The sequence below is a fragment of the Pseudorca crassidens genome, chromosome 11 (assembly GCF_039906515.1).
Source record: "Pseudorca crassidens isolate mPseCra1 chromosome 11, mPseCra1.hap1, whole genome shotgun sequence".
Lineage (NCBI taxonomy): Eukaryota > Metazoa > Chordata > Mammalia > Artiodactyla > Delphinidae > Pseudorca > Pseudorca crassidens.
In genome coordinates, this window is record NC_090306.1 from 81,398,910 (window position 1) to 81,470,998 (window position 72,089).

At 41.3% G+C, this 72,089-nt stretch overlaps 1 protein-coding gene and 1 non-coding gene across 4 annotated transcripts; one reads left to right on the forward strand and one right to left on the reverse strand.

Moving 5' to 3' along the window:
* Window positions 1-307: 307 nt before the first annotated feature.
* Window positions 308-28,807, reverse strand: LTA4H (leukotriene A4 hydrolase). Of its 3 annotated transcripts, XM_067697600.1 has the most exons (19): window positions 28,556-28,806; window positions 24,046-24,176; window positions 22,493-22,613; window positions 20,128-20,196; window positions 17,741-17,845; window positions 16,013-16,065; window positions 13,262-13,334; window positions 12,851-12,991; window positions 11,747-11,770; window positions 11,181-11,251; window positions 10,615-10,726; window positions 9,916-10,060; window positions 8,852-8,955; window positions 8,353-8,423; window positions 6,300-6,354; window positions 4,163-4,258; window positions 2,030-2,112; window positions 1,272-1,376; window positions 308-599 (listed from the first exon to the last, which is right to left on the reverse strand). In XM_067697600.1, exons 1-19 carry the CDS (start codon window positions 28,712-28,714, stop codon window positions 482-484), a joined length of 1,836 nt encoding a protein of 611 aa, XP_067553701.1. In that variant the 5' UTR covers window positions 28,715-28,806; the 3' UTR covers window positions 308-481. The 3 variants fall into 3 exon arrangements, with proteins under 3 accessions (XP_067553701.1, XP_067553703.1, XP_067553702.1); XM_067697602.1 differs by lacking the exon at window positions 2,030-2,112 and having other exon boundaries at window positions 28,556-28,807; XM_067697601.1 differs by lacking the exon at window positions 12,851-12,991.
* A 425-nt stretch (window positions 28,808-29,232) lies between these two features.
* Window positions 29,233-29,304, forward strand: TRNAD-GUC (transfer RNA aspartic acid (anticodon GUC)). The gene has a single exon. It is a non-coding gene; the product is annotated as a tRNA-Asp (tRNA).
* Window positions 29,305-72,089: the final 42,785 nt, after the last annotated feature.

Sequence of the window (72,089 nt, forward strand, 5' to 3'; positions counted from 1 at the left end):
CGCTCCCACTAGTTTATACATTTTGCTAAGGGAATTCATCCTATGTCCACCAGCTGGGTGATGAGCAAATCTAACCAAGTATTTATCTTTAAGGTTATTTAAAAAGCAAAATCCTAATTATGTTGAATTTTTGGTGTGCAACGGATGCAAATTAAAGAGCTTAAAATAAGAGGTAAATAATATGTTGACATATCTTGTGACCATAGTGGGAGAAAATGAATATGAAATTAATGAAAAAATCAACATTTATAAATCAAAAGGTTAAACTTTGCTAAAATTCTCTTTACAAAGAACATGCCACCAGGGGTGGGAGGGGAGATAGATCAGCTTTATTTATGAAAAAAAAAAAAATCACTGACCAAACAATAAAAAGCCAAAACTAAAAAGACATTTTTAGTTACAATGTGAGCTGAAATTTTGTATTTCTTTATGAATTCAATTTTAAAAAGAGAAATGTCTGAAATCAGCAATGGACAGGTCCTTAATCCACTTTTAAATCTTTCCCCACAAGCATGGCAGTCACGGGGTGCATACACGCCTTGTGCTCTTGGTAGGTACGGATGGCTTGATCGTGGGATTTGTCAAAGGCAGCAAGGTCCCTGCATTAAAAAAAAAAAAAAAGAAAGATGGATAATGACTTGACTGACTTCGGCAAATTTTATTATACTTGCAAACAGATTAATAATAGATATTTATGTCTTGGTTATATTTTTTTCAGAATTCCTGCCAAATTCATAGTCAAAACAACTTCACTGAGATATTCTTAAATTGTATCTTGTTGCCAAGATACAACTTTTTTCACTTTTATCAAGCATTCCTTTAATATATGTCAAGCAACCTAGTCTACCTTATTGCAACATTTGAATCAAAAAGGTTTGGCTTTACCTGTTTCATCCTTCTTGCATTTAACTTCAGACACTTTTTTCTTATCCTTCCCTACTCATCTTCTACTTGCTTTTAAAGATCTTTTTGTGTATGTAAGATTATCTTCGATTTATTTCCTTTTCACCAGGGTCTAACCCTATTTGGCCCATAATAGGTAATCCATATATAATCCTTCTAAAAAACTAATGAAATCATCTCAAACTTTAAATATTTAGAAGTGTTAATTCCTATTCTAAAATTGTATCTATAATCCTTAACAAATTTAAAAATATTATTTTTAGTTTGCATTTTTTCAAAGTATTTTAGCAACATCAAAAACATCTGTTTAAGATTTTTCTTCCCCATTCCTTATATAAAGTCAAAGCATAGTGAGACTTGGTTCTTACTTGAATAAAGGTCGTGTAAACTTCATTCTTCCTTGTTCAGTCGCCATTTTTAGAGCCAAAGGAATTGCTTCCTCCCATTTCGATTGAATGCAGAGTCGTAACCATCTAAAAGGAGGGTTTTTAGGGGGTATGGGGTAGGAAATGAGGAGAAAGAAGCAGGATATGACAGGTATATCTGAAAATTACTTTTGTAATGATGAATAATCCCATTATACTTACACTGTACACCACTTTATGTTATGTCTTTATTCTGAGAATCTCAAATCCTTATACATACCATTCAATAATTGGAGAAGAGAAAGAAGAATAGTTGGTTCTTGAAAAAGATCATACGTTTTAAAGGGTTTGGATTATGTAGGTGCCTATAGACCTTACATATGCAATTTCGGAAGGAATAAAACTTTGATTTAAGCTCACGCTACAAATTTGAATTAAAAAAGATGAACAGAATCAAAGATTTCTAACTATTCCCATTTCAGAGCCCAAGAGGAAGAATGCCTATTTACCAATGATTCTTTAATTCTAATTTTTTTAAAGGCAAGAGAAGCTTAGAATAAATTCTAACAAAAAAATTAGTACTATCATCTTACAGATATTGCAACTACTCCTTAAAGACCATTATAATTATGTATATAGATGCAGTAAATTTGAAAAGGATTTTTCAAGACTCATGTATGTCTCATACGCTGCTTTCCCTTTCTCCACTTTTGAAACTAGTTTTCCACTTTCTTCCACAGAGACAAGTTAAAATGATGTACCTGAATCGTATTTCAGAATTGTTAATGGCATTGAAGTTGTACACCTCTTGCATTCGCTTTATGTGCCCCAATGGAAGAGGTGCCTAGAGCAAAATAAAGAAGTATAACGTATCATTTCAACAGGATTCCTTGGAAGAAAGGAGCTGGAGAGAAATTCTTAGCCAGATTAAAACCCTCATTATTTTATAAAATAGAAATAACTTAGATAAAAATAAAAGAAACAAATGCACACTAAAATAAATTTTGTGCAAATTTATTCTGAATAAGGATATTCTACTAGGAGCCAAGGGATAATTTAATTTGCGAGGTACGTGGAGAGGTAAATGAGAAGTACTCTGATCAGACTTTCTGGTATATGTAAGCACTAACTTTCCGAACCTCTCCAGAGTCTTTCAAGTTCTTCCTTATACCTGAAATATCTTAAATTTATTCTGTTCTCCAGATTCAATCACAGTTAATTTTTTTCCTCACTGATTCCCCCCAGCTTTATCTTTGTATGTTTCCTCCGAAATCCCTTTTGAATGATCTATACCCCTACAAAATAGCAGTTTTTAAACTTTTATATTACAGACCCTTTTCAGAATCTAATGACTAATACGGACCCTTTCCTGAGGCGGGTGGGATGCATTTACCGTATAAACACCAAGTTGTATGTACAGTTTCAGGGGGTTCATAAACTCCCGTGCCCAGGTTGACCCGCGCTACAGGGAGCACAAGCTTGGGTGAAGGAGAGAAAGCAGCGCTCAGTTTGGGCAGGCGGAGCGTCGGCGGTGCCCGCGGGATGCAGGCGGAGGAATCGGAGGTAGATGGAAACCTCCCGCTCCAGCCGCTTCCGCGTCTTACAGGACGCTCACCCACACTCGGCTCTCACTGACTGCTTGGACCCTTCCCAGATTGTTTCGTTTCAACCAATCTCCAAGTCCAGCCGCGTAGGCCGGCTGGTTAAGGTCACCTCCTAGGTCACCTCGTTGCTTTCCCCTGTTTGCTGTGCCTGCTCGCCAGTCGGCGCATCATGCTTTCTCTCTTCGTGGCTCCAGGCCACACGGCAGGCGGGGCTACAGAAATGTGTGAAACCGCGGAGATGGCTTCATGCACTAATGGGTTCTCTAAGACTCCCGTTGCTTTAAATTCCTGTTCCTCATTTTGCATCAGTTCCATAGGATATTCTGTTCAAAGTCTTCTTCCATCCCTCTCAAGGTCTTTAGACCTAAGAGCTCCCTGTCATGTAATAGTAAAGACCCCATCACTATCTCCCTCTCAACATACAGCATCTCCTCTCAGCTTCCCATATTCTTTTAGTCACCTGGCTTTGAAACCTTCAAATCTGCTTGGACTTACTCCTGTTATCCCCCAACCCAGTCAGTCCCCAAACCCCATGCTCCATCCTATGTGTTCTCCCTCTCACTGTCCTGCTCTTTCCCTTCCCGCCAGCTCCCTCCAGCCTGTCCTGTACTCCTCTGAGTCTCCCAACTAACTTCACCCCCAGCGTTCCTCATGTCAATCCAGCCTCCGCAACACCAGAGGAATGGTCTTCATAATCCACCATTTCATCAGATGACTCTCTTTTTAAAAATGTTAAACGCTCTGCGACTGCCTGGAATCAAATCTAACATTCTTAGCTTGGCATTCAAGACACAGCACATCAGATCCCAGCAGTGTTTCTAGCGTTCTCTTCATTAACCTCTTTCCCAGGGCCACGATTTCCTCCTCCTGCCACACTCTGTCACTTGCTGCTCCTTCTATCTCCCTGCTGACTCTGCTCTTCTCAAATCAAGCCCCACTCCTCCGAAATTCTTCCTGATTACCCCAGTTGGAAGGGAGTCCTTCTTCGCTTTTTTCTCAAATGACACCTAAAATCCCTCCTTTTGTTGCTAAATTTTGCACTTGAGACCTTTCCTACTAGATTATAAACTTTTTGAGAACCTGGCATATTTCTTTCTTACGTATTTTTATATTCAGCACAATGCTAAACATAGCACGCATTCAACAAATGTTTTTAAGTAAACGAATGGATTTTACCAAACCATTTTTTCTGTTAGTTTCCACATGGATATTTTTTCCAAGTGGGGTTCAACCATGAATGCTGTGCCTTTATGCCCATTTTAATTTCTAATATTTTGAGCTAGTACTTACTTTCTGGAGCATCTGTGCTAAAAATTCATTCACCTGATGAGAAGAGAAGTCTTTTAGGTCTGCTGAGCTGAATGAATTTAAATCATCTTCTTTGCCCTGAAATAAATGTTGCCTGATTACTGCCATTCGTGTACGATTCAATAATATGTATTGGTTTATCTGACATAAAAGTAAAAGTTAAGAAATAGAAATACAAGGATGTATAAGATTATAAAAAATAAATTTGAACGTTAGCTATTTTAATCATTCTGAGATGGCGTAACTATAACTTAAAGAGCTGATATGACTCCTAAATCTATATTACTTAAGACAAATTAGACTATTAATAGTAACAGTGGAGGAAACTTTTGACAACGTCTGTACAATTCACGATATATAGATTTCCAAAGCAAAGAAATGCTACAAAAAAGCATGTCAACTGTTTATAGGCCAATTTGAAAATGTGGGTAAATAATCAAATTGCATATTCTTTTAAATATCACACTAATGAACTCGTAAGGCCACAAACAGATCTTTCCCTTCATCTTCACACATTCTATTTTCCTCACTTAATCTTGGAAATCATTTAAGGAAAAAAAAAGTGGGTCTGTACTTTTCAATTTAGGATTCACTGCGAATTATCTTTGAGGAAATGATTGAGGAGCATTAAAAAAAGCTTATCAAAATAAGTATTTTAAAAATCTTTTAAAATAGTTTTAAACTAGGGTTTCTTTTAACTTTAAAAGAAATACATGCAAAGGTTAAAAAAAAATCAAATAGGACCAAATGAAAAATTCCTTTGCTTTTGCTCCCTGTCTCCAAGTCCCACTTCTCAGGAACCTATATTAATATGTATATCCTTCCAGAAAATTTAATGTATGCATATACATCCTTGTAAAGAATCATTATTTTACATCTTCCTCCCCCTTCAAAACACCCTTAATATCAGAACTTCCTCCCTCTTTAGAACCTCACCTAAATATTAGAGCTTACAGATCTCATTCTCTGCTCAAAAACATGCAAATTTAAACTACCTATTGAGGATATATTTATTAGTGGTAAAAACAAAGAGCAGGGGAATGATAAACCAAAATTCATGGTCATGGTTACATGGCAGGGCAAGGTGGGTAGAGAGAAGGATGAGATGGGGAGGGCAAAGTATTGACAGAGGAGGTACATATGTGTACAACCAGCCTACTGCTCTGATAAGAAGTTGTTAGAATTTTTTTTTTTTAGATGTTGGGGGTAGGAGTTTATTAATTTATTAATTTATTTTTGCTGTGTTGGGTCTTTGTTTCTGTGCGAGGGCTTTCTCTAGTTGTGGCAAGCGGGGGCCACTCTTCATCGCGGTACGCGGGCCTCTCACTATCGCGGACTCTCTTGTTGCGGAGCACAGGCTCCAGACGCGCAGGCTCAGTAGTTGTGGCTCACGGGCCTAGTTGCTCCGCGGCATGTGGGATCTTCCCAGACCAGGGCTCGAACCCGTGTCCCCTGCATTGGCAGGCGGACTCTCAACCACTGCGCCACCAGGGAAGCCCAGAAGTTGTTAGATTTTATATTTGCTTACAAAAAAATCTTGAACTTAGATCTAAAAAGTCAGTAATGCTCTAACTTTGTTATGATGTTATGAGAATCTCCAAAAAGATGTTTATATTTTATTTAAAATTAGGGTATTTTTTGCCATGGTTTCTTGTTCCATTTTCCCAATTTGCCTTACTCCTGAGTTGGTTTCTCTTCCTTCCTCTGACCCTTAATGTGTCTCCCAATACCTGGAGCTTTCTACTCCTCTCTCTTATTCTCCACACCCAGACAAACTTTGGTGCAAACTATCATACCTCCCTATCTATTCTTCTAAGAGCCCATTCATCTTTCCTAAAAATCACTTACTCTCCTCTAAGAGGCCTATATTCCCCCACCCCTTTCCCTTTTAAGAGCAAGAAAAATCAGAACTAATACCATCAACATCCATTTGTTTTCCCCCTCAAACTTAACTTTGCACGTTGAGGGCTGGTATAATATCATCTTGGATAAACTTGACTTAGGAATAGTAACTCCAAATACATGAGTTCATAAGTAAAGCACCACTCCCCCACTTCACTGAGTAGAGACACATTTGTACAATTCAAAAAGGAGTCAAAAATCATACATTACTACTCACAGTAATCCATCTTTGACTTAAGGCAATACAAGCATTTGTCAGAGTCATATCATAACTGCAAAGATTCAGAATATTAGAGGTTACATTTTATAAAAGCACATGCTTTTGCATCAATGCCATTTTGAACTTACAGAACATACTTAAATTTCAAAGTTCTTTGAAAATAAAGATAAACAACTCCAGAGTGATGGAAATAGGAAATCTTCTACCTGACTTAAAGATTACTGGTCTCCTCTAAGAACACAGAAATCCAACTGGATATCAAATTAATGAAACCCTGGATTACTCTTTGGAGAGAATGCCAAAACATCTCAGCAGAGACCGTCACATGCTTCTGCAGTGTATGCTGAAGGGGCTGGGGCTGAGTTGAGCGTATTGTTTCCCGGATGGTAGGAACAGTTCCAGGCACTCAGGACAACGTGGTAAACACCACAAAGTCCTTGCTCTCGTGTCTTTTCCTTTCTGTCGTTCCAACCATCTAAACATCCAACAGATCTGCGAGCAACTGCTGTGTGACAAGGCACTGTTCTAGACAATGGGGAAATAAGGGTGACACCCTTGGGAGACTCCGAAATCATGTGATTTTGATCCTCTCTTTTCAGAAGAAAGCAGAATTCACGAACTCTGGCCATTAAGCAAAGCAAGCTGTGCTAAGGTTTATGTGTTCTCAACTTGGAAAACAAGTCATACATTTTGCAGCAATGGAAGGGACCATGTAATGTGTGCAAAATTCTTGTAAAACATCCTTCTTTGTCCATAAGTCATGCTTACTTGCTGTGAAACGCTACTGTTAGAGAACAGAGGGGTACCTGCCCTGCAGGGCCTAAATGAGGTAAGTTTTGATTAGAAGTGACCACTGAACTTGCTTTCAGAGAGTTTGTGCCCTGGGGGAGATAATAAAGGGGTCAAAGCAGTGACCTTCTTTGAATCAGCTTCCAGTTTATCTTCATGAAGTGGGCTGTGGACAGTAGGCAAGCCCTTTTGTTTGCCCTCAAGACCAAGTGGGACCAGAGGTCCTTGACTGTGCAGGCAGTTCCTCACCTTCAATTAGAACATGACAGCACTGATCTCATAAGGAACACCAGGAGAGTAAAAAAAAGACCTTTGGCTGGTCTGTTTCTTCGTGCCTGAAACTTCCTTCTCATTGTAATGAAAACAGTTAAATAAGGATTAGCCCAGGGAAGGGGAAGCAACCCTTACTTAGGGCAGGGTCCTAAGAAAAGTTATGAGTGAATCAGGTATGAGCCCTGTTTCTCATAGTGCTTCAATGTAGTGAAGGAGAAAGACTTAATACTCACTCACACAAATCTCAGATTACGACTGTGGAGCTGTGAAGAGGCGACACACAGCACCGAGAAACCCGAAACGGGAGACTTGGCCTAGTTAGAGAGGTCAAGGAATGCTTTCGTGAGGAAGTGGTTCTTGAGTTGTGATTGGAATTAAGTGGGTAAAGAGTACTCAGGGTGGAGGGAACAGCAAGTCCCTGGCTGCAACATGGAGTAGTTAGCATCTCCTAATATGATTCTTGGAAGACCAGGGTTCAGGTCCCTGATTTGAGGAAGGTGTTTCGTTTAAAAGACAGTGTAATGGAGCGCTTACGATGACGAGGATTTGAATCTCAACTCTCATGACTTGCTGCGCAGCGTTCAGCAAGACACGTTACCCTAGCTAAGCCTCATGTGCCTCCTCTGGAAGTGAGGGTGGTAACTTATGACACTGTTGTAATGAGGGACATGATGCTTCTATGTTATTTTTCTTACTGCAAACGTTTTCAAGGAAAGGGCAATATCTTTTTCTTTTCTGTATCTCTCACCATCCTTGTGCAGAAAGGAGGCACTCAATAATTACCTGCAATGAACTGAACTAATTTATATTTATAATATCATGGAAATGACTTTTTGGACCTCAGCGTTAAGGTTCTAACTCCTATGAACTCAACTCTCATCACAAACTAGTAATAGCTTAAGGAAGGCATAAAACCCTTTCAGATATTTTGAGGAGCTCTAGGATTTAGGAGAATGAGAAGGAAAAGCATTAGTAGGTAAGTACTGACTTGGGCTTCACAGGGGGCAGTCCAGGAGAGTACAGCCAGGCGTTCCAATCAACTTGATTTAGAATATCAACCTGAGAACAGAAGGAACACCCAGTTTGCTACAGAACAATCTTTTCTCTTGAAAAAAAAAAAATCTAAAACTGACTTTTAGGACCTCAAATCTATAACTTTGTCTACACTGACATGTCAAGATAATTTCTAAGTCTCTTTTCTAAAATAAATTTATGTTAATCAGTAATGTTCTTTTAAATAAAATAGGAAAATTAAGTACACACACAAATTTCTGAAACATACCGCTGTAGATTGCTCTGAAATAGGAAAATTCTACACATTAGTTCATACTGGTGAGATCACATTTAAACAGGAAAACACTGAATGAAAGATTGAATCTTAAATTCTAAACTAATACTACTATTAAGTAATTCAAATCAACCTAACAAATAGCCATTAAATAAAGATATATTGAACATGCACAATAAGAAAGGTTTTAGAATCCAACCTTATCCTTAAAGTGGGAATACAGGAAATCCTTCCAGTCATCAGTGGTTATGCTCTTGTAGGAAAATTTCTCAACATAAGCCTTTAAGAATCCTAGGAAAACCTCTAAGAGTTTTTCAAAAAGAAGAAAAGAAAAAAGAAGTCAATTAATAGAAATGTAATTAACACATTTTTTGGTGCTTTGCATTGTACCAAACCACGGAGAACAGAGAACATTCAGAAAATAGGGAAACCAATGAGGACTTTAAGAGTAAAAGAATGTTCAAAAACAGAGGTAGGACTTAAGTTGTACCTTGAAGAACATACGTAATTTGTTGGAAGGCAGAAGAGAAATCCTAATTAGAGGTAAGGGGATGACACAAGACACAAAAAAGGAATACGCAACACAAGTTCCAAGACCAACGACCTTTGTATAACTTGAAAAGAGGAAAATAAGATTGGACAGACAGAATGGATCCAGACGAGGGAGGGCATTCAAAGTCCATTGACTAAGGAGAGTACTTTTAAATGCCCATCAATGGGGACAGTTACGTAAACTCAGCACACATGTATAATGAAATACTATGATGGCATTAAAAAGCACAAGATAGATTTATAAATTCTGACATGGAAGGATGTATGTAAAATATTGTTGAATTAAAAAATAAATGTAGAAGAAATATATAGTATGATCCATTTTCTGTAATTAAAGTAACTATATGTATATATATCTATATATGTCTGTCCACTTCCACTTTGAAAAAGATCTGGAGCCATACACACCAAACTGAAGGACTCTCACTTATGACTCTTACAAATTTCTGTACCACACACAATTTTTTTCAATGAGCACTTATTAGTTTCCTAGTTTTTAAAATACTGACGAGCTTTTTATAAGTCAAGCAGCATAATTTAGAATGCAGAGGTTAGTCAAGGTTTTAAGTAGAGAGGCGACATTAGAAAACGATACAGATTTCTTTAGCGGCTGCATAAAAAATGAACGGGAAGAATAAAATGGAGCAAAAGCAACAGTTAAATTCTTTGTTACCCTCAAAACAAAAAAATCAGAAAATGCCAACTGCTTGCCTGGTCCTCCAAGAAGCTGTTCAAGGTAAAAGAGTAAAGCAAAGCCCTTCTCATAGGGAACTGAAGAATAAGCCACATCAGGGTCTACGTTCGTCAGATCAACCACAAGTTTGGTGAAAGGATGTGTCTCTCCAAAAGTCTTTATCTGTGAGACGCAAAATTAGAGGAATGTTCAAATATGAAGTCTGGTTACCACCATGTACACAAGCTACTAAGAAGTGTTACTACACTCCATGGCATAACTTTAGGGGAATTGAGAACTTAAACTAGAGACTGGAAACTGTAGGATATGTTAGTATACATTTCTGGAAGTCTATTAATGGAATGCCTACTAGCGCAAGGTTCCGTGATATTTCTTGCTTAATAAAAGACTAGAAAAATGTTTTAATGCCTGGTTAGCAAATTCAGCTCTCAGGAGAGGGCATTTAAAAATGACATAAATACACCAAATAAAATTCAAACAGAGTCACCAACTATATTATTGCAAAGCCCCAGTGAGGTCCTACTGGTCATGAACATGACCTTACACAGGATAATGACTAACAGGTAACAACAGAACATCATACCAGTATCTGCTTGATTTCCCACACTGGTAAAAATGACTTTCTTACTGCTACTTAGTAAAGCTGCTTTACAAACTGAATTTTTGAACACCTACACAACTTGGGATGAATGCTTTTAAAAGTATGACTCATTTACCGAATTCTGGAGTTCTCCCCATCCTCCCAGAGCATGAAAATGTCTGAACTTTTCACCAAACAGCCGTCCACAAATGTGGCGTTCCAAGTATACAGTATGTCCTTCATTTAACCTGAAAATAATTGAAAAATAAAAACACTGACACAGCTGAGAGAAAAAGGCACTGCAATCAACAAGATATTTTCTTTTTGGTGTTTCTACAGAGCAAAGCAATTGTAAAGTATGAATACTCAGGTCTAAGCAGACTGCTCTGCGTGGCTTCCTTGCATTCAGTTCAGAACAATGGGAAGCCCAGCCCAGAAGATGGAAGCAGGGCAAATGAAGCCAGGGCTCTGGTTTTATGTGTCCATGTATTAAAATGTGACCATACCAGGAACTAAACAGCATCAACTGAAAACCTCTATTCTACCTGACATTGTGATAAGTATTACAGAATTTTTTAAAAATCCCTGTCTACCAAAGAGATGATAACAAAGGTATACACACAAACCAATTCAAGGTGGTGGAAGGCAGGGAAAGAAATCAATAACAAGAACCAATAAAGAAATAATAATAATAAATCTTACCAAAAGTGATCCCAAGTTTTGTTGGTCACTAGATTTCCTGTCCAACTATGAGATATTTCATGTGCAATAACCTAAAGGAAATAGTAGAAGTGATTAATGGTGAAATTGATTATCTTAACCTAAAATAACTCATTATGTAAGCATTCTAGTTCTTCCAGTTCCACGTTGTTCAATTTATTTTTTTCCACATTGTTCAAGTTTTTTTAACATTAGCTGAGATATTCAAGGAATTATTCAGTTCAGCAAAAAAAAAAAATCACAATTTAGCCAAAGATAAAAAAAAGTATAGTATAGTTTACAAAATTAGAAACAAAATATTATTTAGAAAATAATAAATGGATACATCACTCCATTAAAAAATATTTCATAAACATATGAAGAGATCAAGCCATAAAGTGTTCTTAAATCTGTTAAATCCTGCTGATTATGTAGTAATGTCTTGCAACTAGAATCCCCACGTTATCTTTTATAATCATGTCTTCAATGTAATGACACAATGGATATTTTAAAATCACTTGACTTAATACTTCTTGAGGATAAGACCATGATAATAAATTTTAACTTACGTTGGAGAGTGACTTGTCACCTGCCTAAAAAAGAAGAAGATTACCTTAATATTTCAGAAATCAAATTACAGACTATATTTAAAAGACTGCCTATGTCAAGACATAGTATTCCAGCATTTATGGTCCACTGTACTTCTGCTGTGGCACTCCAAAGAGTTCAAAAGCAACATGTACTGAAGAAATTTTTTAAAATGCAGGATTAAAACATAGCATTATTCTTTCTCTCCCTAATCTTGGGAATTTTTCCAATACCACAGGAGCCAGTATACCTGTCTCTAATTAACTTGCAGGAAACATTTCTTCTCTTCTTTTTTTTTTTTTTTTTTTTTTTTGCGGTACGCGGGCCTCTCAGTGTTGTGGCCTCTCCCATCGCGGAGCACAAGCTCCAGACGCGCAGGCTCAGCAGCCATGGCTCACGGGGCCCAGCCGCTCCACGGCATGTGGGATCTTCCCAGACCGGGGCACGAACCTGCGTCCCCTGCATTGGTAGGCGGACTCTCAACCACTGCGCCACCAGGGAAGCCCTCCTCTTCTACTTTTTTATATCCGCTCTTATTCACTCTTAGGTACCTTCATTCACTCCTTATTACCTGCAGTATATTTAAGAAAAGTCTGTAGTGTCCTATAGTGTGTTTTACTTATTTAGTTGCTAATCCATTACTCACTTGGTTCTAGGAAGGGTTTAAAGTAGCGAACAAAGGCATATAAAATATAGCTATATACTGTGGGCTAATTCTTTCCTAGTTACGGTAAACTGAGTTTTGCTTTGTTTTTTAACCAGTACCTATATGCCAAGTGTAAATGGTATAGTTTCTTTGGACACACAATTCATCAATAGACTGTTGTTACATAGCCCTCCTCCCCCAGCATGCTAAAGCACCTTGAACACTATGTTCTTTTCTCCCAAATGGCCAAATTATTTTCTTTAGAAAGTTGAGGTGATGATAATAACCACAATAAGTGTCAAATAAGAAACAAGGGTTACATAAATAAAAGACTTTTATTATTTAAAAAAGTCTTTATTATTAGGAGTCTAAGGCTCTTCATATCTAGGTTTATGTTTGAGGAAAAGTCAACTTCAAATGAAGAAAACTTTACACTTACCAGCAGAGTAGGAGTTACAAAAGTGAGGCAAGGATGTTCCATGCCGCCATAAGGGAAGGATGGCGGCAGGACCAATAGGTCATACTGCCCCCAAATATATGGGCCTCCCAGATCTTCTGCAATTTTAAGCATAGATTCAGTCTGGAAAATTAATGTATATATATTTGTATGTCTTACAAATTGCCATAATAAATTTCTTTAAAGTGTACATTGCTTTCTGTGAAGGCTATGAATTAATGATGCTTATTTTAAATGAAAATGATACCCAAAAATGCATCAACTGCAAACACCTAAAATAAGATATACTATTTGATTCTTTTACCACATTACTTAAAAGCATCGCATTTCATACTCAAAATCTTAAATCTACCATCTACCACAGTTATTAAAAAGGGTAACTTTATGACGAACCTCAGAAAATTCATAAGCAGACTTTTCCACCTGCTCTTTCTCAGACCACACCAATGTCCTTGGGCCAATCTGCCTGCAAAATGGAAAAGCTTAATAAAAATGAAATTCAAAGCAAATTACTCACCTGGTTCTAGGAACGATTTAAACTGTTGTACACAAATCCTTACAGAAGCAGTGTGATGTACTACGTGCTTATGGGGAGGAGGTGAGGCTAAGCGGCTTCTCTGAGGTGCAAACCTCCTGTTGTAAATGAGGTAATAAGTCTGCATGTCTATAAGGGGGTGCAGTCTGGGCCACATGAAAACTTGATGTGAAGCGCCCCCAAAGGTTAGCTTACTGGCTCTGGTAAGACCTGTAGGGATCTAGTTTCTTCCCTCAATCTTACAACTATAGAAACCCAGTCACGGCTCAGTGAGAGATTATTCCAGAAGGGAGTGGATGTAAACTCTGTTGTGTACTTAAAGGTTGAACACTTTTAAATAAGAAGAAACAAACAGAGAGAGACGGAAATCCTGTCACATGCTGTAACATGGAAGAAACTTAAGGACATTATGCTAAGTGAAATAAGGCAGTTACAGAAGAACAAGTACTCTACGATTCCACTTACGAGGTATATAATAGTCAAACCCAGAGAGACAGAAAATAGAACAATGGTTACCAGGGACTGGAGGGAGGTGAAAATGGGAGTTGTTGTTTAAAGGGTACAGAGTTTCAGTTTTCCAGGATGAAAAAGTTCTGGAGATCTGTTTCACAACAACATGAATATACTTAACACTAGTGACTACTGAACTATACATTTAAAACTGGTTGAGACAGTAAATTTTGTGGGTTTTTTTTAACCACAATAAAAAAAAGAAGAAACAAATAGAACTATATATCACTTGTATAGGACTAGAACTCAAAAATATTTTTTTCATGTAAATTTCATCTTAAAACTGTTATGCAGTGCCAAACCCCAAACAATAAGTCTTTGCCTTGATATCCTGGCCCAGAGAGGCAGTGGATTCTAGGGCAGGGCCTCTCAGACTTCAGTGTGCATACAAACTACCTGGGGAGGTTGTTCAGATACAAATTTTGATTCAGTAGGTCTGGGGTAGGACCCAAGGACTTTCATTTCTAACCAGCTCCCAGGTGATGCCAAAGCTATTGGTTTGTAGACCACAGTGAGTAGCAGTGGTGGCCAGTGCTAGCCAATATAAATGAATGAGAGCCACAGATGTGAGCCACATGTGTAATTATAAATTGTCCAGTAGCCACATTTTTTAAAAAAGGCAAAGTGCAGCAGATGAAATTAATTTTAATAATATATTTTGTTTAAACCAATATATCCAAAATAGTATCATTTTGACATGTAATCAGCATGAAAGATTATTAATGCAATATTTTGCATTCTTTTTTTGCATATGAAGTCTTTAGAAATCCGGTGTGTATTTTACACTTCCAGCACATCTCAAGCCTTATGTGGTTAGTGGCTGCCACTCCAGACAGCAGAGTGCTATGCTGCATGGGCTCTAAAGTCAGATGGTCTAGGACGGGTCCCGGCTCTGACATTTCCTAGCTCTGTGACTCTGAGCCAGCTATTTAAACTCACCACACATCAGTTTCTTTATTGGTAAAATGAGAAAGAGTAATTGTATCCATTCTACAGAGTTGTGAGAATTCAAGGGCATAATGCCTTGGAGTTGGTACCTAATGAGACCTGATAACTGTCAGCTGCTGTGACAATGATTATAATTATCATTTTTGAGTGCCTCCTATAGGCCAGGACCTTTACATATGTTAGGTCTGTTAATCCTCACAAAAATCCCTTGAAGTAAACATGATTATTTCCAGTTTTTAGGCGAAGAAGGTTAAACTCAGAGAGGTGAGTTGCCCAAGGATGTAGATAGTTAACTGCTACAGCTGGAACTGGAATCTATATCTATATCTATCTATCTATCTATCTACATATATATATATATATATTTTTTTTTTTCTTTTTTTTGCGGTACACGGGCCTCTCACTGTTGTGGCCTCTCCCGTTGCGGAGCACAGGCTCCGGATGCGCAGGCTCAGCGGCCATGGCTCACGGGCCCAGCCGCTCCGTGGCATGTAGGATCTTCCCGGACCGGGGCATGAACCCGTGTCCCCTGCATCAGCAGGTGGACTCTCAACCACTGCGCCACCAGGGAAGCCCTGGAATCTATATTTGCCTGATTTGTCCACTGTGTCCACATCCCTGGCAATTTAAAGAATGTGATTACTATAGCCATTCTTAATTTTCAGTTGTTTAGAAATAAGAACAAACAAGAAATTAAGAAAGAAGGGCAATCTAGCTGCTGGTAAAATTTTAACAAAATATCTTATATTTCTGTGATATTTATAGGTTTCCAAGTGCTTTAAAATAATTTATCTCATTTGTTGCACATAACCACCCAATGAAGTAGGAAAGGGGATATTATTATTTTAAGGATGAGGAAATGGAGGTTATGAGAAGTGACTTGTTCAAACTTAGATTCCAGATCTATAAAGGTAGGTAAGACCATGCTCATTCTATAATACTTGGAAAATCTAAGGGGTGAGTGGTAAAGATTTTTTTGATTTAAAATTAATTTGTTGCTTACATTTCATGATTAGATTTGAATGTTTCTAGAGCTGTTGGCTTGATATCTTGAGAAATACAAAAATGATCTACCAATTAATCCTGACAGAGGTTCAAGACACCTAAGGTTTAATCTTTTCATAAACTTCAAAATGTGTTCAAAGGCTCACCTGCTTTCTAAAGCTCCAACAACCAAAGCGATCAAGTAGCAGGGGATCGGAACCTAAAGGTGGCAAAAAAACACACCAAATGCTCGAATTAGTGTTTAAAAATATTACAGAATAAGACAGTTCGTATTCAGAAGTCAGTCAATTTCCTTTCAAATCTCCAAACATTAGTGTGGATTACTTTCCTTTTGTACTTCTCAAATGGTTCTCATTTTTGAGGGGGTCAAGTAGTTCAAAACTGCGATGTAAAGACATTTCAAAACGTCTATTTCCCTTTTATCCCATTAGCAAGGGAAGACTCTGAAATGTGAAAAACATGGTTGCACATAGTATTACAAGGTACATTTTAAGCATTTCACAAAAATTAACATATAAAAAGGCAACTATGCTTTTAAGTTTCTTGTCATTTTCTCTTGAATTAAAAAACTTTGTTTTAAATTCCTTCTTAAAACCACTCCTGGTATATTTGAGAGACATACAAAGCAATCCAGCAACGAGAGGGTGCTGAAGGTTTTGGAATCCCAGAAGCTGGGATAGGGGCAAAATTGTCCACTGTGGCTTAGTTACCTGTTCTGCTAAGGAGGACGAAAGAAAACCATAATTCAAGAAGAGTCATGCACCCCAATGTTCACCGCAGCTCTATTTACAATAGCCAGGACATGGAAGCAACCTAGATGTCCATCAACAGATGAATGGATAAAGAAGATGTGGCACATATATACAATGGAATATTACTCAGCCATAGAAAGGAACGAAATTAAGTTATTTGTAGTGAGGTGGATGGACCTAGAGTCTGTCATACAGAGCGAAGTAAGTCAGAAAGAGAAAAACAAATACGGTATGCTAACACATATATATGGAATCTTAAAAAAAAAAAAAAAGGTCCTGAAGAACCTAGGGGCAAGATTGGAATAAAGATGCAGACCTACTAGAGAATGGACTTGAGGACACGGGGAAGGGGAAGGGTAAGCTGGGACAAAGTGAGAGAGTAGCACTGACATATAAACACTACCAAATGTCAAATAGCTAGTGGGAAGCAGCTACATGGCACAGGGAAATCAGCTCGATGCTTTGTGATGACCTAGAGGGGTGGGATAGGGAGGGTGTGAGGAACGCTCAAGAGGGAGGTGATATGGGGATATATGTATACATATAGCTGATTCACTTTGTTGTACAGTAGAAACTAACACAACATTGTAAAGCAATTACACTCCAATAAAAATATATAAAAAAATAAAAAGCATCAATAAACACACACACACACACACACACACACACACACACACACACACTTCATTAAAGGTCAAAGATACAAGTCAAACTACCAGCTACTTAGAAATTTTAACTTAAAAGTACTGTAACAGAGTGCTTTCTGGTCTAAGACAGCTCTTCCATCTGTAAACAATACACCACCACACGCCCGAGCTCTGGTACCAGGGCAGGTCAAAGTGTAACTTAGAAACAGGAAACCTGCTACTGACTGGGATGTAGGGAAATGGGATCAGGCACGCCCCCTGCCGTGCCTATCCAGCACCCTCCTACTTCAGTACAACGCTGCGAGCAGAACCAAAGATTTTAAAAGCACAAAAGAAAAAGAAATGAAGAAAACAAAAAGCAGGAGCTGCTTTCTAAATTCTGGAATATTTCAAAAGCCATTTTGCTCTCTGGATGGGTAAAAGCTATGTGTAGTTCACCACCACCTAAAACAAAATCTAGACCCTAAGATCTTACTTTTTGGCTGAATCTGTATATCTTCCTGCTCGCGTCTTCTGGGTCAGGTGCTTCTCCATCACGAATGGCACTCATAAGTGCAACCAGTTCTTTAGGGACAGACACCTAATTGAGAAGGAAAAGATATAAATAAAGATATACATGAAAAGTTCTATGTAAAATAACCTTTCCCCCCGCTTTTTGACTATCAATACAATAGACTATGAACCCAATACATTCCTCTGTATCACTTTTATAACTAGAATTGGCAATACGTAAAACTGGCTTCTTTAAAAATGTTGGTGACATATCTACCTATCCATCCAGCCATCCATATTAAGAGCATTTGGTAGAAACTAGGTTAAAATCCCAGCTCTGCACTTACTAACTTCATGCACTTGGGCAAATAACTTCCCCGAGCCTCAGTTTCCCCCATCAAATGAGGGTAATACTTCATAGGACTGTTGCAAGGAATAAATAATATAAACGAAGAGCTCAGCACCATGCCTGGCAATGGTAGCCACCGGCCCTGCTCCCCTCCACACCCTCAGAAGAGATTCAAAAGGATGCTATACTCACTTTAGATCAGAGAATACAATTCTGAAAAATTTAATATTTAAAACATAAACTTGGAGTTACAAATTCTACTTTTTAAGGGTCACGAGTGTGAGAAGCTTTTAAACTTATTGCTGAGAAATGTGAAATAATTTTCTCTGGAAGTTTGTATGGAAAAGGTCCTTACGGGGCAAACTGTATGGTCACTTAAGTGTGTACCGTATCTCCATGATTCTCCAAGTCTTACTTCTAATGAATGCCAGAATAAAGGACCATCACCTGAGTATTAATGATCTAGCAAACATCCATTCCAACAAGGCTAGGTTTTCATGTTCTTCCTGCACGGCCCAGTCCTCAAGGCTATTACTGAGGCAGGCACAGAATCAGGACCTCCAGAATCAGTGCTGCAACAACCATAGATCCTAGAGCTAAAAACTATTCAGGAAGTACCTTGGTTCTGCTTCCTCCCTTCATTTAGGCAGTGATAGGTTATACAGATGAGACAACGGAGGTTGTGAGGTCATAAGACTTGCCCAAGGTCATGCAGTTATTAAGTGGTGGAGAAGAGTCCAGGGATTCTTTTTTTAAAAAAATTTTTTTAACATCTTTATTGGCGTATAATTGCTTTACAATGGTGTGTTAGTTTCTGCTCTATAACAAAGTGAATCAGCTATACATATACATATATCCCCATATCCCCTCCCTCTTGCGTCTCCCTCCCACCCTCCCTATCCCACCCCTCTAGGTGGTCACAAAGCACCAGAGTCCAGGGATTCTTGGCCTCCAAGTAAAGTTTTCTGCAGCACTATGCTAGGGGTGGTTTGGTTGTGGAACGATTATGGGAATCAAGAAGGCCCCATAAATACAGGTTGGTCCTCAATTCTATTTGCCTGGTCTAAGTAAGTCTAGCCTCTGGGATAGTATTTATTTATTAATTATAGTCTACCTTTTCCTAAAAGGATTAGCAGTACCTACAACAAGATTAAGTTGGAAATGTATACAGATAAGTCTGCAATATATGCCCATTAGGATACCTAGATAGATATTTACAAGGCTGTAAAGTACATTTATAGAAACTTTAATCCTACAAGTGTCAATTTTTTTAAGTTAAAAGAAGTTGCTCCCAAATTCTTGTTCTTAGGTCCAGAATTCTGAATTCCTTTTAAAATCAGAATGATTTATTTACTTCATTTCATCTTTTGGCTGCGCCATACACCATGTGGGATCTCAGTTCCCCGACCAGGAATCAAACCTGCACCCCCGGCTGTGGAGTCCTAACCATTGGACCGCCAGGGAAGTCCCTGACACCCCTTTTTTTTATACTTATGTTTGCAACTGCCTTTAAAACAGAGATTCAAAATGGGATCCATAGCCTTTTTCTAACATATTTCAGGTAGAATTTAATTAAGTAAAGTATTTCTAGCTATAAAAATTCAATTCTGGGCTTCCCTGGTGGCGCAGTGGTTGAAAGTCCGCCTGCCAATGCAGGGGACACGGGTTTGTGCCCCGGTCCGGGAAGATCCCACATGCCGCAGAGCGGCTGGGCCCATGAGCCATGGCCGCTGAGCCTGCGTGTCCGGAGCCTGTGCTCCACAACGGGAGAGGCCACAACAGTGAGAGGCCCGCGTACCGCAAAAAAAAAAAACAAAATTCAATTCTTATCTCTGCTTCTCATTTATACCACATTTACTTATATGGATCATTTTGGAAAGATATCCCGTGTTCATGGATTGGAAGAATTAATATTGTTAAAATGTCCATACTACCCAAAGAAATCCACAGATTTAATGTAATCCCTATTAAAATAATTGTATGGATCATTTAATTCAGTGAATAATTTCAGTGATGTTTACCTCTGAACTGTAGGTTAATTTCACAGAAGGAGTGTCCTGGCAGGGAAGAACTGCTCTACAATGGATTGCCTGGGAGAGGGAGGAAAAAAAAGAAACAGCTATTTCCCTGTCTCATAAATCAAGTCATTAAGAAATCATTACAATTGTAGCATTGTTCTTAGACACATTCTTTTTAAAGATCAAAATGTCTCACATTTCTTCAGCTCTTTTAAAGTAGCAAAAGTAGATCTGTGGATTAAAAAAATCTGGTTTTCCCTTTTAATGTAACGGTCAACCTTCACGTTTCAGCTGACGCATGAAGCAACGTTAGGCAGTGATTCCTGAGTAATAGTAGTGCCCAGTGAGAAGCTGTTAGGAACCCTGACAAAAAAGGGCTCTTTGGTGAAGTAAATTTGAGAACCATGGCACATTGCATGCCTGGGAGAGTCACTAGGAACATTAGCCTCCTGAAGGTTCTGAAAAGACCGATAATAAGGAAACCTGTTCGAATTCTCATACTTATTTCAACACAAAACCCATTTTCCTCTGGTTAATTATTAACGTCTAATCGGGTGCCAGTGTTGTAAGGAACTCTGCTTGGGAAATGTGGTTAGAGTCTTGACATTTTGATCTTGCAGCAAACTTTGAAAGTAAACACTAGGAAGACAAGGAAGGCGAAAGAAAAGTCTCTTTCAATACCATCTAGACATATTCATTCACATAATATGTAGAGTGTTTCTTTGCTTCCGTATCAATCTGTCATAAAGATCAGTTCCATTAAGAATGACCAGAGTACCTATGATTTTATACCCTGGCCTGTTTACAGATAAGTCTGCATCTGTTGCTGGTGAGCAAAGGAATCCCAGCCTCACTGAGATGGTCTACTGAGCTTAAAGGAACACTGATACTAACATCTCTCTCTGAAGTTGTTACAAATCCCAGACCTACTTCACGCCTCTGCAAACTTCCTTCTATCCTCAAACTCCAGCACTTTTCACTTCAAATCTAATAGATTCTTCATAGATAGGAAATCCCAAACGACCTCTAGATGGATTAAGTAGAACTAGAAGAACCACCTGGTTCTCTCTCCCAAAATAAGTTTCCAAGACCATATGCCTTTAGGGTTCCTTAAAGGTCCCTGGTTATGTGGCTCAGCAATGCCAGGGGTGGGGTTTATATGTATTTCACTCGATAAGACCAAACCCAGAAAAATATGCATAGAGAACGGCTGTAAGCAAACTCATCACACAAAATCATGTCTACCTGCTTCCTATCAACTATAGTAATTTCTTCATTTAACTGAAATCTCTGTTTCAAAAACTGTGTCCAACAAGAAATGGAATAGTATGTTCAAAATTCACATTCTTCTGACTCACAAATCTTGCATTTCTTGCCAACGGACATTCCATACGAATTACTGATGAAAATCAGATAAGAGACAGAGACTACATAATTGGTACATTCTTGCCTAGAACATGATATCTCTTCCAGATTAGCGAACTATGAGTTTCTTAGAAAAAAAAAAATTCAATTGGCAATAGAAAGTAAACACGTCTATACAGGTGTCAACATTGCTTCCTTTTTGATAGACTTGTTTTCAAATGTGAGCCTACCATAGTATCTATCACAGAGGAATATTAAAAGGATTAAACATGTGAAGTACCTTATACAGTGCTTGGAAATACAGTCAATGTTTAATGAAGCAAGTTCCTTTAATTGTAAACTATTTGATTACTAAAAGAATTAGTCTTTTTTTTCAGAAGAAAGTTTGATACTTATTATCCTTGTGACAGATTGTCTCTATGTGGTTCTTTATTCTTAGTTGTTAAACAGAAAACAGATGTAGTCTAAATCATATCATATTTTAAAGGTACATTCAATATATTTACATAATATGTACACTTGTAAATGTATAAGAAAAATCTGGAAAGGCTACACGCCAACTCAATGGTTACCTCTGGGCAATGGTGATTGGAGAGGAATGGGAAATCTGATCTTTCCCTTTCCCCTTCTTTATTGTTAGCAATTTTCATAACCGGTACCTACTTTGTTTAACAGTGTTTTCCTTTCATTTTATGACCATTTATTGAGTTCTCACTCTATGCCAAGTTCTATGCTAGGTGCTGAGGATGTGAATATAAATATGACCTAGATGGTCCAATCTAGGTAGACATGTTTTCAAATTTGAAGGAAGTTTCTTTTTAAAAGTAATATATGAATGTGTCAATAATGACAGGTATAAATGAAAATATATGTAGTTTTAATAATATAAGATAAAATAAAGTACTATCTTAGGTAAGACCCATGTATCCATAAGACCACTGTCTACTTTGCTTCATTCAACTGCATGAACTGGGGATAATAAATCATTCCACGTCCTTTTTACCTGGCACTGACTAAAGAGATAGGGGTGCTCCTTCCCAGAAGTTTGTTCAGGAGTGAGCCACTGAAGAGCAGAAGATTTTGGAGATGTCTCAAAAGAAATTTCTATAACAATTTCTTGATTTCTGTATGAAAGGAACAAATACATTAGTAGAGTACAATTCAATCTAACTAAAATTTGAATTCATAGTACATAAATAACACGAATAATATAAATAATATTTTATGAGGTCTCATCACTGATTGAGAGTAAGTTTTAGGAATGTTTGCCTCACATATTCCTACCTGAATGCCAGCCTGTGGGTTCTTTTCTCTACATGGTAACTGCTTATGAAGATGTAACAGGAACTAATATTAGTTGAATACCCCAACTTTTTTTCTGTGATATCATGTAATCTTTTATAGTGGCGGGAAGGTAGAAGAAATAATTTTGGAACTTCAGCTACCACCGTGGTGGGTGCCAGAGCATAACATAGGGCAGTGCTAGTCTGAAAACTGTTACTGGACAAGTTAAGTCAAGAACTTGAGAATAAATTCTTATGTCTGTTGAACTTATAGTAAGATGTATGTGTTTGTATTTAATCTCTTCTTCCTAGGAATTCATTCTTATTGCATTTCACAAAAGTATCAGCCTGTGGCGGACTGGAACTAACAAAAACTGGTCCTTCACCCCAGATAGATTGGGCGGCACTGTTAACGAGGAAACAGCAAGAGCCCTGGAGGGGCTGTGCCTGTGCTTGAATCTACCACTAACTGGTGCTGTGAATTTAGACAAATTATTTGACCTCCCTATGCGGTAGTTGCTTCATCTGTACAATATGGTTAATGATAGATCTCACAAATTATGTGTGAGAGTTTCCTTTCTTTTTCTTAAATGGGAAGAGAATGCATGAAAACACTGACCGCTGAAAGATGGGGTAGATTGACCTTGTTCTAGGCCAATGGTTTCCCACCCTTTTCTCCCTCCCCAGTATATCTTGGAGTGGGATATACTCCCAATATGACAGCTCTGGCTACCACTTTCTTAAATAAGTTACCTTCTCTCTCTGAGGTTCCCTTTCCCCGTCTATAAAATGCAGATCATACCACAAAGGGTTACTATAAGGATTAGATGAAAGAATACATTTCCAGCACTTTTTAAGTACATAGAAATGGTTCTATGTTTGCCACTGTTGTTATTCCACTAATAAAAGTGGCTGGCCTCTGGGAGAAGGTGAAAAGTGTGCAGCTTGTAAAGCTTCCCAGGTGACCCTGAAATGCCTCCTTAGGTGGCATGCTCCCACCATCACTCTAGGTATCACTAAAATGATGAGTAAAGAAGTTAACAGTTATCAAAAGTCCTATTCTGGAGTATCTTATACGATGAATTTCTTTAATATCTTAAGAACATATAATTTTCACTATAAGCTTCAATCAGAACAGCAGATTGGTAGGAGTGGTGTATCAGTTACTACATACACACAAACTGAAAATAGGAAATGAAAAAAAATCTAAATTAAATAAAAATATGTATCCCCCTTATTTAGCTATAAAAGAGAAAGATGAGAACATTCGTACTTGCACAGAGCAATAGGAAGAGAGATTTCCATTGGTGATCCTTTGTAACTTTGTCTTTCTCCAAGAGCATATTTGACTTCTTGTCCATTGATGACCACTTTTTCTATTGTAAGGTCCTTTGTATCCAGAGTCTAGAATTAAATTAATATTTTTATATGATAAGAATATCGTTTTAGGCACCAGAGAAAACTAATATAGCATATAGGCTAATGCAATGACTACAGAGTAGAACTAGTTGCTTAGGGAGAGTAAGATAGTGAAAGACAGGAAATTAAAGGAGTTGAAAGTTAGCATAGGTCCCAATTCATGGGACTTTAAACTTCCTTAAAGTTTTGGGAGGCTCTAAGATTTGCATATATATCGTTAGGTAATTCTGGGACAGTCACACATTTCCAGCTTTAAGTAAAAGTCAGATCTAAATTAAAACGCCTTTGCTTCTGTCTCCTAAAACTTAACTTCTCTACTAGGAAAAAATCCATCTATAACTTGTTTCTTTCATCATGACTCCTCAATATACCTTACCATATATTTCTACCTGGAATTCATATAGTCCTACTGCTCTGTACTACTTTCATATATCCCCAAATTAAAACAAACGTTGGAACCTGTTAGGCAAATAAGTAGACTGTACCTCACTGCTGTTGTGTATCTAGAAAAAGCCCAACTTGGTATGGCAACTCTAACCAAATGACCCTATAGAGGAGTGGGAGAGCATATCTACTTGCTATGGCCGATTAAAGACAACTGCTCTGGGCAGGAAGGGAGGGTCAGCAAGTGTCTGAGGATTTTCCATCCCAATAATCCTCTATCTGTGCCCTAGAAACCATACCCTTTCATTATCTCTCAACTACTTTTCTAGAATCTTCAATCTTCCTACACCACAAGACTGTTTCCAATCAACCTAAACCAGCCTTCCACATTATTTTTAAAACTTCACTCAATCCTTCTGTCACTCTAATTATTCTATTTTTCTCCTTCCTTTCTTAATCTTCAAGGGCAATCTATGGTTGCTACTTCCAATTCCTCATCAATCTCTCCTCCCTTCCCCCTCTTCAATCTGTCTTCTAGCTCCTCTGCCACAGAAAGGGAAGTCCTCCTGAACAACAGGTCTTTTCTGTTCAGTAACCTTGACCTCTGCCGCTCATAGCCCTAATGGACCGCAGCATCTGTTTGAAGCACTCTCCTTGGCTGCTTTGACTTTACACATCAATGGTTCTCCTCCTTGTCTAATGCTTTTTCCCTCCCCCTCCTTTCTAACTCCTAAATATGGATACGTCCCTATGCGCTAGCCTTGGCCTTTTGGTTTTCTTACCGTATTCTTCATTCCCTAGTTCTCACTCATGCCCACATCTTCACCTAGAACCTCTGTGCAGATGACTACCCATCTATTTCATAGCTTCATCCCCTGCCCAGGACTTCGGCAGATATCTCTAACTGCCTGCTTGACATTTCCATGGGAAATGTCATCTCATATTTAATAGGCTTCTAGAAATTCTAAAAACAAAGCCACCACTGTGTCCCCTAAGTTTGCTCTCTCTGCTGATTTCTCTATTTTGTTGATGGAACTCCTCAACTTACCTGAGGTTTGAAACATTCAACTAATCCACAACTGATCCCACTTCCCAATCTTGCATAGCCAGTTAACAAGTTTTTTACACTGTCCTCATGCTTTTTCTTTTCTTCTATCACCACCCCAGGTCAGGCCCGGACTATTAGAACTGCTCACTAACCTTCCTACCTCTGGCATCTTTCCCTTGAAATCTGGCCTGGAATAGCATGAGGAGTTAGACTGCCAAGAAACAGCCACTTTCCAGTCACCTTTCTTTTGTATCAGTTAACTGTGGCGATAAGCTCAGGAAATTTTAACAATTTTATTATCTCTCTAGAGGCAACAATTTTTGGTTGGGAAGAAATTTCCATCCTGCTTGTATTATTCTTTCCCTTTCTTTTTTTTAAGAGCAGCCAAATTTGTTATGAGTATCATCTGTTTCCCTCCCAATGGGCAATTATTTCTTTTGGGGTACTCTCTTTTTTGGAGGTCCCTCAACTGTTGCCCTTACTCTACATTAGACTGATATATCTTCCTGCATTTGCATATTCAGAAATATTAGATTTTATAGCTTAAGAATAAGTTACTCCTTTGTTATATTTTGGCACCTATTTCTGAATATCTGATTTGTTGTAAAAACTTCGAGTATCTTATGTATATAAACTACTTACGTTTATACTACTCATAACCATAAGGGTGAATTATTTGGGTCATTTCCCAGTGGAACACATCCTATTTTCTGTATTTCCTAAACTTTTAAAATCTGTTCTGAATCAGAAGACTACTATACCTATTTTTTGTGAAACCATTTTCATATTCTCTGTGTTTGTTATAGCAGTTGGCCCGACCCTCTCCAGTAGCACTTACTGTACCACATTATAATGATTTATTTCTCCATTAGACTGAGGGTTCTTAAAAAGTTACTTAAAAAGTTACTTAGGCTTGCATTCCCAGGGTTTAACACAGTGCCGGAGAAACAGCACGTGCCAAGTAATGCATGAAGCAAGTCCTGGACCCAGAGAAAATAGAAGATGCAATGTTTAAGCTGTATATCTCAAGTCCTGACCTCAGCTATCACTCCCAAATTACTTAAGAAATTTCCCTGCAAATTTCACTGATAAATGTTATTAAGCAATTGATCAATAATAGTAATAAGAAAGAAAAACAAAGGAAACTGGATAGTTGACAAGTTGGAATTAGTAATTTAAAAATCTTCTCTTGAGATTTGGGGAATGCAAAAACAGGCAGGTTTTTAGACTGGGACACTGAAGGGACATTCTTTTCAAAATTTAAGCGCCCTGGCTCTTGCTTACTCATGGAACAGAGGTAAAGGTTTTACTTTTATAAATAAGTGAGAGTGCAAGGTCATATTAAGCAGTGATAAACTATCAAAATTCACTTTCTTGTAATAAAAAGAAATATTGCATTGAAACAGGACTTCAGTCCAGCTGATCCTGCCTGGGCAAAGCTGTCTGCAATAAACGATAGCCTGGCACTTGAAGCAGACCAAAGTACAGCCTATAGGGAAATAGTTATCATCTTGCTTATAATGCTTTAATTATTTATTTTCCTTATAGTACTTGTGGTGACTGCAAATCAATACATAGAGGAGTCAACCTATTTTTCAAATCATAATTAGTCTAGCAAATTGCTAAATCACAAAGTAAGAAAGTTCACATGCTATATTAGTTCATATTAATGAACTCAAAATACAGGCCTATTACTCAAGCAGGAATAAATCATGAAAACCACCAACTCTTATCTAAACTTATTACGCCCAATTAACTGACTCTATTCATTTCCCTCCATCAAGTCTACAACATACCTTATCTGATTGCTTATTGCTGGGCTTTGGTAGCTATCGCCATACTACTCTATGCAAAATACACTGTGACTGGCCTTTTCTTGTTCCTCTTATTTCTAAAATACTTATCTATGAAATTCTTCAGGTGATAGGTACAATCCAAATACTATCAGACAATTTGAGTAAGAACACTGAAAACAGGTTATGTTGTACAGATAAAATAATTTAATAACATTCCACAAATCTAAACAAGTCTTTCGTCATTCAAGTGGCTAGAGAGCTTGTAGAAGTCATTTTCTAAGAAGCGCAATATTATTTGCTTCTGGGAACCAACTATTAATAAATTGTATTGAGACATCCTTAGGAAGCTTGAAGAGCTTAAATTATTAGAAGAGAAGAGTGATAAGAATCAAAGGTAGGAAGGACCATGAACCCGGAGAGAGGTGCATCTGGAGTTAGAAAGTAGAGACTGCAAGTATCAAAGCAGGGCTGGGAATTCTCTAGGGCGGTTGAGAACTGGCAGGGAGACGGTGATCGGTCGTATCCGGCAGACCTGAGGGTTGAAATAAAGGGGCCTGGGAGGGAAAGGTGGGACTGAGAATCGGCAGGATATAGGGCCCGAGACTTAGCTGAGACTGTGGACTGAGGAAGGTGCACTGGGGACTGGAAGAATTCTGGGGCCTGAGGAGGGAGTTCTGGGCTGCAGGCCGAGGATATGGGGAGACCACAGGGGGCATTAGCGCTGGGAACTAGGATTAGCGGGGGAAGAGGGATTCGTGCTAAAATGAAACTTGAGCGCTGGGTGAGAAGCGGGGCGTGGAATGGGCCCTGGGATGTGTCCAGGGACTGGGAAGGAGGCTTTGGGGGAAGGGGTGGAGGAGAAGGCAGGTATACGTAGTGGGTGAGGAAGGACTGCAGAGACTCAAGTTGGGTTGGGAGGGATCGATATGGGGTGCGTGGGGGCTGAAGAAGGGGACGCTGAGAAATGAGTGTGGGCTGAAGAGGAGGTGCAGAACACGGGTTGCGGGCTGCGGAGGAGCACCGAGGGATGCGCAAAGCAGGCGGGGGTGTGGGACCGGGAAGGGGCCGAAGCGGGGTGAGAGACGAGAGGCAGGTGGCCGGGGAGAGGCGGGCACTGGGAGCCTGTCCCACCGTACCAGGCTGCGCAGATTGTCCTCCTGGGACTGGACGGTGAGTGCGGCGGTCCCGGTCAGTACCCGGCGAGTAAAATCGACGCTGCAGCGCAGGTGCAGGTGCTTGGTCCGGCAGACGGACGCCGGGGAGGCCAAGGAGCACGTATCCACTACCTCGGGCATGGCTGTGCGGAGTCCCGCTGCACGCGATCAGCACCCCAACACTCAGCTGCCAGACCGACTACTCGACTGAGAGCGAGAGAAGGCGGGAGGGAGGTAAAGCAGAGGAGGAGGGGTTCGCGGCGCCCGCCGGGAAAGGAAGTTCTTTAAAGTCGGAGGAGAGTGCAGTACGGCATGGATGGAACTACAAGTCCCGTGGTGCAGCGCGACAAGGCGTGCGCTTTGTTCTCTGGGAGTGTGTGTGTTGAGGGGTGCAGAGGTGGGTTGATATTGCTCCCGAAGGGGGAGGAAGAGGAGGGGGAGGAAAAGGAAGGGAGTAGAAGTTAGAGGAAGGGTAAGCCGATGGAATTAAGTGCGGCGGGGAGATCAAACTGAACGCTTCCATTTTAGTTCCATTCAACTTCTCTGGAAATTGCAATAGCAGTAGAAGAATATCAGGCCTACTGGTAGTTGCAAATGGCAAGGAAGGGGCGGGGTGAAAAGAGATAAGAGGCCTCCCAGAAAACCAGCGTTCGTGCAGTTCCTCGTTAGTATAGTGGTGAGTATCCCCGCCTGTCACGCGGGAGACCGGGGTTCGATTCCCCGACGGGGAGGCACGGGAGTGTTTTTTTCTTTTTCCCCCTCGCTAATAAAACGAAAATGTTCATACAAACATTTCAAAAGCAATTGTGAAAGAAAGAGTCAACGTCAAGATTTAGATTTTAAAGCTGTTTTGTTACTGCTTCCATGTTGGCAACCCAGTACAAGTGAGCTCAGTTCTGTCATTCAACAAGTATTTATTTAGTGCTCATTATGTACATTTCCAGGCCCTGGAGATCTAAAATGGAAATCAGCCACATTCCCGCCTTAGAAACTTAGAAGGATTACCTCAGCATACTGTAATGAGAGAATTCTATGATATGAGTGTGCAGTGGCCGCAAGGGGAGTGCAGAGCTGGGACATCCTGGAAGTGAGGAAGGGTTGAAGGACGACTTGCCTAAAACATGGGACCTCAGAGTTGAAACTGGCAAAATTGGAAAAGCACGCGTGTCAAAGGACCTTAAACCGCTGGACCTTTAATCTTGAATGCATGAATGGGGGACTCATTGAAGAATTTTAAGCAGGGGAGTGACGTGGTCAGATTCATGTTATCAAAGGAACAGTGGTAGTGTTCAGAGAATGGGTATGAGGTATCAAAACCAGAGACAGGAGAGTTGGGAAACCACTGTTAAAATAGTCCAGGAAGAAGATGCTGAAGGGGGCCTGACATAGGTAATATGTAATATGTAATAAGTACAGATAGAGAGGAAGGAATGGAGGGAATACTTAAGAGATAAGTGATTTCACATTAAGAAGGAGCCTAAGATGATTTCTCAGATTCTTGGCTTCAGTGGCTGGATAATCATTAAACAAAGGAAGAGACTACGTGAAGAGGACAGATTTAGGTGGGAAAGCTCTAAGTTTAATTTGGGACAAATGGAGTTTGAGAATGTATGGGAGTCAGAGTGGAGATGTCCTCGAGACACTTGGGTATTTAAGTCAGTAGCTCTGGGGAAGTTTCAGGTAGATATGAGAGTATCACATAATGTGGTGGGTGAAACTATGACAGTGGGTAAACTCAGCCCAAGGACAGTGTGTAAAAAGAGCAGTGAAAACAGGTGGGAAGCTGGGAGAACACCAGAATTTAAGGAAAAAAAGGCTAGAGGATGGGAAAAATCCTTTCACAATGTATACGTATAACAAGTCACCACGACGCGCACTGTAAATATCTTAACATTTTATTTGTCATTTATACCGCAATAAAGCTGAAATTTTATTTAAAAGGGGGGTGGGTGGTGCTAGAGTAAGAGGAACTCATGAAATAAACTAGAAAGAACCAAGCAGCAATGTCAAATACAGCCTAGAGGGCTATTACAATAAGAAGTAAAAAGTCTTCCTTGGATTTGGCAGTGGGATGGAGGTGGGAAGATGGTGGTTTTGTTGACTTTTGTGGTTGAGTTGAAGGTGGGCGCCACAGAACAGTGACTGAGCAATAAAAGAGCAGAGAGGAAATAGGGCAGAGGCTGTTCTCTCAAGACGTGTGGCCAGTGTGAGAAGGGAAGAAAAAAAGAGGAATAGGGAGGAGTATGGTGCTGAGAAAGCATTTTTTATGTTTTTAGGGAGAGGGAAACTTGAACATGTTTAGAGGTGAAAGATTTCTAGAGAAGATGAATTGAGCAGTTGGAAAGTGCTGCGTCACTCCATTCTATATAAAAGTGATCTAACAATTAAATTTGACCTCAGCAACAGAAAGAGAGGCTATACATTTGGGTATCCTTGTGGTGGCCCCTGTAAGCCAGAGGAAAACAAAATAAAAACATCCTAAATTATGACATGGAATACCTTACACGTGCATAAATCCTAATTCCATAGGACCTAAGAATCCGTGGCATGATTGACGTTAGCAAACACTTTTTGAGGCCTAAAAGTGTTCCTGGTGTCACCAAATCTAGGGTGACAAATATGCAGTAGAATTGATTTAGTAGAAGAATACACAATCAAATTATCTTCCTACTGGAGAAAGTATAGTTTGTTTGTTTTAATAAAAGAATGTCAATATCATCATCTTCCATTATTGATTACCAGTAACCAACAGAGTTTACGCCTCTGTGTTCCAGAAGAGATATCCACAGACAACCACAAATGAATTCCTCAAACTGATTAATAGATGAATCAAAAGATAGATATGCAATAGGAATTGTTTTCTAAGATGCCACTGACTCCCAAATATAGAGGGTACAAAATTGACAATTCACACACAACAGGAGGGTTATTCATATCCAATGGTGGGTTGAGTTTTTAAAATGAAGCTTTCCATGCTTCTATAAAATAAAGATAATATCAGGGTGTATTTACAAAAGGAGATTTTAACTTTATAGAAGTATAGTTGATTTACAATGTTGTGTTAATTTCTTCTGTACAGCAAAGTGACTTAGTTTTATATATATATTCTTTTTCATATTCTTTTCCATTACGGTTTGTCACAGGATACTGAATATAGTTCCCTGTGCTATACAGTAGGACTTTGTTGTTTGTCCATCCTGTATATAATAGTTTGCCTCTGCTAATCCCAAACTCCCATCAAAAGGAGATTTTATTAAGGATGAAAAAGATGAGTTACATAAAGTTTTCTGAAAAGAAATGCACATGTATTTACAGAGCCATATGAGCAGGAGGTATTTCAGCTCTATTGCCCTGCGACTCTACCTTGAAAAGTTACTTAATCCCTCTAGGCCTCAGTCCCCTCAGGACAATTGAGATACCTCTGCCTTATGGGGTTGTTGAAAGGATGAAATGAGATCATGTCTGTGAAATGCTCAGCACTGTGCTTGGCCTAGAATAATCCTTTGTTATGTGTTAGCTAGTACCATTATTTCGGCTGGCTTTTATTTTGTCTATTTTGATAATTTTAATACGTATTTTCCCCTTGTTTTGTTAGCATGAGTTTTTAGGAAGACCTGGGAAATGAGAAGCAAATCACACTAAATTAGGCCTCTAAAAAGAGTCTGCAACATTAGCAATGATCATATGTTTTGAAATGCATTTACATTCAGGAAATTCAGGGAATTGCAACTGGTGCATTAACACGTTCCTTAAAAGGGTATAAAGACTTCTCATTTCTTTTCCCCCTTACTTCACATAGACCTTTCCCTTCTTTAAATAGTCAGTACAGTTTGCAGATATTAAGTGTGTTCTACTACACTGGGTTACCTAGAATAGAGTGAGGGGAGTTTCTGTCCTACCTGCTGGATAATTTACACTCTGTTATAAGCTATGCCAATGACCTAAGATAGCATGATGTTGAGATGAAGGCCAAGGCCCAAGGAGAACTATAAATGAAGTTCTAGAGGGACAGGTTCTTTCCCTTTAGGGAAGGTCAAGAATAACAACATGGATGGTGTAGCATTTGAGATGAGGCTTGAAGGACAAGCAGGATTTTAATAGGAAAAGTGGTAAGGGCTGTAGGATTGAGCATGGGGAATGGGAGGTGGGCAGCTTTCCAGGTAGAAATAGTAGCAAGAATCAAGGCATGGCCCTCGCACCTCAACTACCGAAGCCCACACTCTTAGAGCCCGTGCTCCGCAACAAGAGGAGACACGGCAATGAGAAGCCCGCGCACCGCAACGAAGAATAGCCCCCTCTCGCCGCAACTAGAGAAAGCCCGCACGCAACAACGAAGACCCAACGCAGCCAAAAATTAATTAATTAATTAATTTAAAAAAAGAATCAAGTCATGGGGCAAAAAGCAGAGATGTGTTTGGGAAAGAACAATTCTGGGGGTAGAGAATCTAAAATCCAGGTAATACATCTGACATGATAGAGACCATTAGCTGTTCCCCAATGGATATATTTCTTTTCATTTTTAGTAGTAAAACCTTCAATGTTTAGCTGGATACGTGGCCTCCCAGAAGACTACGTTTCCCAGACTTCTTTGAAGTTATGGCCATATAACTAAGTTCTGGCCAATGGAAGGTAGGCAGAATTGTCAGTTATGACTTTTAGGAAGTGTCCTTAACAGGGATTTCTTTAATAAATGCTTTGCCTATTCTGCTATCTGGAATGCGGACTTGATGGCTAAAGCTCTAACTATCACGTTGTATCATGAGGTTGGAACCATTGCGAGGATGGTGAAGTAGCAGCATAGAAGGAGCTATGGGCTGGAGGTAGCCAGGTCTCTGGTGATTGTGGAAGGCCCCTGTGGACTGGATTTCCTCTCCTTAAGAGAGAAATAACTTCCACTCGGTTTAAGACAGTTATTTTGGGTTTTCTATCATCTCCTGGGAACTCAGTCTTTACCAGGACACCTGGTCTCTCTGTTGGATGGGTTTATCAGTTTTGCCCGAGATACTTACTTTTGTCCATCCATTTGTCACCACTTTATTGTGGACTATTGCATAAATTTGGAAAAAGTTATCAGATTGGCTTTCTTCCCCCTCTCTTGTGTTTTCTGCTAGAGCATTCTTTCTAATCTAATCTGCACTAGATATTCTCTACCTTTTGGGTAGACGTGGCTGCCTAGGGGTGGTTTAGTGAAGCGTGGCAAGGTGCAGACACCAGAGGTGTGAGAGACCACGAAGAGGTAGAGGCAGCGGATTAGAGTTCCTGGCGGGCCAGAGGACGGTTGGAATCAGGGTCCATAACTGGAAAGATAAGGGCTTGTGTGTGGTCAGGGAGTCCGACAGAATAAGATTATGGATGACTGCCTATTTTTATATAAAAGGGAGAAGGAGAATATATGTAAAGTTTGCTCATACCTATGTAAAATATTCCGGAAGGAAACTCAAAAAACTCATGGTATGGTTTGCCTGTGGGGAGGGGAAGTGACGTGGCTAAGAAGCAGAGGTGAGTGGGAGATATTTCAACCAAGTAACCTGTTAAGCCTTTTGAATTTTGATGTATGTGAACATATTACCTATTCAAAAAAAGTGATTTGTGGATATTTAAAAAAAATAATGTCACCAGACCCAAAACCTGCAAGCAGAACCCAAAACAGCCATCTGTGACTTCTTATTTACGTGAAGCTCCCTGGCTCTGGAGCCCTGCGGTCAGCTCCACCTGCCGCGCTTCAGCCGTGCTGAACACAACTTGCCCGAGATCTCTGCTCTCCCTTGCTCTCCCTTGCTCTCCCTTGATCTGGAAGCCTCTTCACGCTGCCCGGCACCCCGCTGCTCCACAGCAGGGCCCTCCCCTGCCTTCTCAGGACGATTCCTCCCTTCCCTCCAGCCTGGGTCTGGGTGGGAGTCTAGTAGGATCTCTTTCCCTAATGGAATGAGGTATATGTGATGCCCTTCACAACCTCCTTCCAGTGGGTGAGAAAACAGAAGGTTTCAGCCACCTCTTTTTATATTTAGCTCCCCAAAGGGTTGAGGCAGCCCTGACTCGTTTCTGCATTTTTCTGTCAAATCTGGTTTTGCTTGCTCAGCCTTCTGTAAGAATTTTAGATTTACATTCACATCTCCAGTCTGTTCTTCCTGTCAAGAAAAGGTTTGGGCAGCTGGGGAGGCAGAAATGAAAGGAACACGAGACAAAGTCCTTCCAGTTTCGTAAAACACCTGCCCCTCCACCTGCCCCCTCTCCTTGCACCGCCTCTCTCTCTGTCCCTCACACGGTTGGAAGCAGGCAGGGTCAGGAGAGCCTCATCAGTTACCTGGTCTCCCACCACGGCCTGTCTTGTTTCTCTGTCTGTGCCCTCGGGAGAGACCAGCCTGAACAAGAGAGATTGTCAAGCTCTCCTGGGTTCGAGCCCAAGAATCACTCTGGTCACGTGACAGTCTCTGGTAACCCACACAGAGTGGTTCCAGCACCAGCAGCTGTCAGCCCCGCCCCCATCCCGGACCTAGGGGATCACAGTCTGCATTCTAACAAGATCCCCAGGTGATTCATGGGCACATTAAACTAAACCACGGCCTTATAGGCTCAAAGGATACTTTGGAAGTTGGAGGAAATTCAGTTCCAGAGTTAATCAGACTTGGCAGGACTCCTTCTCTTGGAGTTCACAGCCCTGGACCCTCAAATCAGTACGCCCATAACACCTTAATGCCATCCCCAGCACAGCACTCCACCGCACTGTGCACAACTGTCAGTAAATATAAGTCCCAGACGTATATTTTCTCTCTCACAGCATGTTTGTAGTATGAATGAACAAATGTGTAAATGAATGAATGAGATTTCATATGAGGTTCCAGGCTTCCTTCTACTTGGTGCGTTGCTCTGTGTTGACTATGGGGCAGAGAGAAAACTACCCTCTGAGCACTTCCTTGTCCTCTGATGTCACCAGGCAATACGTTTGCTTGCAACAGGGAATGCGCTTACCACCCTCTTGCTAATGGTATACACTTTAAAAACATTTTTCTTGAAGCAAACTATCCATTCATAAAATTGCACCTAACATAAGTGTATAACTCTCTGAACTTTATGAATTGAACACACCGGTGCAAGCAGTAGCCAGATGAGACACAGAACATGACCACCACCCCAGTAGATGCCCCGTCAAATTCCCTTCCAGTCTCTATAAATCTCACTCCCTAGGGGTAACTGCTGCCTGACTTGCAGTAACTTATTACTTCTACCTGTCCTGCTCTTTATATTTCCTTTATATAAATGGAAACGTGCAGGAGGTCCACTCGTGCCTGACTTCTTTAGCTCGTGACGTCTGTGGACCCTCCATACTGTTGTGTGCAGTTCCAGGTTGTGCATTCTCATTGCTGTGTAGTATGACACGTGTGGACAGACCACAATTTATTTATCCATTCTACTGTGGATGGACATCAGAGTGATTTTCAGTTCTGGGAATAACACTGCTATGGACATTCCAGAACATGTCTTTGGTGAACATATTGTAGCCAGGTTTTGATGTGCTGCTTTGAAGTTTGGACAGCGTTTTTCCAGGAAATTTCCCGTGGGACCCCTGCACCAAGCAAAAAATCAGTCACTGGGGTAACACAGGATCTCTAGTCATGGACGCAAACCCAACAACCCTCCAACTTGTGAAGGTGGATCAGGCAGGGAGGGAAGTTGTTTTCAAGTTATAAGAATAAAATTCTTCGCAAGTACTGGTTTAGATCATACTTTATTTCCCCCTCAGTCACTTGTTTCTTTTCTAGGTGCGACTGATTTCAAGGTTTAGCTCTACCGGGTTTTTTTCCTGACTCAGAGATTCCAGCTCTACTTACATTTTTCCTACAAAGAGGCCAGTGGTACTTCATCAGAACAGGTACTTTCACCTTTTGTTCTAAAGCATGAGTTGGATTTGACAAGTGTCTACAAGGTTGCGTTTTCAAAAGCAAAATTTCTGTCTGACATTGGATGGCTTTGAGCCCAATTTCTCTTGTTTTGCCAACAGAGCCTGTTATTACTACTTGCTGGTGAAATATGTTTTCAGCAAAGACCCCCCCGCCCCAATGGCTTTCCTCCTAAACAGTCTTCTCATCTACAAATCCGTGTTTGAGGAACTAACTATTATTCTGTCATTTCTTATCAAAGGCCCCTCTTACTTAGTATTTGGAGTTGAGCAACTCGTGTAAGAAGCTCACAATTTTGACAGTCTTCACCTTCTCCCGCAGACGTGTCTCGGTATTTCTCAAGCTGAGGCACATTCTTCCTCTTCCACCTGGTTCCCACCACCCTTCCAAGCTGCTTCCTCTTGGCTCCCAAGCGCAGCCAACTTCTCCAGTCAAACCCCACTTCCTTTCCCACAGACACACCTCACCGTGCTCAGCTGTACTCGTCCAGGTCCCTGCTAGAAGCCTCCCTTCTCTCACCTCTGTTCACCGCCCCCTTTCTCCATGAATATTTTCCTAATGTATTTTCCTTTCCCTTTGGGTCCTTAAATTTTCTCAGTGCAAATGTTACACACACACACACACACACACACACACACACGTCAACCCTCATTGGTCGCAGACTTCGTATTTGTGAGTTTGCCTACTTGCTAAAATTTCTTTTCTGCCCCCAAATCAATACTTGCGGTCATCTGTGCACACAAACAGAGCTGTAAAAATTTCGACTTGCACAGCTGAGGTTGAGCTCAGCTTTCTTGTTTCTGCTTCTTATACTGTGAATACTTGTCATTTTTGTGGTTTATTTAGTCTCACGTTTTTCACATTTTCGCGCTTATTGTGGGTGATTTCGCTTTTTAAAATATCCTCCAAGCCAATGCTGGAGTGCTGCCTCGTGTTCCTAAGCGCGAGAAGGCTGCGATGTGCCCCATGGGGGACGCACGTGTGTTATAGATGAACTTTGTTCAGGTGTGAGTTCAAGTGCTGTTGGCCGTGAGTTCAATGTTAATGAATCAACTGTATAGTAGTGACTTTAGACAGAAACACACATGAAACAAGGGTATATATTCACTGGCTGATGAAAATGTTATGATCAGAGGCTCTCAGGAACCTGCTGTATTTCCCCAGGGAGCCATGGTTCAGAATTCACTAATCCAGTGTTCAAGGTGACTTTATGAAACATAATTGCTACAGATAAGGAGAATCAATCAGCTGTATATACTTCTCGTAGTTCAGTTAGTTTGTATTTGTTTTGTTTTGTTTTGTTTTTGCGGTGCGCGGGCCTCTCACTGCTGTGGTCTTTCCCGTTGCGGAGCACAGGCTCCAGACGCGCAGGCTCAGCAGCCATGGCTCACGGGCCCAGCTGCTCCGCGGCATGTGGGATCCTCCCGGACCGGGGCACGAACCCCTGTTTCTCGCATCGGCAGGCTGACTCTCAACCACTGCGCCACCAGGGAAGCCCTAGTTTGCATTTGTTTGTTTCAACTTCTCTTCCTCTGTTCCCAGAGGGGTTAGCTGGTAGGCTTCTTCCAAGTCTACCTTAACTGTCTCACAGCACCCAGCTCAGTACAAACAACGTGGTGGGTCCTCAGTGGATGTGGAAGGAGAAACAGAAGGGAGGGGAGGGGGGGAGGAACAAAGGAAGGAGAAGGACAGAAAGAAAAGCCCTAATCAAGGAAGCTGAAGTTATTGCTTTGTCTAAGACGCTTTGGGTCCCCAGAATTTCTCAGTCTCTCAGTCCTCAAATGCTTCCTCTTTATTTCTGAGCAGAGTCATTAAACTAGAATAATATAAAATTGGAAATTAAGTGATATTTTGTGATAGATTTGACTTTTATTTCTGTTCTTGAAGGAATCAAACAGAGCAAATCTTCCAGATTCTTTTGAGTTTTTCTATTTTCCTTCTCCTCACCTCCCTGCCCCCCTGCGCCGCCCCCCAACCTTGGTCTTCACTTGGAGAGAGAGAACCACAGAACTTCCAAACTTAGGTATTCACGGCAGGCATAACCACAACTTGGCAGCAACATAAGACACCTTTCGTGGGCACCAAGCAGCATGGATGCCTGCTTGTCCCTGGGAAGTTCATAAACCTATTGGGAAAATGGAGACCATGAAGTGAAACCGCTAAAGATCAGTGTGGGAGACTGAATAATTAACGGGCATGCAGGTGGACCAGTCTGCAAATGCTGTAGGAATTCAACAGAGAGATCAGTGGGCATCTTCCTGGAAGCAGTGAGGCTTGCATTGAACCATAACGCAGGGGTCTCTAAATTTTTTAATTGATAACTAATATCAGTAAAAATTTGGGGCACACCCTCAATACATGTTTGCTCATTTATAACTTCTCTACATGGGTTAATATAATTAATGACTAAGGCACAAAATACACTGAGGGCAAAGTTCATTGTCAGGGATCATGAATATCAACATTTATTTTAAATAACCATCTTGATTTGGCAGGGGGGGTTGGATACCTTCTTGTCAGATCTGATTTTGATCATCATTGTTTTGTTTTGTTCCTTAAGTCAATGTGCCTACTTCATCTTGGAGTAGGAGAATATTTAGTTCTGTCATTTTCTTGTGGCTCATTTATGCTACATTCTATCTTCTGCTTTGAGTCTGCAATTTGTGAAACGTGACCTTAGAACTTTGAGTGACCTGAGTAACCAGAAGAGTCAGGAGTCTGCAGGAGGTTTTAACCAGAGGCAGGGGAGACATTACCCACTGAGAGAAGTTAAAGAAACAGTAGAAGAACAGAATGTTGTTGCATATGATTACATCTCAGAAGTCATGCTTATGAAACAGAGCAGAGACATAAATAATATTAGAGATTTAATATTTTCTGCCCACACCCAAATGATTGCCGTGTGTATGTGTTCAGCCCACTCTGGAAACCCTTTCTGGATGAATGTGTAAAGTTTGGATGGGTAATTGAAAGGGAAAGTACTCCCAGTAAGGTTGATGATTAAGAGGAAAGTCAGATACCAAAGGCAAATTCAGAAAAATAACACACTTCTTCAACCTCCAGATGTATTTCCAAAGGATAGCTCCACTGCATTTTACACGAGATGACTATGTGCCCTGGGACTGTCCACTCCACCCTGTCTTGGTGATCAGGGCAGGGATTCATTGAGGTTTCCTGTGTCCTAGAAGAGGAGAAGTTAGCGGCCACTGGAAAGCTATCTTTCCCGCTTTAAGCTAGCATCGTTGAGCCTTGAAAGTGACATACCACCACTTTGCAATGTTCTGTTGGTCACATAGAAAACCCCTGATACAATAGGAAGGAACTACAGAAAGCCACAAATACTAGGAGGTGGGGATTGTTGCAGGCCTTTTTGGGGGCTGGCTACTACCATGAGGTTGGCATTATTATCACCCTCAGTTTATGGAGGAGGAAACCGAGGCTCTGATAAATAATTTGCTCGAGTCACTCAGTTTGCAACAGGCAGAGCTGGGGTTCAAACCCAGGCAGTGTGACCCCAGAGCACATCCTTTTTTGAGCACAACCCAATACTCTGGCCTCACCACAAGCCTTTTTCTAACTTCCTTTCTTTCCCCCACTGCATCAAACCTTGGGAATAAGGTATATTTCCTTTTGCTTAGACCATTTTGAAAGTCATCGTTTCTTCAGGGTGGAGGTTGGAGGGTTTCCAAAGAATGAAATATAATGAAAACATCTGGCCAAAGTCACTAATGTGTACACATTTATTAATTAATTAAGAAGATGTAACACACAGACGACAAATAACAAGATCATTGGCCCAATTTCAGACCCTATCATTTACAAAACGTATACAGGCAGAAAGTCGGTTGTGTGTACATTCTGTTAAACTCCTTTTCTTCATGGTTGTTTGGGTTAGATTGTTGTCTCATGTGGCTGGGTGGGCTCAACTGAGCAACATTTTGCTTAAAAAAGTCTGTAAGATTAGACCTTAGGAAACAAAAGCCGGAAAGAGAAACTACATTTCCTATAAAATGCGGAACCGTGGGATAACAGCTTTGACAAACAGTATGACTGGATAGAGGCCAATTCTTATATGAGAAGGAATGGGATTATATACAATATATAATGTCACCTGTATAAATGATCACGTGAAAGATAAAGTTTTGTCGTTCTTTTGTTGTGATCTTTTTTAAACCAAATTTGTGCTGCATTACACATTCCCACCGTAAGCCTGAGGCTGCTGGCCGCCTTCTTGTCGTCATGCTGTGCTTGAGAATGACACCAAAATAAAGAGAGCGAGAAAGAAATGAGAGAGTGGGAGTCTACTGAGCCAATGAATTCCCCTTTTCAGCTTATGCCAGTTGGAGTTTTCTGTCATTTGCAACCAAAGGAATACTAACCAACAGATATATTCCACTATATATCTATATGTTCATATCTATTTCATTATATCAATATGTCTCCCTACTTGACCATAATTCTTTGAGGGCAGTAGATGCTCAATGAGTATTTGTTGAATGAATTTAGTGAAGAGTGTTTTGAAGGGGACTGAGCCTAGAGCAGGGACATCTTTTTTTCTTTTAAGTGAAGTGTAGTTGATTTACAATGTTTCAGGTGTACAGCAAAGTGATTCAATTATATACATATAACTGAATATATATATTCTTTTTCAGATTCCTTTCCGTTATAGGCTCTTACAAGATATTGAATATAGTTCTAGAGCAGGGACATCGTTTTTTAAAAAAATAATTAATTAATCGATTTTTGGCTATATTGGGTCTTTGTTGCTGCATGCGGGCTTTCTCTAGTTGCGGCGAGCGGGGGCTACTCTTCACTGCAGTGTGCGGACTTCTCATTGCGTTGGCTTCTCTTGTTGTGGAGCGCGGGCTTAGTTGCTCCACGGCATATGGGATCTTCCCAGCTCAGGGCTCTAACCCGTGTCCCCTGCACTGGCAGGCGTATTCTTAACGACTACGCCACCAGGGAAGCCCAAGAGCATGGACGTCTTTAGGGAGGATAAGGAACTTGGTGCAAGATGTGATCAAGGGACTCAGTCAGGTTGGAGTGGGATTGAAAGGGAAGGGACAGATACTAGATAAGGAATTCTCAAGGCAATGATACAGAGTGGGGTGGAACAATAGTTAGCTTAGGTGCTACCCCATTTGGTGTGTTTGTGTCTGTGTTGTTTTAGTAAGCTTTTTTCTGGCCTAAATTAACATTGAGTTTTACTAGCCTGTCTAAAGCACGCATCTCTGCCAGTTTATCGCAAGTGGAAAAATAAATGTTGGAGAATCAGAGGCTCGCTTATGAGCAAATAAGCCTGATGGTCACAAAAAAAGAGGTTTTACTAAACAGACACCTTCAGGTCTTCATAAAGGCAGGGCCAGGAGCTCAGAGGCCTGCAGAACTCAGTTTGCAGTGACAGGCAGCTCCTGGACAATTTAATGGAGCATCAACTACAAGCAAAGGCCCTGAGTGAAATGGAGATTGGGAGGTGAGGTTGCCCTTGCTTTCTCTATCCACCAGCCAAGAAGGAGACCCATGAAAGCTATGAATAACAACACCCTCCAACCACCTCCAGGATCCAGTGGAAAGGAGGAACAAGGCCCCTCTTTCTTCTATCCCATCACCTTAAAAAGGAGCTGAATACACCCTGAGAAAACCATAATTCAAAAAGATACGTGTACTGCAATGTTCATTGCAGCACTATTTACAATAGCCAGGACATGGAAGCAACCTAAGTGTCCATCAACAGATGAATGGATAAAGAAGATGTGGCACATATATACAATGGAATATTACTCAGCCATAAAAAGGAATGAAACTGAGTTACTTGTAATGAGGTGGATGGACCTAGAGTCTGTCATACAGAGTGAAGTAAGTCAGAAAGAGAAAAACATACCGTATGCTAATGTACATATATGGAATCTAAAAAAACAGTACTGATAAATGTAGCGGCAGGGCAGGAATAAAGATGCAGACATAGAGAACGGACTTGAGGACACAGGGGTGGGGGGAGAGGAAGCTGGGACGAAGGGAGAGAGTAGCATTGACATATATACACTACCAAATGTAAAATGGATGGCTAGTGGGAAGCTGCTGCATAGCACCGGGAGATCAGCTCGGTGTTTTGTGACCACCTAGAGGGGTGGGATAGGGAAGGTGGGAGGGAGGCTCAAGAGGGAGGGGATATGGGGATATATGTGTACATATAGCTGATTCACTTTGTTATACAGCAGAAACTAATACACCATTGTAAAGCAATTATACTCCAATAAAGATATTGGGGAAAAAAAAAAGGGAGCTGAATCCTATAGAGACTCAACATCTTCACTTTCAGCCCAACCCTGGGACAGGTCAGCAGGATGCAGAGGCACTGTCTGTTTTGCTTTGGGATTATTGCACTTCTGCTCTCCGACTTTGTCACTGATCTGCAGACTCCCAGCTGTGAGGTCTTTTTGTGACCCATGCATGGATCGGCCATGGGGAAGACCCCACTTTCCAGGACAAGGGAGCTACAGCAGAACTGTCCAATGGGAACTTTCTGTGATGATGGAAATGCTCTATATTTATGCAGTTCTTTATGGCAGCGCCAGCCACATGTGTCTACTGAGCACCTGAGACGTGATTAGTGCAGGTAAAGAACTGAATTTTTAATTCAGTCTAATTTAATTAGTTAAAATTTAAGCAGTGACTAGTGGCTGCCCTGTTGGATAATTCAGCTCTCTAGTTTCTTTCTCTCTCTCTCTCTCCCTTCTACTTATATTCCGGCCCATCCGTCTCCCTCTTGCTAAAATAGCTCCTGTGGAATGTGGACTTTCTATTTTTTAAAACCCTTCCAGTCTGGGCCAGTGCCCTAAACCAGTGGATGTACAATGAGTCAGTTAAATGTCACCTCTTTTAGTGAAGAGGATTCTTGATGGTGAATCAAAAACAGAATCTGTAATAAAACAATATGCTGACATTTTAAATTATTAGTATATTACACAACTCCTTTAAACTGGTTGTTTATCTCTTACTAAGAAGAAACTGTACGGGCAGAGAACATGTCTGTAAAGAGTTCTGGAGCCAGACTCCCTTGTTCAAGATGACTGTCTCACTTATTAGCTGTAGGTTCTTGGGCAAGTTACCGAATTTCTCAGTACTTCAGTTTCCTCCTCTGTGAAACAGAGATAACAATACCCTGAGGGTTGTAATGAAGTTTAAATCATTTTTCTGTGTAAAGCAATGAGACAGAGCTTGGCACATAGTAGGTGTTAATCAGTATTTACTAATATTCCCTTTGCTTATCACCCTTCCTTGCACGGAGCAGGTGTTCAATAGACATTTGCTGAGTGAATGAATGACTGGATTAAGTATGTTGCCACCAGGTGGCAGTAGTACCTCACTAATAGGGATTGAACCAAAACCCAGGGACTGTGCTTGGAGAGATTTCATTGAAACTCCCTCCGGAAGTCCCAGATGCACAGTATGAAGAAAAGAACTGAACTTCTTCTTTCTCCTGCCCCTCCTTTTTCTCTAATCTCTGCTCTGTCTCTACTGTGATGAACCTTTTCTCTTTTTCCTTCTGTATTACTCCGCTCGGGCTACCATAACAAAAGACTAGGTAGCTTAAGTGACAGACGTCTATTTTCTCATGGTTCTAGAGGATACAAGTTCAAGATCGAGGTGTCTACAGGGTTGGTTTCCAGTGGGGCCTCCTTCTTGGCTTGTAGATGGTCTCTTCTCTGTGCATGCACACAGGGAGAGATCCTTGGTATCTTTCCTCTTCTTATAAAGTCACCAGTCATATTAGATTTGGCCCCTACATTTATGACCTGATTTAACTTTAATTACCTCCCTAAGGGCCATATCTCCTTATGTCCCCAAATACAGTCAACATGTGAATTTTGGGGGGGACACAGTTCAGTCCATAACTTCATGTTTATTTCTAATCTCTATTTTTGTACTTCTTACCAATGTGACTTTTCTTTCTTATTTCCTATCCTCATCCCCATCCCTCAACCTTTGTATGGCTTTTCTAGGATTGGTTGTACAGGTTGTAAACTGAACAACTCTGGGGGGCACCATTCATATCATACTCAGCATATATTCGTATATTATGACCGTGCTGAGACGAATGGCAGTAACATGTCTTGACGAAGGGAAGTCTTTTTCTTTTTTTTTTTTTTGCGGTACACGGGCCTCTCACTGTTGTGGCCTCTCCTGTTGCGGAACACAGGCTCCAGATGCGCAGGCTCAGTGGCCATGGCTCACAGGCGCAGCCGCTCCGCGGCATGTAGGATCTTCTCGGACCGGGGCACGAACCCACGTCCCCTGCATCGGCAGGCGGACTTTCAACCACTGTGCCACCAGGGAAGCCCGGGAAGTGTTTTTCTAATTCACATAAAGTGTTGGCCTCCCTCATTTCCCTCCATTGTCTTCCTTCCCTTCCTCCCCATCACTTTCTTTCTTTGGCTTCTCTCCTCCTTTACTCTCCTCTTCAGGCTGAACCTGCTCCATGTTCATAAAGAGATGATGTAATTCATGACACCATATGTTGGCTCAGTACCTTGGGGGAGCCAGGCTCTGTGTGAGCGCCAGAGGGTGCACCCTATCCTTGCATCTTTAAACCAGCCAGTCCTTCCACATCCAAGAGACCGATACCCAATGGAATGAGCCTCCAACATCCTTGGATCATTCATGGTCTACACTTACCTTGGAGCAGACATTAGAACCCAAGCATGGAAGGGGAGAAGGGAGGTGTATAGTATTATGATATAAGCTAGCATTTACTAAACACCTACTATGTGCTGCACACAGTTCTAGACCCTCTCTATGTATTACATTTACTCATTAAAACCACGCTCTCATTTTGTAGTTGAGAAAACTAAGCTGCAGAGAATGTGGGAGAGACTCCTAACTGTTACCTAATTTTCATTTTCTCTTCCTTTCTTTAAATAATAGAAGCCCATGAATTTCGACCAGGTCCAGGGCTGCCCAAGAATAGTCACATTTCTCAGCCTCCCTTGCAGTTTGATGTGGCCACGTGACTAAATTCTGGCCAATTGGATGTGAGTAGAAATGACATTTACGAGTTTAGGGTTCCATTCTTCAAAGAAGCTGGTTGTTCTCTGCGTCCTCTTTTCTTTGTTCCCAGGCTTGGACAAGGATGGGGCAGTAGTGAGCCAGCTTTGCCCATGAGAGCAAGGCTGGGAAGAGCATAAAAGGAACCTGGTCCCTGGGTGACTTTATGGGACAAAGCCACATGCCTACCCTAAAGCTACCTTTAGATTATTATGTGAATGAGAAATAACCTTCTATCTTACTTGAACCAATGTATCTGGGGTGTCTTCGTTACAGCAGCTTAGCCTATATTGTTACTAATATGGAGAGGTTAAGAAACATGCCCAAGACCACACAGCTAGTAAGTGGCAATAAAAGGATTTAAACTCAGGTAGGATTTGAATCCAGAGCCCAAACTCCTAACCAGTAACTGGACAATAATGTCATATTCCTGCAAAAGTTCATAATCTCCAGGAAGACAACATCCTATGTTGGGCTTTGAAGGACGGTCAAGTGGGCTCTAAAACACCATTTGTATAATCTCCTCGCTGACTACCTGAAAGCCCCATTATTGTTCTCTTCATTGAGGCACTAAGACACGGGACAGATAAAATTTGGTGGAATGCTGTGAGGGAGATAGGTAAAATAGAGTATGGGGGAACAGATTACTGGGAAAGAAAACAGAGAGAAACTTTGCCTTGAAGGAAGGTGTGGTAGATAGAATCATACTGCTCCCACCTCAAAGATGGCAATGTCCTAATCCCCAGACTGTGAATATGTTACTTGACATGACAAAAGGGACTTTGCAGATTAAGGATCTTGAGATGGGGTGACTATCCTGGATTATTTGGACAGACTCAACCTAATCTCAGTGAGCCTTATTGTCACCAGCAGAACGGCGATTCCTTGGTTCTTGTCCTCTCAAAGAGAAAGAATTCAGTAGAGAGACATAGAGCAGTTTTAAGTAGCAAGAGTTTTATTAAGCAGAGCAAAAGTACACTCCTGAGAAAGGATGAGAGTGAGCTGTCTGGAAACCAGAAGTAGCCCTGCAATGGGGTAGAGGTGGGTTTTTCAGAGTGGTGGTCCCTCCCTGTATCCTGCGTCATTTGACTGACAAGTTGATTGACAGCTTTAAGTTACGTAACTTTTCTCCTAGTGCACAGGCGCTCACCCATAAGCATCCAAGTGAAACCCACGGGGGTGGGAGGCACATAACTGCAATGCTAATTTATTATAATTATGGCATAATGAACCCCGGGTCACTCTGAGTCACGTTTTAGGTCTTGATGCGCCCGCACCAGCCTGTGCTGGCGGTTTTATCTTGCTTGGTGCTGATACGGCTGGAAACCTAGCGGTGGTCCTTGACCACGAGAGGGAGGATCTCTGGGCATGTTCTGATCACCAGTGTCCAGGTGGGGGAGGGAAAGATGACCCCATCCAGGATGGGGCGGGCAGGACACGCACATGTCTGACTAGCTACCTAACATTATAAGGGAAAGAGGAAAGCAAAAGAATGGGAGTCAGGGAAGGCAATATGACAACAGAGGCAGACGTCAAGAGAGAGAGGGAGAGAGATTTGAAGATGCTACACTGCTGTTTGAAAAGGGAGGAACGGGCCGTGAGGTGAGGATGTGGGCAGTCTCTGGAAGCTGGAAAAGGCAAGGAAATAGATTCTCCCTTAGATCCTCCAGAGGAATAAAACACCTTGATTTTAACCCAGTCAAACCCATTTTGGACTTATGACCTCCAGAACTGTAAGATAATAAATTCCACCAACTTTATGGTTGTGATATTGAGATTTACAAGAAAAATGTATATTTGGTCATTCAGATCAGCAAAATATATTTCTCACATACTTGTGGTCTTCCTCCACAGTTCCTGGCTCACAGCTCCCCAAACCCTAGGAATTGCCCAAGTGTTGCGATAAAGGTGTCTTTTGTTGTGTTAATGAGCGGCTTTCTACCTGTGGATGAGCCAGTGGTGCCAATCCTGTGATCAGAGGGTGAGAACTTTCAGTCCCACCCTACCTCTGGGGAGGGGAGAGGAGCTGGAGGGTGAATGGATCACCAACAGCAAATGGTTTAATCAATCACAACTATGTAATGAAGCCTCCATAAAAATAAAAATCCAAAAGGGTGTGATTCAGAGAGCTTCTGGGTTGGTGAACACGTGGGAGACTGGGGAGGGCAGTGTGCTTGCAGAGGGCATGGAAGTTCCACACCCTTTCCCCATGCCTGACCCCATGCATCTCTTCCATCTAGCTTTTCCTATGTTATATCTTTTTATAATAAACCTGTGATGTAGTAAGAAAAATGTTTCTCTGAGTTCTGTGAGCCTCTCTAGCAAATTAATCAAATCCAAGAAGGGAGCCGTTGGAATCTCTAATTTGTAGCCGGTGGGTCAGAAGCACAGGTGATAACCTGAGCTTGCCACTGGTATCTGAAGAGGGGTGGTCAGTATTGTGGGACTGAGCCCTTAACCTGTGGGACCTGATTTTATTTCTGGGTAGATAGTGTCAGAATTGAGTTGAATTGTAGGACACCCAGCAGGTGTCTGGAGAATGGCTTGTTGGTGTCGGAGAATGACCCTCCCTCCGGTATACACACATTGAAATTGGGTCCAGGAACCCAAAAGAGTGGGAATTTGTTAGAACAGCAGTAGGAAATACTACAAGGAATGTGGTTGTCAGAGTCCCTGCTGGAAACAAGTGGCATACATATAGGGCTTAAGTAACAAAAGTTTAAAGATTATATTTTATGTTGGTATGGGCAGGGGTAAGAGCACAAAAAAGGGATGAGGACGCTTTAAGGGATTAATAATAGCAGGAAGCTGGTACCATCGTGAGGCCTGAAGGACAAGGTGTCACTGGAGACCACTGAGAGCTGGGGTCACAAAGAGGCCGCCCAACAGAAGCTGTGGCCACAAAGGTGGGGCTATGGGTGGCAAATCCTCCAAAGGTTTCTGTTATATATAATAATCTCTGATGGTGAAGAATTCCTCATAAAAGACTTCTGTCCCAGAGATTCACAATGAATTCCTAACTCATCCTCTGAGGCCCAACCAGATAATGTTAACAGTTGACTTAATGAGGAAGGAACTCCATTAGACTTGTTTATTTGTGTGACTTTAACCCTTGATCTAGCTTTTACTTTGTTTTGAATATGTAAAAAACTCTTAGTGATTACGATTTATGCTTCTTCTTTCAACAGATCTTTTTAATGGAATAAAAAACATATAAACGGAGCATAGGGCAAAAAAAGAAATGCAGTTATCCATGCATGCAAAAACCCATCTAATTGGCAGAAGCTATAAACTGAGCACTGCCATACACCTCGGGACAGTGACCCATATTTCAGGCAAAGTAGCAAGGGGAAAATTCAAAGTTCCTCTAGTTTTAATATAGTAGTGGTTACCCTAATCTCACAAATCATACCCAGAATCAACTGGGAGAATGTGCAAGGGGGAATGGGTGCTTTGATCTTTTCGTAGTTTCCTTCTCGGTAAATAAACTTACATTTTCAAGCCAAATCTCATCTTGCAATTTCCTGCCAACTTTAGTTCTCTGTATAGCTTACCTTTGCTTTTTCCACTTCTGGCCTTGGGCATTCAACAACACTTTACTTTTTTATTTTCCCAGATTTAAATTAAACATTTTAGAGAAACAAGGCATGTGATAATAGTCCCTGCAGCCCTCCCCTACAGCATGACATTAATTTGGGCCTCTGTTTTCTCTCAAACTTTCAGTTGCCCCCTGATTTATATTAAATGCAGCTACATTTGAAGATTTAGAGGTAACTTAAGTGGAAACAGCTTGATTCTCTAAAAAAAATATGTAGTAAAAGTCAGAATAACATAATTACAAGGAAATTGGGAGAACAGACTCAATTTTGTCACCAATAATTTTTAGAATTTGTTAGACTGTCATTTGTTATTACTCTGCTTCCACTTTTTCAGCCAAAACAAGTTCTAACAAATTTGACTCTGTTTTTGTAGATGAAATCAATGAATTTAACATAACTTTAAAGAAATTTAAAACACAGAAAAATTACCTAGTGGAATCCTGTTCATTTGGAGCCTACCTATATCTGCCATGATTTGGATATTAATTGGTTCAAAGTTTTCTTTTCCAGTCCATGGGGGAATGAGTTTAGTAGGAAAATAATGTAAATAAGATTTCAATCTATTTAAGAAGTCAAACGGCATCCAAGCACTTGAAGAAACTTTGATAGTGTTAATTTGCATATAAAGCAATTATTTTGATAATGACAAATGATTATCAGTGTTCCTGACTTCACTGACATTTACATAGGATTTTGTAGTTCAAAACGTTTTTGTGAGTCAAAATTTTTATTCTCACTATATAGAGACATTCATTCAACAAATATTTTATTGAGCATCTACTATGTGCCAGGCATCGATCCAAAAGCTGAAAAGAAAACTGTAGGCTTAAACCAGGACTTGTACCCAGGTTATATTCATCTTCCCACTCCCCCCCACTGCACCCCAGGGCCACCCCTTTGAACTTGTCCCTTTAAGGACAGAGTGTATGTCTTAGTTATCTGACTCTCCAGAATGCCCAGTATCTAGAACTGAGCTTGGCACATAGTATATGCGCAACGAATGTTTCTTGAATGAAAAACTTCTGACTCGCTGTCCAGCGCTTTTTGCTGTAACACAGCTAACACTTATTTAGAGACAATTATGTGTTTGGTGCGTAGCTAAGGAGTATACCTCATTTAATCCTCAAAATAACCCTAAGAGGTGGATAGTATTAATAGCTTCACTTAATAGATAAGAAAAATGAAACTCAGAGGGTTGAAAGTAACTTGCCCAGGGTTACATACGTAATAAGTGGCATAACAAGAATTTGGGTCATCCCAGATTAGAGGGTGCCCACACAGCGTCTAAAACTAGTTATTTCCATTTACTTTGCTGCCACTAAAGCCTCACCCATAGCCCTTCATTTGCACTGCCTGGACACTCCCTGAAGCCATTAAGTTTATACTAACAGGTTTGCGAGGTGGGCAAACTCCTTAGATGATCTTGAAAGGAGAGCAAAGGCTGTTCCCTGGAGGGGAAGGCAAATCCCTTTGCTCCCCTCTGGACAGATGATTTAGAGAAAGGCCTCTGCTCTCTCCCCAGGGGTTCTGCTTTTCACCATCTGTGCACCAACCACTGAAGGGCAAGTGCGGAGGTGAAGTTCCATTCACTTCCTGCCAGCTGCTGGCTCCTCCTTTTGGACTCATCTCGAATTGTTTGCCAGACCAGCCAATTAGTCTCCTCACCCTTCCTGAAACTTTTCAGGGAAGCAATGTCACAACCAGTGACCCCCTCATTATCCCACTTCTTCTAAACTCTGTGATTCTAAGTGCCCGCCTGGGGGAGAAACTAATTTGCACATGACTCTTTAACCCTTCCTTGAAAGACTTCCATTACACACACACACACACACACACTCACTCATACACACACACCCCATTTACAACCTGATCCAAGAGAGGAAACAAGGTGAGAGGATGCAGTATTCAAGAATGCACTTAAAAGTGAGACATAATTTCAGATGGATTCTAATTTAAAGAGAACACAATTCTATTTAAGTACAGCGTGAAAGGAAAAACACAGTACCTATATTTCCTGATCCTCACTGCAGGACACAATAAAGACTTTTTTATAATTTATGGATTTGTTAGGATGAAAGAAATCTCCTGAGCATAAAATCAAATTGTTAAGTTAACCAATTGTTAATTTAACAAATTATCTTTATTAGAAAGGAGTATAATTACATTGTGAGATCCTTCATCCCCCAAACCCAGGATGAATGATTACCTTCAGGCTGGGCCAGTTCTGTTTATGGAAACACAACCTTGTGATTTGTACTAGGGTTTTTCACCTTTACATCTGCCTGATGGCTGAAGTAGATGTATTTGTTCAGGATATCCATTTGAATGCTGTGTCTTCTCTGATACCCTGAGCAAAATGTCCATAGCATAGGCTGGGCCGAGTGGACAGATGCTCCAACTCCGTGGACCCTGTGGGCAATGGAGAGGTGTTTGGAGGGTGAAGGTTTCTGTGGGGCAGGCTCTGTGCACAGAGCGGTGAGTGTATTTGTGTTCCACCACTTCTCTGCTGTCACGACCACAACTTCTTTGCATTCTATGATTAGTGTTTATGGGGAAGAGTGAAGGGAGGTTGAATTCCCCTTGATGGTTATGTTACCGAGCAGAGCAGCGGCTCGTGTGCCGAGACTCAGAAAGCCAAACTCTGACAGCGGGTGTTTGCAGCAAAGTTAAGGTTCATTTGCAGGGCACCAAACGGAGAACGGGCAGCTCATGCTTAAAAGACCTGAACTTCTTGATGGCTTTCAGGCAAGGGTTTTTAAAGACAGTTTTAGGATGAGTGATCAATTCGTGGACCTTCTTCTGATGGGGTGGTGGGGAGGTAACAGGGTGATGTTTCCGGGAATCTCAATCATCAACCTTCTGGTTCCAACCAGTCTGGGGTCTACAGGCTTGTGGTCAGCATGTCGTCACCATCCTCCACCTGAGGGGCGGTGGGGGGGGGGGGTCTTAGTTTCTGCAGAACAACTCAGAGATGTGCGTCCAATTGTCATCTATATCCCTGCAGGAGGAATTAGGAGTCCCGTGACTCTATTGTCCTAATCATTAACTGCTTGAACCTGCTCTTTGCAACTCAGGCAACGCCTAGGAGACTAAAGCCTTTTTTTTCTGAAAACAAGAAATGGGGAACACGGAGGTGCTTTTGTACCCAGGAAGGCCCCATAGGGTCCTGTTGGGTTTCAAACCCCCGTTTTCTTTGATACTTCTCAATCCTGAGGGGAACAAGGGTGGGGCAAGAAAGGGAATAAAGTTTGGGATAGAGAGATTAATCATAAACTCAGTAAGGGAACTTGGTTCTGGGGGGACTCGGCTTCAGTTGGCGTGGTGGATTAGACCTTGACCCAGGATGAACCACACTGTAGACAAGTCCACCCTGAGGCAAGCCCATTTTCACACAAATAAAATCTCAGGACTGTTGTACTTCAGTGAGTTAGTAAAAGTGAGGCCATTAAAACAGTGCCTGGTACATAGGATGCGATGCCCAAAGCTCAGCGGTTACCACCTGCATTCTAGTGCAGTGCCTCCTTGCAAACACGCACTCAATGCACATTTGCTGAATGAGTGACTGTTAAACTCTGTGCCACCCTGGCAGCTCCAACAGTCTCAGGAGAATCTTCCTCTTATTCATTCTTTTTCTTGCGTCCTTTACTGTAAGGGGCATTAGCTCAACACCTGACCCCCAAATCTTGAACAAAGGGGCCAACCCTCCCACCTCTGTTCAAAGCTGGGAAGCTTCTAGTTTAGCGGTGAGCTGGGGACCCCTGTTGGCAGCAAAAGAATAAAGGAAGCGGGAACCAGCTGGAAAATAAAACTGCCGCAAGTCACTGCAGGAAATAGCAGCTGTCTCCAAAAATGCAGTTGCACCAGATTTTCTAAACAATAAAGAGGGTCAGTCCCTCTAGAGAGGAGAGTCAAGGGTTCCTTTGAGAAGGAACTAACTCCCTCTGTAAATCAGGAAACCTCAAAGCAGTCACTGGCCAAGGGGAGGCCCAGTACCTCCCCAGAGTGATTTATTTGCTCCCACTGAACCCGGAAGGTGGGCACCTTCCTGGGAGGCCTTCCCTTCCCCTTCTCCCCAAGAAGCACGTCTACACCTTTTGCAAGACGCCCTTTGGTGCCCGGTGACTCCTTTCCCGACTGATTCACAGCCTGGCAGCTCCTGCCTCCTACCTGGTGAGCCCTGGCCTAATGTGCAGCCTCTTCCATCACCTGGAGACACATTCATCCTCACACCTGTCTCTCTAGAGCCCTTTAATTGTGAAGCCTTCCATTGCGCAAGCCAATTAAAAGCGTGCGAGCAGGCTCGTAAGCCGGTTCTGTGCACGGCTCTCGCATTTCCCTCCTTCCCCTCACCCAAGCCTCACGGGGGAAGCGCACCATTTTTGAAGAGACCAAAAGTAAGTTGCCAAGGTTGTTTAATGGGTTTGGGGTTTTCTTTGGGGGTGATGAAAATGCTTTGGAACCAGATAGAGGTGGTGGTTGCAGAGTATTGTGAATATGCTAAATACCACTGAGTTGTACACTTTAAAAAGACTAGTTTTGGGCTTCCCTGGTGGCGCAGTGGTTGAGAGTCCGCCTGCTGATGCAGGGGACACGGGTTCGTGCCCCGGTCTGGGAAAATCCCACATGCCGCGGAGCGGCTGGGCGGCTGGGCCCGTGAGCCATGGCCGCTGAGCCTGCGCGTCTGAAGCCTGTGCTCCGCAACGGGAGAGGCCACAACAGTGAGAGGCCCGCGTACCGCAAAAACAAACAAACAAAAACAAAACAAAACAAAAGACTAGTTTTATGTTATGTGAATTTCACCTCAATAAAAAATTAAATTGCTTTTCCCACCAAATATTGGCCCAGATTCTCAGGCAAACAGGTTCAGGGAAATACTGTAAATGGAGGAACGGGGAGCTAGAGGGGCTTGCCCGTCTCAGGCTCCAAGGCAGAGGCTAAGAGGGCAAGGAAAGCAGAGAAAACACAGCCGGCTGCCTGCCAGGCATACGTATAGCCCCGTGGTGTAGAAAGGGCTGGGCTGGGCTGCGTGTTTCATCCCTCAGGCATCAGCTTGCTGTTGAGATAATGCTACCTGAAGGTTTCATCATTATAGAATGACAACAGCATTTCTTTTTTGTGAAGAGTCCCTTTGGGTTGGTGATGACCAGCCATTAGGGTTCCCTACATTAAATCGTTCATCCCATAAACAAACACTGGAGTCTGAGAACCAGCCCCTAGAAGAGTTTAAAGGCTGCTTATCAAATAAGAAGGCAGAATTCAGAGAGGATTGCCTTCCACTTCTGCCTTCCGTGGAAGCTTCTGGAGGTATCCTGCATCTGGTTCAAGTTGCCAGAGAAGATACAGGGTGTCCGTCAAATCTGAATTTCAGGTCAAGAAAAAATACTTTTTAAGTGCAAGTATCTCCAGTTCAGTATTTGGGACATAATTATACTAAAAAAAAAAAAAGTGCTCATTATTTATTTGAATTTCAAATTTAATGGGACGTTCTGCAGTTTTATTTGCTAAATCTGCTAAGTCCAACTGATGGGATTACAGACGACCCAGGCTGTGTGTTCAGAAAATGGACCGTCTCCTCCAGGGACATGCAATCTCCCCACCAGCTCAGGCTCCCCAGTGATTATGCAGCTTCAAGTACCACAAGCCTCAAATTTGTAACAAATGGCTGGCGGCAATAGCCCCTACGATTTGCACCAGGTGGAAGCTGCCAGCAGCAACGAACCTCCCAAATGGAAATAAGCTGTGATCAGGTGGGATGTGAAGGGGGTCAAGCTCAACCCACTTCTAAGCAGCAACGCAGCTCCTAAGAAGACCTCTGTGCCAGCCCAACCAGTTTCTGGTGGAAAACTTCCCAGAAAGTTGCTGCAACTTGGGCACCCTGGATTTTGACACTCTCCTCCTGCTTTTGTCCTCCTTGGTTATGCTTAGGCCATGAGTGCTAGGTGATGTCAGGAAGAAGTCTAACCACGCTGGAAAGTTCTTATAAATGGTTAGGAACTCAGCACAGCCTGGTGACGCTCCCCTGACTGCAGGCTGGACAGCCATTATGAAGGCCCAGTTGCCTCGGCTCAGACCTAGACCCCAGTACTGGACACTAGCAAGAGAAGAAATCTCTGTTGGCTTCTAACCCCTGCAAATGGCCGGCAAGACTGGTAATAAACAGCACCCTCCCACTTCATCAAGTCCACCATTCAGCCCCGGTGCTTCATTTGCTTGAAGATTGAAGGAGAAAAAAAAAAAGGCTTGGCTCTCATGATGGAGCTCACACCCGTGCCCAGCCTCCCCTGCGAAGTTCAAGCAGCAGCCTGGGGCAGCAGTCTTGTCATGGATGTCTCCCTCATGGAGGCAGTTGGCCAGACCCCCTGAAACACACAATGCTTTGGCCCTGGCTCAAAAAAAACCCACCAACATTCGCTGCCGACAATGGCCCCACCTACCACCCGTCCCCACCCGCCCCTTCCTGGAAAGTGTGACGCAGGAGGGGTGGTGGGCGAACTCCAACACCACCTGGGCCTCAGGAGCAGACCTGGACGCTGGCCCGGAAGCGGCCCCGGCCAGGTGCACAGACAGCTCCTCCGGTCCGTGCACGGGGGCGGCCCAGCCTTACGCTCACAGCTTTCGCTTCCTGTGAGGCTGTGCAGTCATGTCTGTTGGCTGGGGTCTCTCTGACCTCAGATGATATGGAAAACGGGGGCCAGTGGGTGAAATTGGGAGGCCGAGTTGTGATATGCCACCATCCGGCTTAGGGTGGGACACTTTGTCCCCAAAGAGGGAGGGTGACTTCCCACCACACCCAGGCCCAGCACAGCATTTCCAGGGCCAACGGCCGTGCCTTCTCTCCACGTAGCTCTGAAAATACAGGCCACAGACTGTGACCCAGTCGCCGTCGTAGGTAATCCGAACCTGGCCTAGCGGTTCCTAACACTCAATGCTTTGTCTCCTGCTTCAGGAAGTCTTAACTCCCTTTAGGATAGCTGAGTTTTGGAGACTTTTGAGGGGGGTGGTGGAAAGTATAAAAGCATACTTTCAGAGGTTTGCTCACAGAACGGTGTTATGCTGAAAACTCACAGTGATTCCAACAGCAGCGACTGAAATCCTACTCTTGCATCGATTTCCACTAAGCCAGAAATCTCTTCAATACAACATGTTTTTCTCAAATGTTTCAAACTGGAAGTGACTCTATCACATCTGCCCAGTCAGACACAACACCCGTCGGCCTCAGCCAGATCCCGAGGGGAGAAGAGTGTAAGTGAAATTTGACTCACTCAACATGGTCCTTAAAACGACTACACAAAACAACCCCTTAAATAGTAGGAGAACCTGATGATAAGACAGACCTTCCTTCTTTCAGAGGCTCCGCTGGACTAACTGAATTTCCTACTCAACACAATTCAGATTTCTGAAGTGATACAAGAGAGACTATTTCTTCTCAGGTTTTCTCTAGCCAGCCTTTGTGGAGGGTGTTTTATGTGCCTCTTGTCAAGTTTCTCCTCAGCCTGGGGCTCCCTATCTGTCATTCCCCTGCCCAGGAAGGCTCCAGCCTGGAGGATTTTCAGGCTTCAGTTTAAGTGTTCCTTCCTCAGAAATTTTTGCTGACCACCTCCTTCAACCTTAGCTCAGCTTCTCCTGTTAGAATTTCTTTTTTTTTCTCAGGAGTTGATTTCTTTCTTTAAAATTAATTAATTAATTATTTATTTATTTATTCTCGGCTGCATTGGGTCTTCCTTACTGCACGTAGGCTGTCTCTGGTTGCGGCGAGCGGGGGCTGCTCTTCGTTGCAGTGCGGGGGCTTCTCAGTGTCGTGGCTTCTCTTGTTGTGGAGCACGGGCTCTAGGCGCACCGGCTTCAGTAGTTGTGGCACGTGGACTCAGTAGTTGTGGCTCACGGGCCCTAGAGTGCAGGTTCAGTAGTTGTGACACACGGGCTTAGTTGCTCCGCGGCATGTGGGATCTTCCCGGACCAGGGCTCGAACCTGTGTCCCCTGGATTGGCAGGCGGATTCTTAACCACTGCGCCACCAGGGAAGCCCTAGAATTTCTTATTCTTCTTGTTACCATTAGAATATTTACCACAAGTGGTATTTTCATACTTAATTGTATGATGATACATTTACCATACAGCTCCTGCCTAAGCGATAATCTCCATAAAAGCAATGTTATGGGTTGAATTGTGTTGTTGTTGTTGTTATTTTTATGGGTTGAGCGATGGCCCCCCAAATATGTTCCATCTGAATTCTTTTTTTAAGATATTTATTTATTTAACATCTTTATTGGAGTATAATTGCTTTACAATGGTGTATTAGTTTCTGCTTTATAACAAAGTGAATCAGCTATACATATACATATATCCCCATATCTCCTCCCTCTTGCATCTCCCTCTCACCCTCCCTATCCCACCCCTCTAGGTGGTCACAAAGCACCGGGCTGATCTCCCTGTGCTATGCGGCTGCTTCCCACTAGCTTTCTGTTTTACATTTGGTAGTGTATATATGTCCATGCCACTCCCTCACTTCATCTCAGCTTACCCTTACCCCTCCCCATGTCCTCAAGTCCATTCTCTATGTCTGAGTCTTTATTCCTGTCCTCCCTCTAGGTTCTTCAGAACCTTTTTTTTTTTTAGATTCCATATATATGTGTTAGCATATGGTATTTGTTTTTCTCTTTCTGACTTACTTCACTTTGTATGACAGACTCTAGGTCCATCCACCTCACTACAAATAACTCAGTTTTGTTTCTTGTTATGGCTGAGTAATATTCCATTGTATATATGTGCCACATCTTCTTTATCCATTCATCTGTCGATGGACACTTAGGTTGCTTCCATGTCCTGGCTATTGTAAATAGACCTGCAATGAACATTGTGGTACATGACTCTTTTTGAATTATGGTTTTCTCTGGGTATATGCCCAGTAGTGGGATTGCTGGGTCATATGGTAGTTCTATTTTTAGTTTTTTAAGGAATCTCCCTACTGTTCTCCATAGTGGCTGTATCAATTTACATTCCCACCAGCAGTGCAGGAGGGTTCCCTTTTCTCCACACCTTCTCCAGCATTTATTGTTTGTAGATTTTTTGATGATGGCCATTCTGACCGCTGTGAGGTGATACCTCATTGTAGTTCTGATTTGTATTTCTCTAATGATTAGTGATGTTGAGCATCCTTTCATGTGTTTGTTGGCAATCTGTATATCTTCTTTGGAGAAATGTCTATTTAGGTCTTCTGGCCAGTTTTGGATTGGGTTGTTTGTTTTTTGTTGTTGTTTGTTTGTTTTTTTGACATTGAGCTGCATGAGCTGCTTATAAATTTTGGAGATTAATCCTTTGTCAGTTGCTTCATTTGCAAATATTTTCTCCCATTGTGAGGATTGTCTTTTCATCTTGTTTATGGTTTCCTTTGCTGTGCAAAAGCTTTTAAGTTTCGTTAGGTCCCATTTGTTTATTTTTTATTTTATTTCCATTACACTAGGAGGTGGGTCAAAAAGGATCTTTCTGTGATGTATGTCATAGAGTGTTCTGCCTATGTTTTCCTCTAAGAGTTTTATAGTGTCTGGCCTATAAAACTTTAATTTTAGGTCTTTAATCCATTTTGAGTTTATTTTTGTGTATGGTGTTAGGGAGTGTTCTAATTTCATTCTTTTACGTGTAGTTGTCCAGTTTTCCCAGCACCACTTACTGAAGAGGGTATCTTTTCTCCATTGTATATTCTTTCCTCCTTTATCAAAAATAAGGTGACCATATGTGTGTGGGTTTACCTCTGGGCTTTCTATCCTATTCCATTGATCTATATTTCTGTTTTTGTGCCAGTACCATCCTGTCTTGATTACTATAGCTTTGTAGTACAGTCTGAAGTCAGGGAGGCTGATTCCTCCAGCTCTGTTTTTTTCCTCAAGATTGCTTTGGCTATTCAGGATCTTTTGTGTTTCCATACAAATTGTGAAAATTTTTGTTGTAGTTCTGTGAAAAATGCCATTGGCAGTTTGATAGGGATTGCATTGAATATGTAGATTACTTTGGGTAGTATAGTCATTTTCACAATGTTGATTCTTCCAATCCAAGAACATAGTATATCTCTCCATCTGTTTGTATCTTTAATTTCTTTCATCAGTGTCTTATAGCTTTCTGCATACAGGTCTTTTGTCTCCTTACGGAGGTTTATTCCTAGGTATTTTATTCTTTTTGTTGCAGTGGTAAATGGGAGTGTTTCCTTAATTTCTCTTTCAGATATTCATCATTAATGTATAGGAATGCAAGAGATTTCTGTGCATTAATTTTGTATCCTGCTACTTTACCAAATCATTGATTAGCTCTAGTAGTTTTCTGGTAGCATCTTTAGGATTCTCTATGTATGGTATCATGTCATTTGTAAACAGTGACTGCTTTACTTCTTCTTTTCTGATTTGGATTCCTTTTATTTCTTTTTCTTCTCTGATTGCCGTGGCTAAAACTTCCAAAACTATGTTGAATAATAGTGGTGAGAGTGGGCAACCTTGTCTTGTTCCTGATCTTAGTGGAAATGGTTTCAGTTTTTCACCATTGAAAACGATGTTGGCTGTGGGTTTGTCATATATGGTCTTTATTATGCTGAGGTAAGTTCCCTCTATGCCTACCTTCTGCAGGGTTTTTATCATAAATGGGTGTTGAATTTTGTCAAAAGCTTTTTCTGCATCTACTGAGATGATCATATGGCCATCTGAATTCTTGCAACATGTGAGCACTACATGGCAAAAGGGACTTTGCAGGTGTGATTAAGGTCTTACAATGAGGACATTTTCCTGGATTATCCAGTTTGGCTCAGTGTTATCATAAGGGTTCATATAAGTGAAAGAGGGAAGCAGAGGCAGAGGCAGATGTGATGATGGAAACAGAGGTTGGAATACCGGGATCACTGGCTTTGAAGGTGGAGAAAAGGGCCATGAGCCAGGGAATGCAGGCGACCTCTAGACACTGGAAAAGGACAGGCAAGAGATTCTCCTCTGGAGCCTCCAGAGGGAACAGAGCCCCATTAAACCTTTATTTTAGCCCAGTGAGACTCGTGTCTGATTTCTGACCTACAGTACTGCAAGAGAATAAATCTGGGTTGTTTTACACCACTAATTTGACGTATATGGTACTTTGTTATGGCTGCAATAGGAGACCAATACAGTTATTATTTAATATTTGTATGCTGTCGATTGCAAAACTCGACCTGAGGAGGTTGCAGACTCCATCAGTCTTGTCTGCCCACCCAACTTCATCACCTGACCTTTTCCTTTCACTTACTTTGGGTCTTCTTTCTTCCTTAAACTTCTTCAGGCTTTTGATTTGCCGTTCCCTCTGCCCGAAATGCACTTTGCCCCACTCTTCACATAGCCAGCTTATCTGAAGCATTTGGGTCTTGGCATAAATGTTACCTCCTTAGAGATTTTCTTGGACCATCCTTCTAAAGTCGCCCTCCTACCCTCCTCTCTCCCATTACCTTATTTTATTTACGTACAGCCTTTATTACTTTAAAAGAAAACTTTATTTTTTAGGATAGTTTTAGATTTACAGAAAAATTCCAAAGATAGTACAAAGAGTTCCCCTTACTCCTGCTCCTGTCCCCAATTTCCCATATTATTAACATCTTTCATGTAGAACATTTGTCATGATAAATGGACCAGTATTGATACATCTTAAACTAATGTCCTTTTTCTGTTCCAGGATTCAGTCCAGGATACCACAGTACACTTAGTTCTCTTCTTGGCTGTGATAATGTTTTTGATGACCTTGACAGTTGTTTTTTTTTGTTCTGTTTTTTTACCTTGACAGTTTTGAGGACTACACATCAGGTATTATGCAGAATGTTCCTCAATTGAGATTTGTCTGGTGTTTTTCTCATCATTCTGGGGTTCTGGATTTTGGGGAGAAAGACCATGGAGGTAAGTGTCATTTTCATCACATTATGACTTATGATCTGATTTGATTTATGAATGTTGATGTTGACTTTGATCACCTGCCTGAGGTAGTGCTTGTCAGGTTCTCTGTAAAATTACTCGTTTCCCCTCATTTTGATAGGAATGGAAGGAAGTCATCGTGCACAGCCCACACTTAAGGAGTGGGACGTCATGCCCTTGTTGTTTTTTAAGTTGTTGTATTTATTTATTCAATTTTGCATCTTGGATGACACCATTCTGGGCTATCCCACAGCCACTCTCAGCCTCTTTCTTACTTGCTGCTTCCAGGCAGATGCAGGAATGTCAGAGGCCTATTTTCCTGTCTCCCTCCTAGCAATGAAACAGAAGGAAGTCTGGTATGTTTGGGGGAAGGCGTTTGCTTTCCTCACAAGAGAGATAGACACCGTTGTTCTATTGTTTCCTTCTTCTTTCTACCTTGAAAGTGGAATCCTGGAGCTGCTGTGGCCTCTCGTGACTATGAGTGACAAGCACGGTATTAAAAAGTCAACATCCTAAAGATGGCAGAGCAGAAAAATAGAAAGAGCTTGGGTCCTTGGTGGCAACTGGTGCCAACAACTGCCTGTCTTTGGACTTCCTGTCATGTGAGAAGAGCTTAAGCCATACCTAGTGGGGTTTCCAGTGCTTGCAGCTCAAAATATTCTTAACTGATAAGGTAATTCTTTCATATCTTCTTCTAAAGATGATTTTCTGTAAGGACAGAGGCCTTGTCTGTCTTGTTCATGATTATGTTTCCAGGGGTTGAATACTGTGTAGATACTCAGTATGTTCTTATTGTATGAAGAGATGGAGGATAGTTTAAGGGAGAGGTAGGATCTCGGGGATTTTTTTAAGAATTAGGGACACTAGAGAATAGTTGTAGGATAATGAGACGGCACCAGAAGAAAGAAAGAGGGTATAAAGGGGAGAGAGAGGAGAGAGAGAAGATAATTCATGAAGGATGGTTTCAGAAAAGGGAGAGGGGATGAGATGCCATGGCCTGGTGGAAGTGTGTGTTGGATTATGAAAGGTGAAAAAATCAAATAGAGGCTCTTAATCTCTTCAATCTGGGTGCGTCTGAGAATCAGCCGGGAAGCTATGGAGACTCCCCAGAAAAAAGCATGTAGCTACACAACCATCATTTTACATTTAGTTTCATGAGGTTCACAGATACTGACCCCCTGTATTCATCCATGGCTCCCTAACTTTTGAATTTCAGTACCAGTGCAATTAAAAATAGAATGGAAAGAATTGACATCAGGTTATCAACTTTTAATCGTCCTAACTAAAGATATTAAAAGATGAAAGTTACTATTTATAATCTCCATCTTTTCATTAAAGAATGGTTATTTTAATCTCAAAAAGGCAGGAAGGAGCTGATCTCAAATAGTATAGTACTTATTATTTATATTGAATAAGTTTATTAATCACAGATAACTCACTGCATCTTCCTTCATACAACAATAATGCAGGTTTTAGGGTCAAACAATCTGAGCTTAGCTCTGCCTCTTACATGCTGTGTGATCTTGGGGAAGTTTCTAAACCTCTCTTTGGTTTCCTTAACAGCAAAAGAGGAGAACATAGAACCTAGCTCATAGAGTTGTAGTGAGAATTAAATAAGATAATATCAATGAGCCTATCCTAACACCCAAGGATAACCAGTTAACTTTTGGGGAACATCCTTCTAAATATGGATATGAAGATTATTAACCTATAGCTAGAAACACACACACAATCACACATACAAAGCAGACACTTATGTGCATCTCTTTTTACTCTGCTTTCTCCCTCTCTTAGTAATGTACCATGAGCATCTTCCTGGTCACTGCATATTCTACTACATTATTCTGAGTGGTTGCATGGTAGTCTGTAAAATGACATAGCTTCATTTATTTATTTGATCTTGTTGGACATTTAATTTAGAGGGATACCTTGTGTTATTGTGCTTTGTTTCATTGAGCTTCACAGATACTTCTTTTTTTATTTTTACAAATTAATCGTTTTCGGCAACCCTGCATCAAACAAGTTTATCAATGTCATTTGCTCATGTCTCGTCTCTGTGTCACATTTTGGTAATTCTCACAATATTTCAAACTTTTTCATTATTGTATTTGTTATGGTCATCTGTGATCAGTGATCTTTGATATTACTATTGCAAGAAGATTATAACTCGCTAAAGGCTCAGATGATGGTTAGAATTTTTTAGCAATAAAGTATTTTTTAATTAAGGTATGTACATTTTTAAAAACAGTGCTGTTGCATACATAATAGACTACAATATAGTGTAGACATAACTTTTATATGCACTGAGAAACCAAAAAATTCATGTGACTCACTTTATTGCGATATTTGCTTTATTGTGGTGGTCTGGAACTGAACCTGCAGTATTTCTGAGGTGTACCTATATTTCCAACTTTTAACAAAGATAAACAACTCTGCAATAACCCTCTTTCTAACTAAAGTTTTCTCATAGCCATGACTGTTCCCTAGAAAAAAATTCTTAGGTGAAGAAAAGTTATGTCATAGACATGTGCTATTTAAATTCATTTGCTTTATATAGCCACGTTGACCTCTACAAATTTTGTGCTAATTTATATTTCTTCCACAATCTATAAAAGTGCTCATTTCTGAACTCCCTCATAGTACTATATCCTTTCCTCTTCTAAATTTTTTTTTTGAGAGGAGAAAGATCATATCTGTTATTTTAACTTATATTAATATGATTACCAGTAAAGGCAATTTTTTTCAAATGTTTATTCACTAATTGTGTTAATTGTTTTGTGAATTTGCTGTTTGGGTCTTTTACATATTTTAGGAACATTTTCATTTTCTTATTGATTAGTAGGAATTCTTTAGTAAGGCTAGTAATCTTTTGTCATTCAATTATGTTGCAAAGGACTAGGTCATTTATATTTCTGAAACCTAAACAGGAGAAGAGGGCAATGAATGACTTTGACTGTTACTTGAATTGGGAAGGGGAGTGTGGTAGGAAGTCAAGGGGTCATGATGTTTTGAAGTGGTGCTCATCTCTGACCTTGAAATCCTAACTGGAAAGGGCAGTAAATAAACCAGATCAGAGCTGACGGCTGGGTGAATTGGGAGAGGTTGTCCAAAGGCCTACAGAAGGCCTTGGATGCTGACAATAATCTTGTCCTTTCATAGAACTGGAGTCTTTAAGTTGATACCTTGGGGTCTGATTATTCAAATAATTTTAGATCCACAAATAGCTGTCATTGGTTGATAAGACCACAGGACTTTAACATTGTTCTTGTTTCTTATGCCAGTAGTTTCTTTTGTAATGGTTCCCTTTCTGCTTATTCACATGGTACAACATTCCTTATAGCACTTGTAAGCATATTGTATATTAAAAACAATATATTCTGTAATTATCATGACATTTTGCAGAAATGCATAAGAACAGCCATGCACATACTAGGCCCTTAATAAGTAAGTATCTGTCAAACTGAATGAAATGAAACTTCTCAAAATATCACAAAGCTACAAATTCTGACACGAAATAGCAAGTTTTACCTTAAAAACTTGTTTCAGAATGTAAGCAAAATGTGTCAATAATTGACTTTCCTTTTAGAATGTGTTCAAAGAAATTATAGCACGCCTTAGCTTTTTTCTTAGATTGGTAAGGGACCAAGCTCAGCAAGTTCGGCAGCTACAGGTAGAAATGGATTTCCATTTTCTGCTGCAGTGGCAGGCAGTATTGAAAGTGTTCACCTTTCTTTTAGTTCTATGAAGTTAAGTGCTTTAACTTACCTGGATATTTGCATAACACACATTGTCCTGGGTTTGTTTGAGGGATTCTAAAGTAAATAGTTTTTTGGCTTTCAAACTTACATGGCACTACAGGAGTGGAAATTAGGGTTGACTCAGGAGATGGATTAGACTAGGTATTATAAATACCCGAATGTGCCCCCAGATTAGGGTCTGGCTCTTATAGACTCCAGGACTTTCCACTTAAAGCTGGAATACTATGCTGAATTAGGTTGCTTTCCATTGCTGCTGCTGCTCTTTGCCAAGCCATAGTCCGTGACAAATGTTTGCCTGTTCTCAAGTGAATGGGAGTAGCCAAGACTTATATAGCACCCTTTTTCATATGTTTGGCACCAGGCACCATTTTTCATATTAACTCACTCAATCCTGATAACAAATCTATAAGTTGTATGAGGACAATGATAGTTTCTGTAACAAAGAAACCCTAACATGTTACTTGCTTAATCCAAGAGATGGTTATTTCTCATCCCATATAACTCCTTGCAGGTGTTTGGTAGGAGGTTCAGGGACCCAAACTCCTTTCATCTTGCAGCTTTCCAATACCCTAGGAGCCCCAAAGTCCTTCTCTTCCAGCCAGCAACTGGAAAACAAAAAAAGGAGGATTTTCCATTTTCCGTTGGTGAGGCCGGAAAGCAGTGCACATCTTCTGCCATGACATTTGGCAGAATTCAGACACATGGCCTCATCTAACTGCAAGTGTTTAAGAAATACGGTCTGGCTGTATTTCCAGGTAAAACAGGAAATAGTTTTGGTGAACTGTATATCTGCCACAGTTTGCCCTTCGGTTACCAAATAACCTCACTCACCTAACCCTTCTTCCCACAAAGATGAAACACTCATCCCCTCCCCAAAGGAGACAACCCAATGTCCTTTACAGTTATCACATTCAGCTAAAAATCCAGGATTTCTGGGCGATACGGGGCTTTTTCCATCAAGATTGGGGTGTTCGTCTCATTGTCCACTGACCTCTGAATTGAAAGGACAAGCTGCCATCTCTACTCCATTCATACCCAATATAAGGTATTGGGCGAGGATGGGATAAAGTGATTCACACGCCCATTTGGAAAGGGAAGAATGGAGACACACAGCACACATACCTGGCCGATGGTGGAGTCCTGATGGGACGACGTTACGTGATGACCCTGTCCTAGGAGTAGGAGTAAGTTCCTCGGCTGCACCTTCTTATTGCGCCCTGATTTGTCCCTCCAGGAAGAGTTTCCTGTCCTTTACTGTCTGTGGTCCACCTCTGCACTCTGGAAGGCTCTTCCTTAACTGTTATCCTCCGTGACCACCTATGAGCCTGTGGGGGCACTGGGGAGCCCGTTCTCTTAGAGGGCTGCACGGCTTTTGAAGCCCGCTTCCTCCTTGAGTAAGTCTGGAGACTCAAGGTTTGGTTCCAGGTTCTAACTGTCAAAGGCCTTTAAATCTAGGCTCATGTTTTCTTTGGCAATATAATTCCCTAAAAACTTAGAAAGCTCTACTCTTTGCTTCTCAGCAATTCCATGAGCAGAGGTTCATCCCCAAAGCTGTTTCTTACACATAGTTTTCAAGTTTCGTCTGTTTATTTGCTTTCTCATGCATGCCTCTCTCGTGATTGCCTGTCTCGAGAGCATCTGAAATAATAGGCAAATGGGAAAATCACATTCTTACTCAGATCTTTGTTAGCAGATCTGAGTCATAAAGGGCCTTTGCCTCTCAAATAATCTTACCATGTGGGACCCAGGAGTAGTAGTAGGCTTTTACAACCCTCGCGATCCTGTGTTTCTGGACTCTCAAGCCTCTTTCACTTCTTTTGAAAACCAGCCAGTATTTTCTGAACTCACCTCTTCCCCGTAATTCCTTGCTGAGAGCAGAGTCGTGCAAGTAGCTGCCTCCTTAATCTTGGGCCTTAGGTGCCTCACTCAGCTCACCCCAGTCCCCACCCTGGGAAGGGTCGACATACCCTATTGCTCTGACTCTTCCTAACACCCTCCCCTGAAACTAAAGGCTCAGTGGGCACGCTGTCTGCCACTGAAGACAACAGTTTTACCAGATGTTTTGCCACTTTATAGAAACAAGTCTCCTTCTTCCCAGCAGTTTATTATCACTTTCCTCACCAATGCCATATTATTTTCGGGTTTTGTTATGGCAGTATGCCACTTATAGGTGCCAATTGTGCATTGGTTGGCGTAACTAGATGCTATAACAAACCCTGGAATTTCAGTAGCTTAATCCAATGAAAGTTATTTCTTCTCACAGTCAAGCCAGTGCAGGCACCCTCTACATGATGCTTCACGCTCTCAGGCTAATGCCACTTGGAGGCCTGCCATGCCCTGGGGGCATGGAGTCCTTTGCTTCCAGTCAGTAGATCAGTAAAGACACAGAGGATGGGAGGGTTTTAATGGCCAGTCCTGGAAGTGACACTCATCACTTCTGTTCACATTCCATTGGACATAGCTCAGTCACGTCCACATCTAACACAGAGGTGGCTGAGGGATATAATCTAGCCATGGGCTCAGTGAGAAGGACCGGGCTTTGGTGAACACATGACCGCCTCTTTGACGAACACATACAACACCAAGAAAACTGAGCCACAAACCAGGAAGTCCTTTGCGTCTTCATAGCATGATAGTCTCCATAAGGTACAGACGTGTCCTTACAGAGGTCTAAGTGCTTGATCACACCTGAGAGTGAGAGTAAGGTTTTTTTTTGGGTTTTTTTAATTTTATTTTTTTAATGGTAGGTCACTGCAACCATTTCCTGGGGACAATTTCTATAAGGATAGAGGCAAACCTGGGGTAAACTCGACATGTACCTCCTGCCTCCACTTTTCGTCTCTGCAGATAACCCAAGGATTCCTTGCTCCCACCCCCCGCCCATCGGTGTGTCTGGCGCCAGGGAGCTGGTGCTGATAGACCACAGGGAAGGAGTGTCAGGATGCGAGGCGTTTCCGGCTTTGTCAGACTAAGGGGCTGGGCAGTCATTCCTTCAGAAACGTTGAGTGGCGGTGGTTTCCCCCATAGCAGGACTTGAGGGCATATGTAGCTTTGGGGGAGTGATCCAGGAGGCACACTGAAGGAAGTAGGGGAGGTAGGTCAGAGAAGAGAGAAAACCCAGAAGTAGGTTCCTGTCAGGGGCAGCTTAATCCCAGTGGGGACCTTCTGAGAAACAAGGTGGAACATGCTTCAGAACTGTCCCTCTGGAAGTCAAGGAGGCTGCGGCGTCTCCCCAACAACCCCCATCTGTGTTGGTTGATGGTTGGCCCCAGGAGCATCAAGCACCCTCTCCCCAACCTATGGGCTGTATTTACATATAGCCTAGCAAGCTCCTGTTGACAGGCATAGAAGAAGACATCTGTAGGCACTTGAGATGGGAAGCTGTCAGCTGGCCCAGGAGCTGTCCACAGCCGCCGGGGAACTCGGGTGACCCAGGGAAGCTGGGGTACCTGCTACAGGTGGGAAGAGGCACAAGGAGTGAGAAATAAGGACCCAGACATATCACAGCCTCTCAAAACCCACCTAGTGGACCTCAAATATCGTATCTCTCCTCTGGGTGGGACCAAACTCTGCCTTCCTCATGTACAGACTAGTATTAGCAGCCAGCATTGACTGAACATTCATCCTGTGCCAGGAACTGTAATAAGGGCTTGACATAAATTATCTCACTGAATATTCATTGACCGTCTACCATGTTCCATGGGAGAAGCAAGAGGCAAGTAAGACTTACTCCCTGCCCTTAATTTAAACTCTGGCAGGAAGGATAAGGTGAATCCAAGATTTTACACAGCACAGGCTATAATGGGGGCAGAAGGGTTACAAATAATGATGAGGTCTCTGGAACATGAAACTAACTTCTGAATGGTGGAAGTTGGAAGGAAGGTGGAGCTTCCTTGAGGAAGAAGGAGGCATTTGAACCTACTCTGGAAGGATGGGCATATTAAGGGAAGTACATTTGTGGACAGAGCTATGGAGTGTTTGGGAAGGTGGAGGGGAGGGAGACAGGACAGAAGGTGAAAGGAGGACAAGATGGGCGTTGCCAGGAAGCTGTCACAATATGATCATACCCAGGAGTGAGACAAATCCGTAACCCAGATGTGATGCCAAGGTTGAAGGAAGCCAGATCAAGCATTAAACTGACGGATGGAGAAAGTACCCAGTGGAAAGCATGTGGGAGAGGAGAAGTTTGGGGGAGGGGTGAGATACAGGGGCGTGGAGGCCAGTCATTCATCCAGGAACAGTGCCGTGATTGCTAAGAGTCTAGCAATCCATTCAACTGCTCAATGTATACCCCTCATTCATTGTTTTCATGCCTTCAGCAAATATTTATTAAACACCCACAGTGTTTCAGATACCCATTTATATAATGGGGAGATAGTAGAGTAAAAATCTCTGACGTCATGGAGAAGACACAGACAATATCATATAAGTAAAATACCTAGTATGTCAGATGATAAGTGGTATGGAGAAAACTACGTGGCGGGGAGGGGGTGGACAGGAGTGCTGTGTGGGGAGAGAGGTTGGTATTTGAAAGAGGGTGGTCAGGGATGGTCTCCATTGAGAGAGAGACCCTTGAGCAAAGACCTGAAGGAGTGAGGGAGTGAGCCACGAGGCTCCCTGAAGAAAGAGTCCAATGGCAAAGACCTCAGATGGAAACACGGCTTGCACGGTCTGGAAACAGTAGGGAGAACAAGCATGGCTGGAGCAGAGCGAGTGAAGTGCGTGCTAGTTGGTGCTGAGGTCAGAGACCAGACGGTGAAGGTCACTGGTTTTCAGTGGGGTGGTACCATCTCATAGTGAATGGTTTTTGGAATTCATGGAGATGTTTTTGACTTCCACTGTAGTTGTGCCTGAATGTTAAAATACATATTTTCTTATGGATTACCTTCTCTTAATTTGTACCTTATTTATTTATATTGAGATATAGTTGATCTACAATATTATGTTAGTTTCAGGTGTACTACTTGGTGATTAGATATTTGCATACATTATGAAATGCTCTCTGTGATAAGTCTAGTAACCATACGAAGTCTAGTAACCCCATACAAAGCTGTTATAATATTATTGACCATATTCCTTATGCTGTATATTACATTCTCAAGGCTTATTTATTTTATAACTGGAGGTTTGTACCGCTTAATCCCCTTTACCTATTTAGCTCTCACTCCTTTCCTCTGGCAACCACCAATTTTTTCTCTGTATCTATGAGTCTGTTTTTGTTTTGTTTAGTTTTTTAGATTCCGCTTATAAGTGAGACCATATGGTATTTGTCTTTTTCTGGCTGCCTTATTTCACTTAGCGTAATACCCTCTAGTTACATCCATGTTATTGCAAATGGCAAGATTTTTTTATGTCTGAGTAATATTTCATTCTGTGTGTGTGTGTGTAAAATGTCAAGTCAAAATGGAATAAAAATTCATCCTTAGGTGTAACCATAACATTATTAGAATAACTGTTCTGAGTTTAGGCAGGGGTTTCTTTTAGTCCACCCTAAATATTCTTATAAGACTGTAGCATCTCCAGGCCAAACAGTATGTATGTTTAATCTCTGAATATATAGAACCTAACATCTAGGAGGTATTTGTAGAATGAATATTTGTTAAATGAATACATTTTACTGTATTTGTTTAGAATATTCTTTATTCGGTATATTTTTATGGTGGTATAATCACATTATCCATTTCATTTACTTCCTAATTTTTACTTACTTTTTTATAATAATTATATATATATTCTTCATTAACTATCATTTTTATGACTGCATAATAATCGATTATATGGATGAACCATAGTTCCATTATCTATTTCCTCAGTATTCAACATTTAAGATTCTTTCAATCTATCAAAATAATAAATAAGACATCAATGAACATTTTTTCTTAATGTGGCTCTTTAACTGTTTTAGATTATTCCAGTAGGGTGGTAAGATTTCTTGATCAAAAGTTATGGTAGATATTAATAATATTTACCAATATCTGTTTCTCTTCTCCTTTTGGGCATGTGGGAAACTTCATTTCTTAGCCTCCTTGCTGTTGGGTAGGGCTGTGTGACTAGTTTTGGCCAATGAAATGTGAAGGGAAGTGACATGTAAATACTACCTCTCTCCCAATCTGGGGTAGGTTTGTTGAGTGGGCAAGATGTCAAATTTGTTATGGTAATCTACTAGGATTGCAGAGTTAATTTGTTACCACAGCTAACCTAGTTTATCCTGACCAATACATAGACTTTGAACCTTATTATGGATTAGAGTATATATTGGAAAATTGCACAATGGTTGGTATATAGTAGGTACCCAATAAAAATCTTGTAAATAAATCAGAGAGGCTGGTTGCTAATAATACATGAAAATACCAGTTGCTTTATCAACAGCAGTGAATTTATTATTTGATTGTTCTTGCCAATTTAATAGGCAAAAATATTATCTTGGCCAACAAGAAATTGGCCAATTTCTTTGCTTATTGGAAAGGTTGAACATTTTTTCATCTGTTGTTAGCCGTTTCCTCTTTTCTGCCTTATTTGTTCAAAATCTTTCACTCATTTTCAATAACTATTCATTGAATGCCTTCACTGTTCTAGATATTGGGGCTATCATGGTGAATAACCTTGCTATCATAGAACTTTTATTCTAGGAGGGGAGAAAAATGACATGTAAACATATGCTTAAATATTTTAGATAATGGTAAGTGCTATGAAAAATAAAGCAAGGTCAGTGGCTTAAAGAGAGGCTAGGTATGTTTTCACACAGGGTGGTCATATAGCACCTTTCTGATAATATCACTTTTGAACAAAGGGAATGAACTAAGAAGATACTGGGAAGAGGGATGTCGCAGCCTTTGGGAATAGCACATACAAAAGCCTTAAGGCAGGGGCATACCTGTTATTTTGAGGACGCAGCAAGAAGCCAGTCTGGCTGAAGCAGAGTGAGCAAAGGGAGAGTAGTAGGAGATGAGGTTGAAGAGGTAACAGGCTGGAACATGTAGGGTCACCCAGGCAATTGTTAAGCCTTTTGACTTCTCTTTGGAGTGATATGGGAACCAGTGGAGGGTTTTGAGCTGAGGAATGACATGATATGACTTACTATTTAAAAAAGATTGCTGTAGCTTCTCTGTGGATGAGGTGATGGGGGCAGGGGCAAGTAAGAGGAAACCGAGTAGGAGGCCATTGCAATATTTTCATGGAAGATGATGATAACTTAGCCTGGGGTAACACCGTGGATAAAGTGAGAAGGGGTCAGATTCCAGATATATTTTGTAGTAGAGCTAATAGGGTTTGATATTTGATTGGAAATGGGTCTGGGTGAGGGAAATGAAG

Excerpts from the sequence above, each read along its gene's own strand:
- LTA4H (XM_067697600.1), bottom strand. The coding sequence starts at position 28,714 with ATGCCCGAGGTAGTGGATACGTGCTCCTTGGCCTCCCCGGCGTCCGTC. Across the intron at positions 12,992-13,261 it reads CTGCTTATGAATTTTCTGAG|ACTGAATCTATGCTTAAAAT; the intron begins GTTCGTCATAAA and ends TTAATTTTCCAG. Across the intron at positions 1,377-2,029 it reads AATTCTGAAATACGATTCAG|ATGGTTACGACTCTGCATTC; the intron begins GTACATCATTTT and ends CCCTCCTTTTAG.